The following is a 72,089-nucleotide window of genomic DNA, read 5'->3' on the forward strand; positions in this document are numbered from 1 at the left end:
CTGTTCTTTTCTACTTTTTAAGTGTATTATTAATTGAACTAGAGTGCTGAATTAATCTATCAGTTAGTCGCTGATTAGTTCTTCCGATATACCAAAGACCACCCGAACAAGGAATTCTGTAGACACCGGAGTTTTCACCTATCGGGATAGGGTCTTTACCTTGATAAATTTGAGACCTGATAGTTTTTCTGGGTCTATAATAAGTGTAAATTTTATTTTTTCTTAGATTTTTTGAAATGTGGTCTGAAATCCCTTTAACATATGGGAGACCAAGATAAACTGAATTTTCCCTTTGATTTGTGTTTTCTGTGGAACTATCTGATAATCTTTTAATGCGTTTTGCAATTACAGAATTTATTAAACTAATTGGATAACCATTCCCAAATAAAATATCTCTAAGGTGGTTGAGCTCTAAATCCAAGAAACGTGTTGAACAAACTTTCAAAGTTCTATCAACTAGAGAAGTAACAACTCCTCTTTTCACAGCAGGAGAATGATTTGAGGAATAACTTAAGTAACGGTCATTGTGTGTGGGTTTTCTATAGACACTAAACTCGAATAATTAATCATTTCGGTGCACCAGAACATCTAAGAATGGAAGACGCCTCTCTATCTCTGATTCCTGAGTAAATTTCAGCTTTGGATCCAAAGAGTTGAGCAAGTGAAGAAAAGAACCCAGAGACTCGTCACCATGCTCCCATAAATAAAAAATGTCATCTTTAAAACGAACCCAAAATTCAGGTTTACAAGAACTTTGCAAAACAGCCCTTTCTTCAAGGTCTTCCATGAAAATATCAGCCTGTATTGGAGAAAGAGGGGCACCCATGGAGAGCCCATATTTCTGTCTATAAAAAATGCCTCTATAATGGAAGTAAAAAGTAGTTCTGTTACAAAGGGCTGTAAGCGAAAGAAGTGTCTGATTCGAAAGAGTAGAATTTTCTGATATAGATGGGTTAGAATTAAGTTTTTGCTCCAAAAACAGGTCGGCCTTTTGAGGATCACAATTGGTATACATTGAATCTGCATCAAAACTGCCAATTCTTGTGTTTGGTTTAACCGAAACTTGCTTTACCTTGGAAACAAAATCAGCGGACTTTTTAATATAGGATTTTTGAGCCTGAATTAGTGGGCGAAATATCACTGATAAGAATTTCCCAATTTTTGCTGTAGGAGAATTAAAAGAAGAAACAATGGGTCGAAGTGGATTACCGGGCTTATGAACTTTAGGAAGACCATAAAAGCTATTTTTGCTCGTTTTTCTTTCTTTATGTGTATATATATATATATATATATATATATATATATATATATATATATATATATATATATATATATATATATATATATATATATATATATATATCTCAATTATGCTAGTTTTATAATATAGAAAATGAAAACAAAGGTCACGTGTTAAATGTGCTATCGCAACAGAACGCGAAGCTGTTTGCAAACAGGTTTGTACGGCATTTGACGGGTTATAGTTTGTTCTGATGCCAAGTAAGTCAGCTTATCGGTGTGGAAAGGGGGAGAACAGATTGGTTCGTCTCGTTTAGGCACGGGTCCATTTACGAGGTCATGGAGCCTTGCGCGGAATGATGGTGACGTAACTTCTTTGTTCTGTAAATTTTTAGTGAAATAAATCGATTAATTGAAAATGGGGCTGAATGTGGCGATTTGTAAATGAAGCAAATCTGAATTCTTTGGACGAATTTAATGAAAGAGAAGAAATAAAAGGAAAATATAATGCATAAAAACAAAAGTATGCTGCTGCAGATATTGACAACCCCTGAAGTAAATATCAAACCAAGACAAACAAAGTAGCAAAAAATTGTAAGGATAAATAAAGTTAGACATAATCCAGGTCCTCTGGGATTTCAAACTGTTTGTTGATGACTTCTTCCTCAATGAAAAACTTGTTTTTGCACCAAGATTTTGCTGAATGTATATTGTCTGTCCATCGATTTGCTGCTTCCTTCGCTACCTAGAAGACAATGTGGTACTATCCCATTATCTGGGCCTCTCTAAAAAGTCAAGTTTGGTTAATGCTAATGAAATAAAATAGAATGAATATATAATAGTTTCAAAACAAATTTGGGCTATATATTTGCAAATTAGGGGGTGGGTGGGTGGGGGGAAAAGTATTGCATATATTAAATACGTAGCCTAACCTAACCTAGGTACCTTCTCCCCCCCTAAACCCCAAAAAACCACAGTTTAATATCGTATACGCAATAAAAACCGGTTTTATCATTGCATAGTCTATAGTGATTAACCCAAGAGGCCCGGATAATGGGATAATACCAACAACGTTTTATGACTTATTTACCAAAATTTCTCCGGAGGAAACTTGAACAAAGCAAAAACTGATCAACGGCTTGTTTGAAAAGTTTAAGCATCATATCTCTTTTTCCCCAGGAAAACTTTCCGTTCTGTCCTAAAATTTTTACTGATTATATCTATAGGTATGCTAAAAAAGGGATGGCGAGTGCCATAACATAAAGTTATACCAGGGACAGTTATACAATCGATGCAAACACACATACAATAGATATATTAAGGTAAATTAATACTTTCTTTGTATTTCAGTTACGTATTTAAGTATGCAAATACATTGGAATTAAATCGCTTGAAGTATAATACAGAGAGGATGATTATTAAGGTAACCACATGGGGTTTATTTAGGTTATTTTATACTCAAAGATACATTATACAAAACAGTCAAGACGAATATCAAGACTAAATCAATCTGCTTCAATAGCAATCCAATATATTTTTCCACTTTTAACAATAATAATTTTTTGAATTTTTGTTGAATCTGGAATTTTGAATTTTTTTTTATTGTCAGGTTTATTCCTCTTGTTTGTTAAAATTTCGCCTCCACCTTAGATTAAATATAAAAAAAAAATATTATTTAACCGACAGTAAGGAGTAACAGTAAACTTGAAATAAACAAAAATTATTCGGTACATCAAGGGGGCTGCCCCTTCCTCAACCCTGGCTATTCATGCGAAAGTCTTAAATCTTCATTCAAATCAACGGCCCTTGTGTTTAAACAGACACATCTAAACAGTTTACCTTATAATAGTTTACCCAACAGTTTACAATTATTTACCTTAATTTTCAATTACCAGTTTCTTTTTCTCTAATTTTAGTTCTGAAAATGCAGTTCCTATTATTTGAGTAGAATTTTAAACCATATCAATGGGTTTCTTCCTAAATTTAGGAAATGTGTTTGTTGATCTTTGAACCATCATAAATTGAAATTGAGCAAAGTTGTGACGTTAAAAACGGTTTTCTTGAACCTCATTGGAGCAGAAGATCTGTTTTGAAAGGGTTCATTTTTCATAACACAAAGATTTTTAAAGGTCAACAAAGTTCACCACCCTCTAGGGAGAGAAGGAGTGGAAGTAGGTACTTCAAAACACTTTCCCGGTACATACTTTAACCTGTAGACCCATACCTGGAAGGTTCATTTTCCTAACCTAACCCCGATAAATTTTTATCAAATCATATTATTGAGTTTCAACTAAAGTGAATATACCATTCCATGTCTTTTTTTTAATGCTGTTTACGAATATAACAATCATTTCTATCGGAAATGAATTTTAGCCCCCCCTCTATATATGTCAATTCAGGATATATATTTGCACATTTGGGGGTAGGGGTTAGGTTAGGTTAGGGGGGGGGGGCTAAAATGTATTTCCGATAGAAATGATTGTTATATTCGCAATCAGCATAAAAAAAAGGCATCGAATGGTGTATTCACTTTATTCCTAACCAAATAATAAGATTTGGTAAAAATTTACCCAAACCCCTTTCCAAGATAGCAAAAAGTAGCTAAACTAGAGTCTTACCTTTATTTTTTCTAATCTTAAGTTTAATATGGCCGTTACTTTTCTTTGAGAAACTTTTTTTTAGTTAATTAAATGCAAGAACATATCTATTTCCTATATATTTACGTCACTGTACTGCAAAATAAAGTGTACATTTACCTGGTACCGGTGTAGTGGAAGAAGCCGAAGCTATAGAATTGAAGATGTTGACGATCGAATCCCGCACGGTGCCAGGAATTTATAATGTATGAGTTTGCATAAATAATTTTTTTCTTATATGATACCAATTTTGTAATAGTAAGGATTACGCAATTTCCACTTTCCCCATTTACTGATTCCAGGTAATCTCCAGCTAAGCTAATCTTTATTTTGTAGTAAAACCTTGGTACTGGAATTCCCAGTTGTTGTTTTTTCAGACAATTTAACCTGTCCACAGGAATGACTAGCTCATAATGCAAAAAGCCCCAAGCAAGACCCGTCCTGCGCTTGACTCCAGTTAAAAGGTATTGCTCAATGTAGATTAATTAATATATAGATGTAAAAGCTCCCATCAAGGGTGTATCCAGGATTTTTATACGTTTTTTTTGGGAGGGGGAGGGGCAAGAAAACTTTACCTCCCTACCACTGGATAAGGCATTGGCTCCTATGTCTCCCTTCAAAAATCTTTCCTTTAATAATGATTGACTCCCCCCCTCAGTACCTTGCTCTTTACGCTAAACTTTGACTGTTCGTCCCAATTTTTTAAGAACAACTCGTTAAATACAAGATCTGTTTAAATAGATTTGGAATTGTTCATTAAAAGTGCTAAGAACTTTAGCGTGAAGAGTAACTCAGAGTAATTCGCTATAAAATGATAGAGCTTTTGTATATAGAAGCTAAGTAGAACCGGTTTCTTCGTTAGTTTCTTTCAGCTTAGCGTGGGACAAGACAAAGAGAAGTGACAGAATAGATAGGAAATATTTTGGACTTTATATCTGCACATTAAGCCTCATAAATATTGTTAAGGTTAAATTGATAATTTATTAAATAATTTATAAAATAATTTATAGTTAAATTAAATAGTTTATAGTTAAATTGATTTATTTGGAACTATTTGGAGTCCTCGTAAACGAGAAGGGAAAATCAACATCCCAAGCGCTTGGGAAATATTGGAAATAGCATTCAACTAATGAAATATATAAAGCGCTCGTGATTAGGTTAGGAAACAGCTTTTGTGTATTGAAGCTAAGTAGAACCGGTTTCTTCGTTAGTTTCTTTCAGCTTAGCGTGGGACAAGACAAAGAGAAGTGACAGAATAGATAGGAAATATATAATTTGGGCTTTATATCTGCACATTAAGCCTCATAAATATTGTTAAGGTTAAATTGATAATTTATTAAATAATTTATAAAATAATTTATTAAATAATTTATAGTTAAATTAAATAGTTTATAGTTAAATTGATTTATTTTGAACAATTTGGAGCCTTCATAGATGTGAACGTAAAAACATCATCCCAGGTACTTGGGAAATATTGGAAATGGCATTCAACTATTGAAATATATAAAGCGCTCGTGATTTGGCTAGGAAACAGAAACTTTAATCTATGTAAACAGCCTAGATTCCTGGACACTGTTGCATAGTGTTTATTAATACTCGTATGTGCTTTAAACGACAAATCTTACTTTATATAAATACCTAAATATCTAAATATATCCACTCTTTTTATGGAGGAAATTCCAATAATGATAGTTTGAATGACCTCGAAATTCTCAAAAAAAAAAAAAAAAAAAAAAAAAAAAAAAAAAAATCCTACTTGTCTAGATTACATAAAAGTCGATTAGCATGAAACAAAGAATAAATTCAAAGCAACGGTTTTGAGAGACAACCTTAGGTTGTCCTGACTCAAACAGGTGAGTAGAACTTTCTATTTCCCTTCTAATGAACATCCAAAAATTATCCAGGAAGAATATGGGGGTGTTATCAGAGGGGGATATTCCGCGGGAGAATTTTCAGGGGAACACCTTGAACCAAAATATAAGTAAATCGGGGACGGGCATTGAAACAGAATGTTGACCCACCAAAAACTGAAGATGTATTCTAGGAGTTGTTTAACTCGATGTACGTAGATCAACAAGAATCGATGTCGCACAAGGATAAGCCGATTTTTAGTTTCTCATTTGATTCGCTGGTTTTAGCTGTTTGACGAATATCCTCCGAAAGCTCCTATGCTTGCGTCTCTGTTGCGCACGTTCTTTCTAGTGACCAATTATTGCATTTGTAAAATATGTATACTTACCTTCACTCTTTACCCCCTCCCATAAAAATCCTTCATCCTTTAAACACTAGTTTAAATCTTTTAAAATGTCATATACTAATGCCATAAGCAATTATGCTATTGCAAGAAGAAAGACATTTTTTTTTACCGAGAGCGAAAAATGTTATGCCTTAAACAGTTTCGTAATCGTTAGAAATCGCGTATTACATAATATACGGTTAGCAGTCTGTCAAAAGACTTTATCCTGTAGGGCTATTCCTAGGGGGTGGTGTTTTCCGGGGAAAAGTTAATTACGGCGCCCTCCTTCTGACCCCCCCCCCCAAAAAAACACACAAAAGACCCAGCTGCGGCGTCCCCACATCCACAGCCCCCCCCCCCCAAGTCATGGTGTCTGAGACAGCTTGTCCCTGTCCCCTCCTCCTTCGAACGGCCCTGATCCTGACGAACATCGACAGATTATTTAAACAATTTACTTGCCCAAAACCAAAACTCATTAGGAAACCATAAAATACATTTCAGATAATTTGTTTTGAACTTAGACATCCAAATTACTGTATTTTTATGCGTAATGGAAAGCTTGTGAAGCTTAGACTAAAAAAAAAAATTGTTTTCTCGTTCAAGTTCTGGAGGAAACTTGAACGAAGCGTATTACTATTAGCAAAAACTGATCAACGGCTTGTTTGAAAAGTTTAAGCAACCTACCTCTTTTTCCCCCAGGAAAACTTTCCGTCTGCCCTTAAAATTTTTACTGATTATATCTATAGGTATGCTAAAAAAAGGGAGGGCGAGTCCCATAACATAAAGTTATACTAGGGAATAACCACTGGAATCAGACTTTTAAAGCCACTGATAACGTATTTGAGAAAATAGCTTTAAGCGATGAGAGATTTAAAGCAACAGAAATTGCAACATACATATATGAGGGAGCAAAGGCCCATTTGAACCTTCCATTATTCATACTAGGGCGTAATTCCCTCTTCACTTTAAGTCCAAAGTATCCATATGATGATTACACAACATTAAAACATTCATCCAAAAAAACATAAAAAATCAAACTGGCACTTAAGAACTATCTGTGAAAGCGTAGAAAAAAAGAACGAACAAGAAAATCCAAAAAAGAGTTTCAAGAAAATCGTCCAACGGCCTCCTAACTCTCCTCTTGTGCAAGTCCCATCCCTATTTTAGGAGCTGCGTTTCTTTTTATTTGTAAAATAATTTCAGTAAAAAAATTTTCTAAGCTGTACAACAATAATTTTCAGATTAAATATATCAGTTTTCTGTTCAATTTTATCTTTTTTTCTTCTGCAATTTATTGATAGTTTTTTAGAGGAAAAGGTATAAATTAAAAAGGTTATATTCTTCATGAGCACCTGCAGAAAATTTCCCAAGGGACCAAGTGCAACAGCAACTTTGTTTTTACCATGTCTTAGTGTAAACATTTCTTATTATTCTTTTTTATACATTTTAAAAAGTATGTTTCTCCTAGAGGAGGGGGGGCAATAACCCTCCTATCCTCCCTTTAATGCCTCTATTGAGCCATTGCATCAGGTCTATATGGCATTAATACAACACTGCCTGTGGATTATTCTCAACAATCCTTACAGCTTCTTCTTGATATTCGAATGCACCAGAAAAAAAAAAATGGAGTTAAGCATTCTACTGTGATGTTCAGCAGAATCACAAAAACAACCAATTTATTCATGAATTTGCTATTGGGTTTACCTGAGTCATTTTCCTGGTTTCTTCCAATGCTTCTGGATCGCAATCTCTATATTTTTTAATCTCTTCTTGAATATTCTTCAGTTCAGTATTTCTTTCTGCCAATGCCTCAAGTATTGAAACCCTTTCGCTATATTCCTCGCGTCCAACCTAATAGATAGAAATAACAATTATTATAGTTTATTATTTATTACACAATTATTTCAGTGGAAATTTATTTCTTAGCTCCTATGTTAATTTTATTTCTCATCCCAAGTTAAGAAGTAGAGTATCAACGAAAACAAATACAGCAAAAACAAATTAGATTAAAAAAACGTGCCGCGGTAACGGCACCGTAAAAAGCGCTGTTTATTTTCACATATCCTGATATGCAAAGATCAATTCTTAGAATAATCTAGGATGAAATTACATTGTATGACCTAAAACTGATTTTCCTTGGGAGATTTCAGCCTTTCATGGTTGCAGCAGCAGCAGCTGTAACCTAGTTAAGAACAAACCACTGCCCAAAGTAACCAAAAATTTAAAATCGCGTTAAAAAAAAACTATCTGGTGAGAAAAAAGTTCAATTTGTAGCTGATTCAGGAATCGCGACCATTATTTTGATTAGTAAGTTTGTTACAAAAACAATTTTTTTGGAATTCCGAAATATATGCTAAAACCCCTCGAAAATGGCGTCAGACCGAAACAAAAATACACCATTGAAATCAGCATTACCGAAAATATCACACGGGAAAGTTACAGCACATAGTCTTAGACAGTAGGGGAAATCACTTTTTAACATGGGTAGTACTGGGACATGGTAGTTGTTTAAGGGCTCAAACGAAAGGAAATTGCTATATCTAAGTGCTTAGATAAGCACAAAAACATAGTATTAAAAAAAAACACAATATTTAACAAAACTGCATTTTCACATCCAAGATGATGTCATATCTTCAGGGAAAAACATTCCCATTTTTGTAGATTTGTGCATGAAACCAAATAGGTTATCTGATATTCTGAATTTGATGGTGCGATTTTCACCAAGATAATTTGTATTTGTGGGAGAGCCTCCTTCCCCACTCTCTTTCAAAAATCATGCAGATTTTCTTAGCTTTTTACGGGTATTCAAATTGTTGAATTTTACGTATCTGGAATCCTTAATTGTTTTTAAATTCCTTTTTTTAGTTTCGGTTAATATTAACCCAAATTGCTCCTTATTTACAGTTCGTTATCATGAGCTAATTATATTATTCGCTTAGATTAGGAATGAATAAAGATGATTGATCAAGTAGACAGAGCTTCACTTAGCTTGTTACTATCATGGTTGCAGCGGCAGCTGAAACCTATTAAAGAACGAACCACGGCCCGTAGTAACACAAAATTAAAGAAAACACACTTTAAAAAAACTGGCTAGTGATAAAATTTGTCATTTGTTGCTTATACAGGAATTGTAATCCTAATCTCGATTAGTCTTAGTAGTAAAATTTTATTTAGAAACCAATTTTAGGGAAATCGATAAATAGCCTGAAACCCCTAAAAAATGGTGCCGGATCGAAACAAAAAGTACACCATTAGAATCTTCATGGCCGAAAATCCTATACAGAAACTTACAGTCCCCTGGCTTAAGAAGTAAATGAGTATTTTACATGGGTAGCACTGACGTGTCCTCTTCTTTTATTTTTTTTCCCTCACTGTTAGCGGCACACTGGAATATCATAGAGAGCTATTTAAGGGCTCATTAGAAAGGAAATTCCTATATTTAGTACTTTTTGTAATTAATCAAACAGACATTTAAAATAGTAATTAGTAAAAATGGTGGAAGCATCAATGTCAGCCAATTGGTACCAGAAATGGACGAAGGATGGAAAATGTCGTATTTTAAGAGAAATTTGAACTCTCATTTCCTTCTAACACTTTCCTAATAAGACAAACATTGCTACATTTTTTGTCACTTAATTCTTCCCCTTTCGGATCAAGTGATATATAAGGTCCTATATAGTTCAAGAGTTTAATCTTTAAGTTTGCAGCTTCACTGGATCGCTTTTTTATGGTCTTGAAAAACTAGTCTTAGCAATTTAGATTACAGGTGAAGTAACATTAGGATGCAGATATAAGAATGAAATAAATGATAAAGCAGAAAGTCTAGATAGTCTGTTTCTCAGTTTTTTTTCTTACTAACCAGACACGCTGCTTACATTGCTTTTAAATTGATGCTATTGTTGCAAAACGGAATCTTTTTTTTAGCTATTTCGATTGCATCTACCTCTGCAACCACGATAAGGGCTAAACAGGTTTATTTAATCTAAGGGACTAATCATTCAGAAACGCTATTGACGCTAAGTGTTTTTCAAAACTCAGACGTCATACAACATGACAACAACAAATTTTACTGAGCTTGAACGGTAATACACAATATAAAATTTTAACATATCTATAGTAGCATAAAAATGTGTATTATATTTATATGCGGAAAAGGACTTGGAAAACTGCCTGAAAGTACGTTACAAAAAATTTTGTCTGTCAATGTTCATTGATTACAAACAAACTATTCTTGTTTATATGGTTAACATCCCGTATTGCTTTGGCTGCCAAAAACTATGACAAAAAAAAAAGTTAGATTCTTTATTCCTCCAGAGACCGTTTATAAGAGTACCACTATGCCCAAAACTCAACGGTCTAGTGAGGTTATTGATTTTCGTGAGAAATTAATTACCACAACATCTCACCCACTAAGTGATATTTCACTAGAGGAAGAACTTACTAAACCTGAACGAGGAAGAATCTCTACTGTTAATGATGACGACATTCAGCTAGAAACAGTGGTCTTGCCCGTAAACAGCAAATCTTTGGCAAAAAGTGACACATTATATGATGAAGAAAAAGTTGAAACCTCACATGGAAAGTTGCTTGTAGCTGTTCAAGGTGAAAGAAGCAAACCAGCCATTGTAACATACCACGACTTGGGACTAAATCATATTGCTAACTTTCAAAACTTTTTCAATTTCAGCGAAACAAAAAGCCTCATTTCCAATTTCTGTGTATACCATGTGAATGCACCTGGACAAGAAGAAGGAGCCCAAAACCTGCCTCATGGATTTGTTTATCCTACTATGGATGAACTGGCAGGACAACTGATATATATTATGGCACATTTTGATTTGACAAGGATCATAGGGCTCGGTGTTGGTGTTGGTGCCAACATTTTAGCTAGATTTGCAATTAAATATCCGGAAAAAGTTAAGGGTCTTATTTTGATTAATACTGTATCAACAGCAGCCAGTTGGAATGAGTGGTGCAACCAGAAACTAAATGCTTATTACTTGAATTATAAAGGAATGAGCAAAGGCACTCTGGACTATCTTATTTGGCATCACTTTGGATTAGAATATCAAGAGAGACAGCATGATTTACACCTGACTTTTCGTGAATACTTGGCTCGGCATGTAAATCTAAAGAACTTGGCACTGTTCATAAATTCCTATATTGAAAGATCCGATTTAGGAATCATGAGACTGGATGAAAAACACGGGAATATTTTTCCAGATCTCAGTGCTTTTGATACTGTTCTTAGTGCCGTTCAAAATATCTATTCATATGTTCAAAGATACTTCAGACCTGTCAGTGGATTGTCTGAGAACAAAACTGATGAAGCTTGTCAGATGTCTGTATCCACACTTAGTATCACCGGAGCCTACAGTCCCCATAAAGAAGCAGTAGTAACTTTTAACAGTCGCTTAGACCCAACTAGGACAGATTATCTTGAATGTAGTGACTGTAGTATGGTATTAGAAGAGCAGCCAGCCAAGATTATAAAAGCGATGAAACTTTTCTTGCAAGGAATGGGTTTTTATTATCAAACTCTTACGAGTCTTAATACTTAGTAAGACCTAGGAAATCGATTTCTGACCTCTTTGCACGGGGAAATGAACCTCGACTAGGGGGAAAACCTAGAGCAAGGGATAAAGCTTGTCTACTGTGGTTGACATTGTCCTGTTTCTGTATAATAGCTTAATAGATTGGTTTGGTATATTACCTGTCGATGTTTCTACAGGTATCATTAAGCTATCAGAATTATCTTAAATTTGAATGGAAACAGTCAATGGAAAAAGTAATGATATATGTAATGATAACTTTAAGTAAGGAGCGACCCAGCTCAATAGTAACCGAAACTCTAAAAAACGGAATTTTGATACCAATAGATACTCCACAGGAATCCAATTTTTATGCTGATTTCAAATATATAAGTTTCATCAAGTTTAGTTATACCTATCAAAAGTCACGCGCCTGAAAAAATTAACCTTATTTTCGAAAAAGGGGGAAACACCCCCTAAAAGTCATAGAACTTTAATGAATCACACCATCAGATTCAGCGTATCAGAGAACCTTACTATAAAGTTTCAAGCTCCTATCTGCAAAAATATGGAATATTGTATTTTTATGCCAGAAGAAAGATCACGGATGCGTGCTTATTTACTTTTTTTCCAGGGGTGATCGTATGGACCCAGTGGTCCTAGAAAATCACAAGTGGGCTCATTTGAACGGAAATTAAAATTTATAGTGCCCTTTTTACGTGGGAGGATAAGGAGCAGCATCAAAACTTAAAACGAACATAAATTATTACGTATATGATTGGGTTCGTCCCCTAGTCATTACCTCCCCCCTTTTTCACTAAATTTTTTTTTTTGTACTTTCATCAAAGTTATTTATTCTAATTAACGGCCTTTATGATTAAGGGGTCATTCTTAAAGAACTGGGAAAAAAGATTAGAACTTTTGCGTAAAGAGCGAGGTATTGATTAGGGGGCGAACCCCCTAATGTATGTAATAAAAATATACAAATATAGAAGTTCGTTACGTGTGTTAATTCGTAAGTTACGTGAGACCAAAATTTCGAGAAAGCTATTTTGCCAAACAAAAAAGTAAAATTAATATGCAAATTTCGTTTTAATTATTCATGTACTGTGAGCCAAATTCAAAGCTGCATTAATTCACAAACGTTCAGAAAATAAATAAAAAAAAAGGTTTTTTTAACTGAAAGTAAGGAGCGACATTAAAACGTAAAATGAACAGAAATTATTACCTAGATTAGGGGATTTGGCCCCTAGTCAATATCTCGCTCTTTACGCTAAAGTTCGAATTTTGTTTCAATTCATTAAGAACGACCCCTGAATCACAAAGGCCATTTAATTAGAATAAATAGCTCTTTTGAAAGTACTAAAAAAACCTTAGCGTAAAGAGCAAGGTATTAACTAGGAGGAGAATCCCCCATATACCTAATAATTTTTGTTCGTTTTAAGTTTTAATATTCCTCTTTACTTTCAGTTGGAAAAACTTGTTGTTTTTTTGTATTAATTTCTGATCTTTTTTAAATAATGCTGGGAAATCTAGCGCCCCCTTCATAGCAATGTCCCTTCCCCCACGGAAAGATCCTCCCACTTAATCCCCTCCTTCGACCCCCCCCCCACCACTACCAGAAAAAATCTCCCTGAAAACGTCTGTATACTTCCCAATAACCAATAATATATGTAAACAATGGGCAAAGTTCATAATTTGCAGTCCTTCCCCCGGGGACTCAGGGGGATTAAGTCATCTTCAAAGACATAGTTACTAGATTTGCCGACCATGCTGAACAAAATGGCTATCTTAAAATTTTGATCGGGTGACTTTGGGGAAAAAATTAGCATGAGAGGGGGCCTAGTTGCCATCCTAGTTGCCGTTTTTTAGAGTTTTGGTTACAATTGAGACGGGTCGCTCCTTACTTACAGTTCGTTATCACGAACTGTTTGAAAGGACAATGCGAGTAATATGATAAACTGTCGGATGGAAAAATAGGAGGTTGGAAGACGATTGGAAGTGTCCAGTGGAGGCATGCGAAAGTAAACGATGCACATGCAAGGCACATGAATAATGGCTTACTGTTGAGAATAAAACTTCTTGTAGTAGATACACTTCTGAAATAGCGTACTGAAAATCAGATTCCTGGAACTCTTCTAAGAACTAAATAAAAGTCACTGAACAAATTCTGAGAAGAACAATGCAAAAAGAAAACTTCTAGGTCAAGAAAACCACATTTTTAAATAATAATAATAAAAAAAAAGGCAAAGATACCGAACCGAAAATCCGATGTATCATAATAAAATCCGATAAATTTCAAGAGATATTTTATCTCATTTTTCATCACAGTCTTCACTTAAGCATAAGTTTTTTTTTTTTTTTTTTTTGCAAGGGAAGCTGAACGGATGTTTAAGAACGGTTTAATAGCAGATGGACTTGCAACTGTGACAACTAGCCTGGCCTTCTCACGACGAGACTCTATACACCACAAATTCGACTGGAACATAGACATCCATAAAGTAGGAAACTAATAAACATAAGAGAGAATCAAGGCAGAAAAAATAAGCCGTAGGATAGATCTGCGAAATACGTGCTTCAGCTTACACTTGGTGCCCGGATTTCTGGTAATCGCATTCTTCAAAAAATAGTGAAGTGATCTAAAATTCTGCTTACCAAGACATAGCTACGAAGAATTGGAAAGAAGCAAAATACTGTCAATTAGATTAGCTGTGATAAAGTCAAAATTACGCACGACTACAACACCAATTATGTTTGCTGTATTATGTGACAACATCATCCATAAAACTATGTTTTTTTATTACAGGTGTTACTATGGCGCAGCTCGGGAATTAGTGTTGCATATACGGTCTTTCAAACAAGTACCTACAACTATCCTAGGACAATCTCTCTGGAAAACAACTAGCACGTCTTCGTCATCCTCTCAAAGCATTCCTGCTTCAAAGCCATACTTGACCATTGTCAACATGGTGACTTGTCATATCCTAATTTCCTGATTACTCCAAATCCTTCCTTTTCACCCGGGCGCTTTCCGGGCAAATGCCCTTAAAACCCAAAGAATTTGTTAGGGTGCAAATAATTTTTGTGTACGTGCCTACCTATGATAAAGGATATCTGAGAACGTACTATCGACTGGTTATCAGCAACTTTACCATCGACAGGGGCGACTATGGTGCGGCTTGGGCAATAGATTCATTATACAAGATTTTTATTCTCAAATGGAAATAAATCTTCTATCTCGCACATCGAATAGGCGACGTTGTAGTATTTGCAGTAAAACGCTGACATCTTCTGCTATAACTTAATGCTCAACACTGTGAGCGTGATATAACATAAAAACCTTTTTTTTACAGCCCAGCAAAGCACACAAGAAAGTCCTTTAACCTCCTCCCATTTTAGACTCAAGCCTTTGGACCTCACTCGTTCGTTACCATAACGTCACCTTTTCAGTTTTAATTTTTTTTTCAATTTATATTTTTGGATATTTTTATAGTCTCAAGTCCACGATCCAAAATTATTCTAAATAAATTTTCATGTTTCTAGCTTGATAAGTTTATCTTATTTTTCAGCAGAAAGGAAAAAGTGGACACATAAGCTCACACGCTTGATTTTATTTGCATACACAAAAGTAACATGACGTTTTTCAGAGGGTATGTTATTCAATAAATCGTGATTTATTGCAGATTAATATTGAAACACTATAAAAATGCATTAACAGTGAAAAACAGAGAAATGGACAAAGCCCGAAATTAAGGTCACTCTCCACCCTCCAAAAGTAAGAAATTACATATTAAAATTAATGAAAGTAAGAGATACAAAAAAAGAAGCAAACCTGAGACTTCTGTATAGCTTCCAAAGTAGCCACCTTCTTCTCCTTGATTTCTTTAAGTTTTTCTGACAATTCCTCAATTTTCCTCTTTCTGACATTTCCAGCTTTGCTAAAAATTGGAAAACATTCAGATGAAATGTTCATAAATTACTATATGCTAAAATCACTGAGTTTAAATAGCATCTTTCGTGAATGTCTCTTGCTAACCATTAGAATTTTCGTTTTTCTAATAATTTGAGAATCTTAAATCTCGAACAGTTTCGAAATTCCATGGGGAAGTGCAATTTCTGGAAATTTCCCGTTTAAACTCATGTAACTAGTGACTGTAGACGCATATAGTACTGATCCAAGTAAATACGTAGGAACTTTTTCGTGAGGAGGGGAGGCATATATCCGAAAAAAAAGCAATAAAGGCATAAGAATATTATGCCTTTATTAATTACGAGCAATATTACGAATATTATATTACGAATACTATAAGAATATTACGAGCAATAATTCGGCACCACTTATTTATATCAAGATTGGGAAGGTCACAGAGTCAAACGCCTCCCTACTTACGCACCTGGTCTTACCTTTGAACGAAGAGGATTAAAATTTGTTTATTTATAATAGGACGTTGCACGTTACCTGACCACCACACTAGCCATATCATTGACATCAATTTTATGTTAATGGTTTAGCACAGTGTCAAGGCCGAGAACTATATTTGTAAAAGCGTTTAATTTAAGTTTCACAGTCAGTCAATCTAAAGGTCCTTTAATGAGACTTTAATATTAGCAAGAGTCAGCCAAAAGTAGTTTTGGGAATCACCTAATTTTAAACCCATTCACACTGAAGGTTTAGCTTTTTTCATCTGATTGTTTTATTGAGTCAAGACGGTGCAACTTATACACATCAAGTTATAACAAGAGAGACAGAGAGGTAGAACTTCAGCTAAAGCCCAGAAATGGATTTAGCAAAAATGCAAGTTAGACTTATTTGAAATTTTTTAAGGCTCCACCAATTACAAAGTTGAATTACTGATCCCAACTTGTGCATTAAAAAATCAGCACACTACACAGCATGGAAATATGCCCTGTAGTGGCAAAGAAGGATTGATCTCTGCTTGATAATATGGGACCTGGACCTTGATCTCGGCTGCAACAGGGTTCGGAACTACGAGGAGCCTCATCACATAATGAAACAAAAGGAAGAAACATGGTCATGTAAAGGCTGTATTAGCAGGGTGGGATGGAAGTCTGCCTGGCAATATCCTGGGGTTCAGTCCAAACTGCAGCACGGTTTGGAGTTCCATGGAGATTATGCATTAGCGTCTTCAAATAACAATCAAACAAGAAAAGGAAGCATGGATATGTAGAATCAAAAATCAATTCATTGTTGGGAAAAGCTTTTGATGCATATTAAGGGACAGGAGGATCTAAATAGACTATACGACAAAACACAGTTTGATTGATGAACTGGGAATTTGAAATCAATCTTCTTCTTGATTGAACATATTTTCAGATGCTGATGCATAATCTTCATGTAACTACAGGCCCTACACCAGCTCGTATCAAACCCATGACCGTATTGCCTAGCAGACATCAATTCACTGTGCCATAACAGGGTTGAGTTTTCCCTTCTTTTTTAAACGCATTAATTTTATTGCAAATAATTACTATCTGAACAAATAGGAAAAAAAAGCCAATTAGACCATTCTTCAAATAACTGTGACTGGCTACAATCCTTGTAATTAGTATAGAAAACTACAAGTTTAGCTATGTACGAGGTTAAAATTTTCCTTGCAAATGGTAAAACCTGCTCAAAAGGATTATTTAAAATCCAGTTTTAGCAATAGAAAAATCTTGGTACTAGTAAATTCAAACTATAAACAAGTCTTAAACGCTACTAATAACACAATAGAGATAGCTCTATGTTGTGGAAGTCACATATGCAAGTCAACAAAGCCTATTAAAATCGACTTTTCGGTAGTATTGGCGGGTATCTTTCAGGAGAGATGGAAGGCATTATAAGAATTGGAAATCACCAAGGCGGCTGCTCAGCAAAAGCAGAAAAAAGTACAAAGTACATTAGCATCTAAATCAGCTAATTGTCTAAATTATCTACATATTTATTACTTTCATAAGAAATTAAAATCACATTTAATATTGTCATTGTTCCACTTTGATCTTTCATGTTGGCAGAGATAGGAAAAATTTCTTTTTTACATTGTTATTGCATGATTTACAGGTGATCATTACTTTATGATATTCTGCAAGTCTTGGTAGTAAGATGATTACTAAACATATGGAGTTTTAGCCCAGAGAATACTCAACAATAATATTACTAATGTGGTGTTTATAAACTTAATTTTAAATTAAAGGAAAGGATAGGATATAATGATTTAGAAATAGCTTTTCATCTTAAATAATAGCATCACTGCATTTGATATTTTATGGTTGATTGTCTTCAGTCAATAACAGGAGCAATCCCCATAATTAGTTCACAAGGATCATTTGTAATTGCAATCATCATTCTGATTTTCCATAATAAAGAAGGTAGTGCTTACCTAGGAAAGGCCCAAAAATAAGTTGAAGTGCCGATTTTGTCTGTGTCAATAAGTCCATCATCAGCCAATGATTGAACCACCTCTTTTACTGACTGCATGATTATACCCTTTTCTTTAGGTCCAATTTTTTCCAATTCCTGTTAATTAATAATTAATGAAAATTTCAGAGCAGAAGAGTCAACATATGTATGGTTATTGTACACCTAAAATGACTCATTTAATCAATAGTCAAGACTTCTGTTGCCTATACTGTTTGATTGGAAATGTCATAGCTTTTAGTTTTTCTTATGATCAATATAGGGAAACAGAAAAGAACAATGTATTATCAAAATATTAGAGGTTTTACTATAAGAAACGAATTAATTATGCATAAATACTACAATTTGAAAAACAAAAAAAGAAAGCAAAGCAGAAAAAAAGAAGCAAGAACCAATTTCCAAAACAGAATTTGACATACAGGAAACTGGCAAACAGTACATATAAAGTTATGCATAAGTCACAATTTGCTTTCCATAGCTACAAAAGATAAGAAACTGAGAAGAGGGAGGGGCCTGACAGCATAGGGTTTCAAAACTCATGGGGCACATGAATCACAGGAACCTGGTCCAAATTGTCTCTTTTCTAAATGCGAAAATTTACCTTACATCCTTAATTGCTTAGAATGCTTGTTACAGTGTTAAACTACAGGGTTTAAGTCTTCCATAGGATCAATATTTTCTATAAAATACTAAAAGATACATGCTTGTTTAAGAAAAAAGGGTATGAAGAACCCAGAGGAGGAATTCAGTGCTTCTTCCCAAACTGTCTTCTGTAACCAATATAACAGGTATGGAATGAAGAAATGAATTCGCAATGGCAGTGTTTCATGAGCGTTTTTGATTGTATGTCTGACGAGGTGAGTATTGGTTTGAGTTGAAAAATATAATGAATTGCAAGGTCTGATTTGATAGCTTTTAATCAAGTTCCATTTCAACTTGTAGTTTTCATGAACTAGTTATACGTTTAGTAGACTTGAGAAAGCCCCCGAGCCGGGGGGGGGGGGGATTGGCATGCTAGAATTTTAGTCCTATATCCTTCGGGAAATGGGGTTGAGTTCTGGTGTTGCCAACTATCTGGGTTGGGATAGGGGTCAGTGGTCAGTCTGGGGAGCTTATGGTTAAGCAAATTTTCAAACAACATCTGCCTACCTAACAACATATCCAATAAAGCTGTATCATATATAGCTCTACATAACCCTATATATGTATATTCTAGGGCAATATCTTGGACCATCAGGGGACAATGGATGTGTCGTGTATTTTCAGAAAAGCACCCATGATCTTTAGAAAAAGAATCAAAATACGAATCTTATGGTGTTAATTTTATTTGACATAGTTGTTTCCTTCAGAACTGGGGTCATAAAAAAGAATAGGTAAAAACAACAGCATCAGCCTTTTGCAAACATGCAAAGCTGTTTTGCCTTGTTAGAGAAACTTTCCGGAATAGATCCAAAGCCAAAATAATGGTTTCTTGCTTGTCTAAGTTCTAACATCCATCCCTTTCATTCTTGTTATGCTTGGGTGTTTCATTAAGAAACACTATAGGTCTAGGCAGGGTATTCCTGGGACTGGAGCTGTATTAAAAGAAACATTTTTTTTAAGGTAAGTACCTAATTCAGAAGAATCTTTCAAGATTTTAAGGTAGGAAAGAGGTTAGAGCTGGGACTCAAAACATCTTTTTGGGCCCTAATTAGAGCTGCAAATCCATTTTCAAGAGTAGAGTATTATTTACTTTTCAAACAGAGTATCATCCAATTTTTTTTTAGATAGGGGAAAGGATGATACACAAACTTGATAATACCTTCCCAAGTCTGAATTTAGGGTGTTGATCTGTGACTAAAAGTCTAAACAATACAGTAAAACAATTTTCTGAATAAAAGTTACCCAAAATTTTAATACAATATACTACTGCAGCTACCAAAAAGCTATTTTTTGCATTTTTACCAATGGACAGAGTAAAAAATAGGAAACATTAGAAAGGGTAAGCTCCTCTAATCCTTTCTCTAAGTGCCTTCATGATCTGATCCTACCTCAGATAGTTGAAAAGCCAACCAGGCATCACCCTTCCCAGAAACCAACCCTCCTTGATGTGGTATTCCTTAGGAATATAAAACAGCTACAAAGCACAAGTTACTACCCCCCTTTAGGCAAAAGTGATCACCTTGTCATCAAAGTCAACTTAGCCTTACACAAGATAACAAACGATTATATCAAGAAGAATTACACAAACTATGCAGCAATCAAAGGAGAGATGAGTGGCGTGGACTGGGGGTCTTTGCTTCAAGAGGAGGTAGATCGATAGTGGATCCGATTCCGAGAAGAGCTTACAACGCTCCAGAAAAAGCCCACATCTACCAAACTTGTGCCAAAGCCTAAGACACTCCCACACATGACCCCTCAGATACGTCGAGAACAAAAACGAAAAAACTGATGCTGGAACAAGTATCATAAAATGGGGAATGATTATCACTATGAAAAGTTTGCAAAGGCTCGAAATAACCTACAAAATCTCACTAAACAACTGTATTCAAACTTCGAGTCCAAGCTTGCAGATGATAGCAATAGAAACCCTAAAAGGTTCTGGAACTACGTATCCAGCAAAGATCATAGTAGACGTTCCATAAACAAACTGAAGAAATCTGATGGCACAGAAACTAGTGACCTACAAGAAATTGCTGAATTAATCAACAAGTAATTTGCATTGGTGTTTACCAATGAAGCTGACGGTCCTCTCCCCAAGAGTCCAGCGTATGGTGTACCGAATCTTATGCCACCTATCATGATTACTCCAGGGTGTGTCACAAAGCAACTTGAAGTGCTAGATGTTAATAAGTCAGCAGGGCTGGATAACATTCACCCAAGGCTCCTAAAAGAACTGGCTAATGAGATATCAACTCCATTATGTCAAATGTTTCAGAAGTCCCTTGACTCAAAGACTGTGGCTTTGGATTGGAAGAGCTCTAACATTACACCAATATTCAAGAAAGGTGACAGGACAAATGCAGAAAACTATTGGCCAATCAGCTTAACCTCAGCTGTAGCAAAAACACTGCAACACATTGTGAATGCCAAAATTCTAACACATCTTCTGTCCAACAGTATACTGTCACCAGAGCAGCACAGCTTCCTTGCCGGAAAGTCAGTTGAGACCAACTTACTTGAAACCTACAATATCATCACTGACCTTCTGGAGAGGGGATCGCCTGTTGATCTTATTTTGCTTGACCTCGCCAAAGCGTTTGACAAGGTGCCCCACAGACGCCTTAGGGCCAAATTATTGGCAGTTGGCATCCACAATGATGTAGTAGAATGGGTGATGAATTTCCTGACAGACCAAGAGCAGCATATCCAACTTTACACCAATATTGGCAATAAAGTATTCTCTGAACCATGTGACGTTGTCAGTAGAGTTTCTCAGGATACTATGCTAGACCCCACCCACTTCCCTATTTACATAAATGATATGACAAAGGAAATCACAAGTAATATCATGTTTTATACTGCTGGATTTAAGCTTTTTGGACCAGCCGTTCAACAGAGCCTGCAATCAGGCCTCCAGAGAATCCAGAAGTGGACCAATGAATGGCTGCTCGAGTTTAACATTAATAAATGTATCCTCCATTTTGACAATAACAATCCTCACCACCAGTATACCATGTATGACCAGAAGTTGCAGTCTGATATTCAGCTATAAACCAGTCGTGAAGAACGAGACTTGGGAGTACTTGTTGATGAGCAACTGAAGTTCCACAGGCATTGGCAACAGGTTGGGTCAAAAGCTAACTTAAATCTAAATCTCCTGAAACACACTACCACCAGCTGCTTCCCTACTGTCTTTCTGGAACTTTATAAGGCTATTGTTAGGCAGTTCTTGAATTTAGGAATCTGTCTGAACTCCACCTTCGACATACATGACATCAGAATAACTGAAGGATTTCAAAGACGTGCCACAAAATGCTTCACCAGTATGCAAAATATGTCGTATGATAAGAGACTGGAGCACCTAAAACTACTAACGCTGGTCTTCAGACATCAGAGATGTGATATGATGCTGACCTACAAATATAATAGTCAACCAAACAACACCCTCCTCGCAAAATATACAGGTCAACACAACACTAGAGGATGCTCATAGAAGCTTGCAAAGCAAAGAGTGAAAACCAGAATACATCAAAACTTTTTTTACCAAGCATATTTCCAACAACTTGAACAACCTCCAAGACAAAACAGTGACTGCACCCACTAGTGCCTCCTTCAAGTCAAGATTTGACAAAGTATGGAACAACAAGCCATGGAAATATATGTGGGACAGTCAATCCCTCTCAGCTGCCAACTAATACAACATCACTGGGCCCATTTCACAGTGACATTCCAAGTTAACATCATTGACGCAGAGCAGAACAGATCCAGCATGGACCTTATTTCACTCCAAAGTGCAAATTAAGGTGTTCATGGTAATTAAGATTCAATTTAGGAGGCTGTCTTTTTGGGAGGAGGCTTAATTTAGGATTGGAAAAACAAGTGAATTGTTTGGTAAAAGTAAGAGTGGCTTTCCTACTAAAAGTGGCTGTGCTATGCAAATGAAACTTCATGAAAAGGATTAATATCCTAAATTAAGTAAATAGGATATGTTTTAATCTACTTCTTCAAAATTAAATCCTTGTTATTGCCAAAAAAAACTACTCAGCAACAAGTTAAACTTGCTGTTTCTATCATAAAAACAGCTACAAAGTCAATAAAATACTAAATTCAAACAAAATAAGAACTAAATGACCACAGTTATGCTCAAACTTCATAATTAAATAACTTCATAACAAGATTGATGTGTATGATTTCATACACACTTCATAATTATATTTTACAAAAACGGGAATGGAACTTTATGTATATCTTGCATATAGTTGGACAATGAGCTGCAATTTAGGAACGGGGCTACCGCTAGGCAAGGGACTTCCACCCTTCCCTACTTGTAGGATCTGAACAAGAGCTGTTTTTTGCATGTGTGTTTTTTAAAATGAGCTCAAAATGTGTTTATTTACTATGGAAAGCCTTAGTAAAGAGTTTTTGGGCTGTTAATTCACCCAATTGAACTTTCAACACCCAGCATAAAATAAGTTTGTGATGAGTAACTGCTCTAGAAGAGAGGAGGTTCCACTAGGCAAGGGACTTCCACCCCTTCCCTACTTGTAAAATCTGAACAAGAGCTGTTTTTTGCATTTTTTTTTTAAGATGAGCTCAAAATGTGTTTTTCTACTATGGAAAGCCTTAGTAAAGAGTTTTTGGGTTGTTAATTCACCCAATTGAACTTTCAACACCCAGCATAAAATAAGTTTGTGATGAGTAACTATTCTAGAAGAGAGGAGGGGGCATGATAAGAATTGCAATGGTAGCAACCATTATAGTATATTTGGAAAGTGTTTTTATTGGGGAATTGAATGGAGCCACTCTTTTGTTATTATAGTTTTCTGTACAGAAGGAATCTTGGTGCAAAAGTACCCTACTCTTGTTATTACAGCGTGAAGTCCAAAAGAAGCCATAAACAAGACAATTACAGTTGTTGCATTTATTTCTCATCAGCAGTTGGTTCATATAGACCCCGAAACCGTGCCAAAAAGTCGGCAGCGCGCCGACGAAAAAAAAAAAACGGTGACGCGCTGCCGAGCTTGCATCAGCGCACTGACGCCGCCACTGATTCTATCGGCGGCGGCGTAACTAATACGCCGCCGTTTATTTCTCTCTCTTTTTTTTTCTTATCGATATCGACCTCCGGGCTTCAACCGTCATCCTGGCTAATCTGTTTCTTAAAGATAAATACTGTCATCTTGGGTTTGCCATGTATATCGGTTCGTAGGAAGGAGAAGAAGAAATTTTTCTTGAAACAAAAATTCTACCAGGATCCATCACAACACAACACAATCCATCACAACAGCAACTCTATAAGAAAATTAAAACAAATTTTCTTGTGAATTATTATCGCTTCTAATCAGCAGTTATACCAAACCAATCCTGCTCAACTCATCCTCAGGGCTATACTGTGGTGTTCTCCTCCCCATAGTATAGTATAGACGTTTTTATATCGGTCCTTTGTCCCTTCGTTACTTAGTTTTGTTTTTTTCTGTTTAAGCATTGTCCAAGAGGCAATGTTGAGAAGTCCTCCAAAAAAAAATGTCCCCCCAGATCCCAATACAAATTCCAGTGAAAGTGCAATAGTTATCTATAAACATCTTTGCTGGTCAAGCACACTTTCTCAAAGTTCAAATGATAGCTCCAATTCAGAGAATAGGACAATGATAAGTGTAGGGGCTAATGTAACCATAAATGATGATATTAGGTTTCAAGAGGTCCTATCTAGAAGTTTTAAAAAAAGAAAAAAAATCTCCCCAATTAAAAGCATTTCTCCTCTCCCTGCCCAAGATCCTCCCTCCAAAAACTTAGGAATTTACCTTAAAATTACTCCCACTACCCCCTTTGAAATAAAAATGATCACTGCAATAAGAGTTGCAATTTTTAAATTGCTAAAATCAATGTTCTCTCTTAACATTAACCGTGATGGATCTCTGCTAATAGCTGTAGAAGATCAGAAATCAGCAGATACAATAATTAACCTTAAATCCCTTCTGAATACCCCAATTATTGCATCTAATTGGAACCCAAAACAATCAACAACAAAAATAGTAGTTTATAATGTTCCCCCAGAGATATCTACTCAGGAGTTAAAAGAAGGCCTTTCAGATAGGGCTGGAAACACAATCCCAGTTGAGGATGTTACCCAACTTGGAAAACCCAACTCTAATGGCCTAAAAACTAGTAGATCCTTCTTATTCACACTGAAGGATAAAATTGATATCCCAGAAAAATTATTTCTATTTGGGCAAATCAAACCACACAAGGAATACAAACCTAAGCCTATTCAGTGTCAGAAGTGTTTCAATCTGGGACACACAACAAACAAATGCACTGAAATTCTCCACGAGTGTAGTAATTGTAAATCTTTCCATCCTAAAGAGCTGACAACTTGCAACAACACTCAGCCTACATGCATCAATTGCAAAGGCCCACATGAATCTACAAATAAATCATTATGCCCTGCATACAAGAAAAGAGCTCTAACACTCCAAATATCAACAGAGAAGGCAATCCCATACCCCTTTGCAGCAATGGAAGCAAATGCTGCCCAACAATACCAAATAAAGCCTGTAATGAAACCAACCAAAACCCCCAAGTCAAATGCCCCCAATGCATCAAGCACCCCAGATAAAACACCATCTTCTAAGCCCCCTAGCTCAAATCCCTATCAGAAGCAATCACCAAGCCAACAAGCCTCCTTGTCCGGTGAGATGAGGCCAGCCTGGCCCTCCCTCCCAAGAAGGAACAAACCAGAAACACTACCAGGAATCAATCCATTAACCAACAAACAGGATGCACTACCAAAAATGCAATCCCCAAATATATGCTTATTCATTCTAAACTGTAATGCAGTTCAGGCCATGAACATACATCAAGTACAGAAAACAAAAATTATTGCAGAATTGGCAAAAATTTACATCCCAGATGATATGCTCATTCAAGCAAAAAAAGATCTTGCTTTACTCTTAACAAAGCTGATCATTGATACACATTCATATGAAGAATAAATCAACAACACAACATTTATCAATACTCCAATGGAATGTAAGATCACTCAAAGAAAATAAGCTAAATGAACTAACATCATTTATGAATAATAATTCAATTAATATTGCTTGCCTCCAAGAAACTCATTTAACCCAAAATCAACAAATTAAGTCTCTGGGATATACTATCCTGAGAAAGGATAGATCTTCAGAGAGAAAAGGAGGTGGTGTAGCTCTATTAGTTAATAATAATATAAAATTTTGTGGCATTAATTTTTCCAGATTTTGAAAATGATGTTGATGTAATTGGTATAAGTGTTTGGCTGAATAATTTAAAAACCTACATAATAAGCTTTTACAACCCTAATGGCCAAACTACAGATGCCAAGGATTTCTTTAATTATATAAATAATTCTAATATACTAAAAAATATCATTATTTGTGGTGTTTCAATGCCCACAGCCTTTTGTGGGGGAATAAACCAGCAAATAAAGCTGGTAAATTTATTGAGCATATGACTTCAAATAATAATGAATTAGTTGTTGCTACCCCTCCAAACCTGAATACTTATTTCAACCCCAAAAGTGGCAATTTCTCCACAATTGACCTACAAATTGTGTCTTTAAATTTTTTTGAACAAAATTTACATAAATAAAATTGATAGTCTATGTACAGACCACTTTGCTATAGTTCGCTCCCTAAATGAACCTGCTGAAACTTTATCTCATACATCCAAATATATCAACACTAAAGCAAATTGGTCTATTTTCCAAAATAAGCTAAATGATGAAATTACAAGTTTCACCCAAAGTTCATGCATTTCTAAGACAACAGTTGACACACATGCTGAAGCATTGACATCTTTACTAATAAATACAGCTAATCATGCTATCCCCAGGACAACACCTAAGAAAACATTCCCTAAACAAATTCCTAAAGCATGGTGGACAAATGAGTGCCTAATTAAATGGAGGATAAAAAAGGCAGCTAGGACAGAATTCATAAAAAAACCAACACCTACTACATATTTAAAAAAATTACAAGCAGAATCTATTCTAAAAAGGACTATAATAGATGCTAAATATAAATACTGGAATAATTTTGCAAATAATCTCTCCAGAGAAACAAATGAGCCAATTATACATAAAGTCATAAGCCACATATGTGGGAAAAAGACTTCTCCCAACCCACTCCTGTATGAGCTTATACATAATAATACCCATTATGACAATGATAACGAAAAGGCTAACCTATTTGCAACTCTTTTTGTTAATAAGCTAACATCAAATAATCAAAGCAAGCTGTCCACAATTCCTATGAACCCTAGTTACCAACGACGCCCAGGATCCGAGTACATAACTAATCCATTTTCAATCAAGGAATTGAATAATGAAATACATCATATTAGGTCCAAAACTATCAGCAGCTATGACAATATACAACATACGTGGATAAAGAATCTCACACATTCATAAAAACAAGAACTGCTAAATTGTTATAATCACGCTTGGGCATCTTCTAGGTTCCCCAATATATGGAAATGTTCGTCCCTCCTACCAATCCTAAAGAAAAATAAACCAAAAGATAACCCTGAGTCTTATAGGCCCATAATGATTACACCTGTGATGGGGAAAATAATGGAGAAAATGATTTATCACAGACTCCTCTGGTTTGTTGAGAAAAATAACATGATCCCACACACTCAAACTGGATTCAGGAAATACCACTCCTCAACAGATGCTTTCATTTTGCTAACAAATGCAATAAATGAATCTTTCTCAAAAAATAATATCCTAGTGGCAGCTTTCCTAGATTTTGAAGGAGCTTATGACAATGTGAACCACCAAATCCTTTTAAATAGACTTGCAAACCTTGGAGTACCTCCTAAGCTAGTATCCTTTATTAAATCCTTCATAGAAGTGCGAAGTTTTATTGTTTGTGTTGGTTCAGCCTCTTCACCCCAAAAGACAATATCCAAAGGCCTACCTCAGGGAGCAGTCCTCATTTGCCTCCTTTTTGCCCTATATCTATGGGACATGAACCTACCCCACACGAATCTACAATATGCTGATGATCTGGTGCTATGGTCATCCGGCAACACCTTTCAGATAGCACAGTCAAATCTGCAAAAGTCACTTTTCCAGTTTGAAAAATTCTCTCAACATTCAGATTTACCCATTGCACCCACCAAGTCAAAAATAATCCAATTTCACCGGAAGAGAAACCATGTTAAGGCAAAACTAACTCTAAATAAAACAACTATTCCAGAAGATAATCATATTAATTACCTAGGTCTCATGCTTGACCAAAAACTTAATTTCCACCTCCACATTTCAAACACAATAAAAAAATGTTATAGAAAAGCAAATATACTAAAAAGACTTCTTTCCACACCCTAGGGTTGTAAGGAGAAAACCTTACTCCAGTTTTTTAACATATAAGACCCCATATTGACTATGGGCTCATTGTCTATGGTGCATGTGCAAAGACCCAGATGCAAAAAATTGAAACAACACAAAATGATATAATACGTCTCATATTTGGTCTTAGGAAACCCACAAGCACCAAGTTTCTGCTTATGGAGAGTGGATTAACAACAATAAGGGAGAGACGTAGCTTTCTCTTGATAAAACATCTTACAAAAATTGAATCAAATAGCTCACACACATTACATAATTGGTTAAGAAATCCAGCCATGTATAGAGGTATTGCAGATGAGTATGCCAATATTCAAAAGAAGTTCCCTGTACCAGCAAAGTCTATTGCACCTACTTTGCCCCAATCCCCTCCAGGGAATTTGTCATATTCCATATTAAATACTGAATTTTCAAAATGGAATAAAGATTTAACCGCCATTGCTTTTGTCCAGAAAAAATTTGCAGAACTTAATACAATTAAATATAAAAATAACTTCAAAATATTTGTTGATGGGTCAAAAATGGATGAGAAGGTTGCAAGTGGTGTTTTCCTTCCTCACCTGAAAATTGCAATGGGCGAGAGATTATTTAATAATTTATCTATAATGTCTGTTGAGTTAAATGCCATAATCATGGCATTAGAACACCTTAAGCAAAACCAACCTTTGATTGAAAATTCGAATAATATTATCATCTATTCCGACTCTTTATCAAGCCTTGAGTTGCTGGCCTCAGCTCCTCAATATAAGTTGGACATTGACACTTATCATTGTCTCAGTATTATTGATAATCTTGCTTCAAGTGGCATAAAAACTTACTTTCAGTACATTCCTAGCCACTCTGGCATAAGTGGTAATCATCAGGTTGATGAAATAGCAAAAAATGCTATAAATATTGACCAGCCAAGTGGGAGACCAATCCCAATTAGAGATATTTACCGATGGAGGCTATCAGATATTAATTTTAATAAGATTAATCCTATCCTTTCCCCCTTTCCCAATAAGCATCTTTCTAAAATTTATCATAGAATTCGTTCTGGAACAAATGGACTAAATTTCCTTGCATTCTCATATAAGCTTTCTAATTCAAGTGGCTCAATTCCCCTGTCCCCTCTTTGCAGGCATTGTAATATGAATAATGAAACAATTGACCATTGCCTATTTGAATGTAATATGCTGACGTCTGCACAACATACCTTGCTTTGTAAACTGTTAAAATACTTCAAACACCACAAAATCCCATTATCAGCCAAGAGCCTAGCCAACTATACCTGCACACAGAGCATAGAAATCGACATCTATCATCTTATATTTGAACTCCTAGAGTCAAAAGATCTGCTGAAAGATATCTGAATATATCTAATAATTATGAGGCAATCAAGCCAGTAGCCCTGTAGCCCACAGAGTGAAGCAGAAGGAAAAGGGCTAAACAGTTTCACTGAAAAGCCTGCCCGCTGTTTAATAGAAGAAGAAGAAGATTCTACCTTCCACTTTAAAATTTTGTTCATTTTTCTTTTTGATGTTTCGGATGAAAAGAAATAGATAGTAGAGCATTAGGCAATCCAGAATGTTGTCATAGGCAGCGCAATCGCGCTGCCTAAGTAAAGAACGCTGTTGGCACAATGTATTATTTATTTGTTGTTTTTTTTTCTATACCAGGGCAATTCGTATTGAAGGAGTTGTCGCAGAAACTTCGAAAAGGGCTCACTCGATTGGAAATTGGAATAGCTAGTACCCTTTTTAATAGTCAACAGTGATTCGAAGGCAGCTAATACCCCTTCAAAGAAACGTAAAGAACTCCATTAAACAAAAAATGAGCAAAAATAAAATCAAATAATCTACCAAGCGTGCAACTACCAAAAATCAGCATCGATAAATAAATGAAACCGAAAACGAACAGAAATTACAATAAATAACAGAGTCAAACTCAAAACGAGCAGAAATTAACATAAGTTGTGCTCAAAACCCGTATGCCTTCCCAAGGCCAGAACATAATTTGCACTTCACTGAAAATATACAAATGAATGTGCATTGTCATTTTAATATACATATACTGATATTTAGTAATCAAAATGTTAATATTATTTGATTTATTAAAGTTATAAAAGTAAAAACAGCAGATATAATACTTAATCTAAAATCTCTTCTGAATACCCCAATTAATTCATCTAAATGGAACCCAAAACAATCCCCAACAAAAATAGTAGTATATAATGTTCCCCTAGAAATACCAATACAGGAGTTAAAAGAAGGGCTCTCAGTTAGGGTTGGTAACACAATCCCTGTAGAAGATGTCACTCATCTCGGTAAACCCAACTCTAATAGGTTAAAAACAAGTAGATCTTTCTTATTTACACTGAAGGAAAAAATTATTATCCCAGAAAAGTTATTCCTATTTGGGCAAATCAAACCGCACAAGGAATACAAGCCAAAGCCTATCCAGTGTCAGAAGTTTCGGAAACTGGAACAAACAACAAATAAATGCAATGAAATTCTCCTAGCCTGTAGTAATTGTAAAGGCTCCCATCCTAAGGAGTTGACAACTTGCAACAACACTCAGCCTACACGTATCAATTGTAAAGGCCCACATGAATCCACCTATAAATGACAATGCTTTGCATATAAGAAAAGACTACTAACACTCTAAAAAGCAACAGAGAAGGCCATTCCATACCCTCCTGCTGCTATGGAAGCAAATGCTGCCAAATCCCACCAAATAAAACCTATATTGAAATCAAATGAATCTCCCAAGTCAAACACTCCCTATGCATCAAGTACTCCTTACAAAACACCATCCTTTAAGCCCCCAAGCTCACATCTCTATCAGAAAGAATTACCAAGCCAACAAGCCTCCTTGCCTAGTGAGATGAGGTTGTCCTGGCACCCCCTCCCAACAAGAAACAAACCAGAAACACTACCAGGAATTAATCCCTCAACTGACAAACTGGATGCACAACCAAACATGCAAACCCCAAATATATACTTATTCATTCTAAACTTCAATGCAGTTCAGGCGATGAATATACAACAACAATAGAAAACAAAAATCATTGCTGAATTGGCAAAAATCTACATTCCTAATCCTATGCTCATTCAAGCAAAAAAAGATCTTGCTTTACTATTGACAAAGCTGAACATTGATACACAGTCGTATGAAAAATAAATCAACAAAACAACACATATCAATACTCCAGTGGAACGTAAGATCACTTACAGAAAATAAGTTAAATGAACTAATATCTTTTATGAATAATAATTCTATCTATATTGCTTGCCCCCAGGAAACTCATTTAACCCAAAATCAACAAATTAAGTCTCTGGGATACACTATCCTGAGAAAGGATAGATCATAAGAGAGAAAAGGAGGTGGAGTAGCTTTAACAGTTAAAAATAATATAAAATTCTGTGGCATCAACTTTCCAGATTTTGTAAATGATGTTGATGCAATTGGTATCAGTGTTTGGCTGAATAATACAAAAACTTACATATTAAACTTTTATAACCCTAATGGCCAAACTGCAGATGCCATGGATTTCTTCAGCTATATAAATAATTCTAATATGTTGAAAAATATCATTATTTGTGGAGACTTTAATGCCCACAGCCTTTTGTGGGGGAATAAACCAGCAAATAAAGCTGGTAAGTTCATTGAGTGTATGACTTCAAATAATAATGAATTAGCTGTTGCTACCCCTCCAAACCTGAATACATATTTCAACCCCAAAAGTGGCAGTTTCTCTACAATTGACCTAGAAATTGTGTCTTTAAATATTCTGAATAAAATTTATATAAATAAAATTGATAGTCTATGTAGTTACCACTTTGCCATAGTTTGCTCCCTAAACGAACCTGCTGAAACCCTATCACATACCTCCAAATATATCAACACTAAAGCAAATTGGCCTTATGTTCCAAAATAAGCCAAATGATGAAAATACAAGTTTCACCCAAAATTCATGCATTTCAAACGCAACAGCTGACACACATGCTGAAGTTTTGGCATCTTTACTAAAAAATACAGCTAATCATGCTATCCCCAGGACAACACCCAGGAAAACCTTCCCTAAACATGTTCCCAAAGCATGGTTGACAAATGAGTGCCAAAATAAATGCAAAACAAAAAGGCAGCTAGGAGAACATTCTTAAAAGAACCGTCACCTACTAAATATTTAGAAAAATTACAAGCAGAATCTAATCTAAAAAGGACCATAATAAATGCTAAATATAACTACTGGAATAATTTTGCAAATAATCTATCCAGAGAAACACATGAGCCAATTATACATAAAGTCATAAGCCAAATCTGTGGGAAAAAGACTTCCCCCGACACACTCCTGTATGAGCTTATGCAGAATAATACCCATTATGATAATGATAATAAAAAAGCTAAGCTATTTGACACTCTTTTTGTTAATAAGCAAACATCAAATAATTGTAGCAAAATGCCCCCAATTCCTATTAACCCAAGATACCAACCTCGCCCAGGATCCGAGTATATAACCAGCCCAATTTCGATCCAGGAAATGAATAATGCAATAAATCATATTAGGACCAAGACTAGCGGCAGCTATGACAATATACACCCTACATGGATAAAGAATCTCACCCCTTCATGCAAACAGGAACTTCTAAATTTTTATAATCATGCTTGGGCTTCATCTACGTTCCCCAATATCTGGAAATGTTTGTCTCTCCTACCAATCCTAAAGAAAAATAAACCCAAAAATACCTGAGTCTTATAGGCCCATAATGATTAATCCTGTGATGGGGAAAATAATGGAGAAAATAATCTATTACCGACACCTGTGGTTTGTTGAAAAAAATAATATGATCACTCACACTCAAACTGGCTTCAGGACACACCATTCCTCGACAAATGCTTTCATATTGTTAACAAATGCAATAAATGAATCATTCTCAAAAAATAATGTCCTAGTTACAGCTTTCCTAGACTTTGAAGGGGCATATGACAATTTGAACCACCAAATCCTTTTCATTAAACTTGCAAACCTTGGACTACCCCCCAAGCTAGTATCTTTTATAAAATCTTTCATAGAATTGCAAAGTTTCATTGTTTGTGTAGGTTCAGCCTCTTCACCCCAAAAGACAATAACCAAAGGCCTTCCTCAGGGAGCAGTCCTCAGCTGTCTCCTCTTTGCCCTATATCTCTGGGACATGAGCCTCCCCCACACGAATCTACAATATGCTGATGATCTGGTACTATGGTCTTCTGGCAACACCTTTGAGATTGCACAGTCAAAGCTGCAAAAGTCACTTTTCCAATTTGAAAAAATCTCTCAACATTCAGATTTACCCATTGCACCTACCAAGTCAAAAATAATCCAATTTCGCTGAAAGCAAAATCATGTTAATGCAAAACCAACTCTAAATAGAACAACTATTCCAGAAGATAATCATATTAATTACCTAGATCTCATGCTTGACCAAAAACTTAATTTCCACCTCCACATTTCAAACACAATAAAAAAATGCTATAGAAAAACAATTATACTAAAAAGCCTTCTTTCCACGCCCTTAGGCTGTAAGGAGAAAACCTTACTCCAGTTTTATAAATCATATATAAGACCCCATATTGACTATGGGCTCATCGTCTATGGTGCATGTGCAAAGACCCAGATGCAAAAAATTGAAACAATACAAAACAATATAATACGTCTCATATTTGGTTGTAGGAAACCCACAAGCACCAAGTTTCTGCTTATGGAGAGTGGATTAACAACAATAAGGGAGAGACGTAGCTTTCTTTTGATAAAACATCTTACAAAAATTGAATCAAATAGCTCACACACCCTACATAATTGGTCAAGAAATCCAGCCATGTATAGAGGCATTGCAAATGAGTATGCCAATATTCAGAAGAAGTTCCCTGTACCCGCAAAGTCTATTGCACCTACCTTCCCCCAATCCCCTCCATGGAATTGGTCAATCCCCATAATAAATACTGATTTCTCAAAATAGACTAAAGTTTTAACCCCCAGCACTTTTGTTCAGAAAAAATTTGCTGAACTTAATACAATTACTTATAAAAACCATTTCCAAATCTTTGTTGATGGGTCCAAAATGAATGAGAAGGTAGCAAGTGGTGCCTTCCTTCCTCATCTGAAAATTGCCATGGGTGAGAAACTGTATACTAATGTATATATAATTTCTGCAGAGTTAAATGCCATAATCATGGCATTAGGACACCTTATGGAAAATAAACCCTTGATTGCTAATTCAAATAATATTATAGTTTATTCTGACTCTTTATCAAGCCTTGAGTTGCTGTCTTCAGCTCCTCAGTATAAGCTGGATATTGACACTTATAATTGTCTTAGTATTATAGATAATCTTGCTTCAAGTGGCATAAAAACTTATCTCCAGTATATTCCTAGCCACTCTGGTATAAGTGGTAATCATCAGGTTGATGAAATAGCAAAAAACGCTATAAATATTGACCAGCCAAGTGGAAGACCAATCCCCATTATAGATATTTACCAATGGAGACTATCAAATATTATGTTTCATAAGAAAAATCCTACTCTTTCCCCTTTTCCCATTAAGTATTTTTCTAAAATTTATCATAGAATTCGTTCTGGAACAAATGGACTAAACTTTCTTGCATTCTTGTATCAGTTTCCTAATACAAGTAGTTCAGTTCCTTTGTCCCCTCTTGGCAGGTATGGTATTATGAATAATTAAACATTTGACCATTGCCTATTTGAATGTAATATGCTGACGTCTGCACAGCATACTTTGCATTGTAAACTGTTAAAGTGCTTCAAACACCACAAAATCTCACTATCAGCCAAGAGCCTAGCCAACTATACCTGCAAACAGAGCACAGAAATCAATATCTATCATCTTATATTTGAGCTCCTTGAGTCGAAAGATCTACTGAAAGATATCTGAGAATATCTAATAAATAATAGGCAACCAAGCCAGTAGCTCTGTAGCCCACAGAGTGAAGCAAAAGGAAAAGGGCTAAATAGTATCAACTGAAAAGCCCGCCTGCTGTGAAAAAGAAGAAGACAATGCAATGTTAAACATAGACACAACATAGGTTTCCCTGGGTCTAGTGGCTAAAAATAAGAATTCTACTTGGTCTGATTGACAGTGAACATAAACACTTTCTGCACAGCCCAACAAATTTCTGTTTTGTCATATTGTTCTTGTATGTTTTTAGCCAGCCATTTAAAATCCTTACAAAATCCAGTTTAGGTTGAACGTGCTTGGTGAATTGTAATTTTTATTATTATTTTTAATCAGAAAAGTTGGCACGCCATGGTGTGCTGCTGGTCAGAAATTTGTGGCACGCTGCCTCCAATACTAAATCGCACATTCGCCACCGTCATGTTGGCGTGGCGTGGCTTCGGGGACTAGGTTCATAGCATAGCCTAATACCAGGAGTAAACCTTAAGCACAGGGGTTAATTCAAACAGAAACCCTGAAAAATCCTTAAAACTGCTTAAAAAAAAATCATACTTTCTTATCTCATTCTTAAAAGCACATTGCTTCACTCTGCCCCAATTCCCTGAAAAATAAATACGCAGACCACTATAATTTGCAATAACAAATGGTAAAAACACACAATTTATCTGCATCTTAATCATTAGGCACCAAAACCAGTAGCAGTAAATTTTGAGTTTGGCTAGATAGAGTGTGAACACACAACTCAAGGGATCTTTTCATATTCCTTACAAATGTGCTAATCCCTTCCTTCACAAATTTTATTTGAGCCCTTAAAGTTATACCTTATTTTTTATCATTTGCTACTTGGAAATAACCAACAAAAAAATTGTAAACTACTTTACAACTCTTTTAAATATTATATTATTAAACAGGCAATAATTGTGTACCTATTTATTTACCTGTAAATTTTTTTCTGAAAAACTACACTACATTTTATAATGAAAATTTGTATACTACCTTTTTCTGACATGAAAAAAAGTTGTGATCTATCACAACTTTGAAATAATTTGTTTCCCCCTCCCAGCCCCCTTAATATTTTTCATAGATTGTCTGATCACTAAAATTAGGGACCCCTGAATGTTCAAAGCTTTAAACATAAGTAGGAGGAGATTCAGAATGAAATTTGTTTGTTGACAATCAGTTGCCTCAAAGCTTTTAGAGCGATAAATTCCTGTTTGATAGTTGTGAAGTGAGCCTTGGATACTTATCTCAACAATATAAGTGTTGCTTCAAGTACCCCTCCCTTCTGACAGATAAATATAAAAACCACCATATATATTCACCCTATTGTTTTAAAATAGTGACTCTTTTCTTCCTAGGAATAAGAAAGAAAAGGATTGTGCTATTAAAAACAAAGTTTGAGTGGACTGTACCCATCAGGGCAGACAGAGGAGGCAGGGGTAAAGTGATGTATGGTAATATACTTTTATAAATGAAATAAGTATGTATTAAGATAAATTTTGAGTTTTCTCATTACTTACCTAAGAAGAATAAATGCAAACATACCTCTCAATGCACCTTTTTACAGTTTTTTCAAATATACTAATTTTTTTATATTTTTCCATGACAAATTTTTATCTTGAGTCCTTAAAGGGACTTCTAAAGTGAGACCTTCTTCTTTATTAGAAAACTGTAGCTAGAAACATGGAAACTACCTTAAACAATCCTAAAATCTTAGTTATCTTATTCATAAAAGTTTTTGCTGTCACTTTACCCTCCCCCCTTTAATGAACACATACACACTAGCCTTATATAATCAAAATAGCCTTTATTATTCAATAGAGCAACTGTTTTCTTCTTTATTATTTTACATCAAAAAGATTCAAGTAGTGGTGTGTTCACATTCTACTTGGGCAAATATTGAAAAAAACACAGAATTATCAGAATTTATGATTGTGTTAAGGTAGTTTTAAGACGGAGAGCTGTGTTCAAGTGAACGGCCGCCACAGCCCGTTCTTCCAAATCACGACAGGAGTGCGCCAAGGATGTGCAGTTGCCTCAGAGCTCTTCAATGTCATCATAGACTACGTTATGACTAGGACTACCTCATGTCTCAGCTTTGGACTCAAGTTTGGAGATTGTGTCATTACAGATGCTGATTTTGCCAATGACTTGGCCATTCTGGCGGACTCCATGGAACAGTTTCTGGAAGCGCTTCGAATCCTACGAGAAGAGGCTGCAAAAGTAGGAATGCAGATAAACTGGACTAAAACGAAAATTATGGCAATAGACCCATCCTCTCCTGCTGCCAATCATTCAGTTAGCCTGGACAGCACCACTAGCATCGAAGTTGTCCAAAGGTTCACCTACCTGGGCTCCATAATTTCTTCAGATGGCTCGCTTCTTTCTGAACTACAAGCGAGAATATCCAAAGCGTCTTCTGCCATGGGCAGACTGAACCGTCACCTCTGGCGAAAACCGAATCCTGCGGATTTTCAACACCCTCGTCGGCTCTGTGATGCTCTATGGAGCTGAGACGTGGCAAGCTTCAGCCGCAACCCTCAAGACAATTGATGTCTTTCAGTCGAAGAGCCTGAGGAGGATCGAAGGTCTACGATGGTTCGACTTTGTCAGCAGTGAGAAGCTGCTGCAGCTCACCAAGCAGTCTCGGTTTTCGACCCAAGCAGCCGAGCAAACACTACGATGGTTCGGACACCTACTTCGAATACCTCCACACATACCTGCGAAAACAATCCATGACTTCGACCCAGTCAAAGCCAGTTGGAAGTGACCTCGCGGCCGACCGAAGAAACGATGGTCTGACAGCCTGTCCAAGTTCCTGGTGATGACAAATATTAGGTTGAGCGATGTGCAAACGCTTGCCATGGACCGAAGTGGATGGAGGAGGCAGACGTCACTCTCTACGCCGAGCAGCGCCCGGCAGGAGACATAAGTCAAGTCAAAGTAAGTCAAGTCAAGTTTTAAGAATTTGTGGTGACTGTTTTCAAACCAGGAAAAAACATTTCTTTAAGGGCTTACAACAAAATTTGTATTGAAAACAATTAGGCTAGTATATTTGGAAAGAAGTATAAAAAGACATATACCCTGATGTGTTCTCCTTAAGTAATAGGAAAAACTCTAAATTTACCCCATTAGGTAGGCTGATGTAAAATAGCCTGGAACAAGAATACTTAAGCCTATAGTGGGATGTAAGTTTATTGACAAGAGGTAGGGCAAAGTAAAGCAATGAATGGTATTTGTTTAAATTGGAAACTACTTTCAAGATTCTAAATAGGCTCATTAGGCTATTCTTTAAGATGTACCAATAACCTTTGAGCAACTGACAGATTATTCAGATAGCTAAGATATAAACTTATCTCTATAGTCAGAATTGCATCCTGAATCCAAGTCTAACATTCATTTGCATTGGAAATGAACTTTACCCCATCTATATGTATACCAATTCAGGATATTAGGAGGTGGGGGTAAAGTTCATTTCTGATTCAAATGAATGTTAAATTATGATTCAGGATGCAATTCTAATGGTAAATTTCTAGCTGGCACAATGATTTAGCTAGGATGAAAGTAAAAACATCATTTGATGCCTTTTTTATGCTCTTTCATAATATAATAATTGCTTCTGGGGCTAATTGAATCTTGAGCCCAAAAGGGACCCCAAAGGCATTTTATATGAATTATGAAAGAGCATAAAAAACTTCAAATGATGTTTTCACTTTCATCCTAGCTAAATTTTATGGCCCACTGCAAATTTATCCTTAACTTTACCCCCTCTACCCTGCTAATGTGCAAATATATATACTGAATTGGAATATATAGGCCTACTGAATTGTTGATGGCAAAGTTTCAAAGCACAAAATTCAGTGCTATTTTTGTCAATGGCATTTGAAAAATTGAAAAAGTAGGAAAACAGTTTGAATTGAGAATCAAGTATTTTGCAGGTTAGGTTATAACTTCTCTGTGTGATTACAAAAATGAAAAACATTTGGGGCCCCATTAAGGGCTCAAGATGCAATTAGCCCCAGATACAATTATTGAATTATAAAAGAGCATAAAAAAGACATCAAACAATCTTTTCACTTTCATCCTAGCTAAATTATTGCACCACCAAGAAATTCACCATTCTAACTATAGAGGTAATTTTCAACTTCAAACCTACTCCCCTAATGTGCAAATATATACCCTGAATTGGTATATATAGGAGTGGGGGTAAAGTTCATTTCCAATGCAAATGAATATTAAATTTGGATTTACAATACAATTCCATCAGTAAAGTTCTACCAAATCATATTATTGAGTTAAGAATAAAGTGAGTACACCATTTGATGCCTTTTTTTTATGCTGATAACAAATAAAATAATCATTTCTATCGGAAATGAATTTCAGCCCCCACCCCTATATTTGGCAATTCAGGGTAAGGTTAAGTTGTAGAAATATATACCCTGAATTGGTATATATAGGGGGGGCTGAAATTCATTTCTGATAGAAATGATTACTATATTTGTAATCAGCAAAAAAAAAAGGCATCAAGTGGTATAGGCCTATTCACTTTATGAGTAAGTTAATAATATGATTAGGTAGAAATTTACCATTCCATCAATATATGAAAGTTTTTTCTTATCTATCTGAATAATCTGTTAATATAAACATTAAGCTAGGCTACCCTACACTTTTACTTTAAACTTTGTACTCAATGAATTTTGTATAAGCTGACTTATTTTTCCTTCTGGAGAGTGAAACTGATACTGAATCCTTTTTTAGGACAGAAGTAGGTCAATATCTACGAAATCATATTATTTTTCAGTTAGGAATAAAGTGAATACACCATTCGATGCCTTTTTTTATGCTGATTACGAATATAATAAGCATTTCTATCGGAAATGAATTTCAGCCCCCACCCCCCCTATATAGGCTATACCTACCCTAACCTAACCCGGAATTGGCCTATATAGGGGGGGGGGCTGAAACTCATTTCCGATAGAAATGCTTATTATATTTGTAATCAGCATAAAAAAAGGCATCAAATGGTGTATTCACTTTTGTCCTAACTCAATAATATGATTTCGTAGATACTGACCCAGAAGTAGGTAGGCTAGCCTATGTAGGTTATTTATGAGTTTTTTTGTGAAGTAGTTTCCTGATTTTTTTAAAGGATTTTATTCAACTGGGCCACTGTATTAAAAAACTGCCTATATTGGTTCTAGGGGGAGTGGATGAACTTTAACTGAAACCAAGCACATACTGAAAATATATTAGGCCTAAACTAGGCTAAACAGAGTTTCTATGACATCCTAGGAATAGATTTTTTCTTATTGAAGCTAGAAAATCATGTACCAAAAGTACCAAATCTGGCTACCTTTAGTTGAAAAAACTCCTTTTTTTCATAGAATATTTCAATCATTTTTTGTCTTTTTTCCTCTAAAGAAAGTCCTCTTTTTTTCGACATCTTGTCAAGACTCAAAATTTGAAATTCAAAATTTACGGTTTAAATTGAGAAGAAAACGGATAAATATTTGGTAGTTCTTTTTTTTCCTAAACGTTTTGCTTTTTCACTGTTTTTCATGACATTTCCAAATTTTTCACAAATTAGGGAAATTATTCAGCATTTGATTTGCAATATATGACTAATAATTAAAATCCTTTGCTAGATCGTCATTTCGTAGTTCAAGCGATACCTGCGTTTCAGGCATTAAAGTTAAGAGGGCAGATAAGTATTAGCGTTTTTTTAGATTCACCTTAATCACCTAGAAGGAAGTTTTTCTCATAATACGGGTTTATTTTCACGAGGAAGGGAATCAAAATTTTGTTAATTACCCTCCTTATTAAAACAATTACTTGTTTATCATACGTAATACAATTTCAATTGCCCTCCTTCCATTAAAATTATGATTTTACTTTTATAACTTTTATTACTTTTATAACTATTAACATTTTGATTAATAAATATCAGTATATGTATACTAAAATGATAACGCACATTCAATTGTATTTTTTCAGTAAAGTGTAAATTATGTTCTCGCCTTGGGAAGGCATAGGGGTTTGCCTACTCATGATAATTTCTGCTCGTTTTGAGTTTGACTCGGTTATTTATTGTAATTTCTATTCGTTTTGGGTTTCATTTATTTATCGATGCTGATTTGTGATAGTTTCACGCTTAGTAGACTATTTGATTTAATTTTTGCTCATTCTGGGTTTAATGGAGTTCTTTACTTTTCTTTGAAAAGCTTTTTTTGTGGAAAAAGTTTTTTTTTAATAAATTTCTGTTCGTTTTATATTGACATAGTCTTCTCAGAGAAAAAGAAAACAATGCTTTAACTCTTTTAGTTTTTTTTTACGACTTTATAGTTGGCTTTCTATTTGTATGTTGGAGAAAAATTTTCAGCAATTTTTAACTACATACACACTTTTAAAAATCTGGACACAAATAGTAGTGTTTAATTTAGTTTTTATACCTCCTCTAGTTGACCTGAAATAGAAAATTTGATACCATTCGCAAAAAAATCTGTTTACTTTCTTTGATAGCTTGAATACGCTTACGCTATTTTTATTTGGTTAGATTTTGAGAGCAGAGGTAGCCCCAACAGTTTGAACATAATACCGTCAGTCGTTCTTAGGATACTGCTGAGATGCCTTAGTGGGAATTAGCATTGAAACAGTGCATTTTGATTTAATCTTAAGGCAACATTTGGTTTTTAAACATAATGGGAAAATGGGAGGGTGAGCATAGGAGGGGGATTTTGACTATTAAAAAGGGCACTGGCCCATTCAATTTAAAATCGAATGAGCCCTTTTTGAATTTCTACCACAACGTTTTCTATAAACACCTTGTATGCCCCCAGGGCATAAATTACAACCCTTGCCCTGAGGGCTATGAGGGGGATTTCATCCCCAAAGACCTAATTTACAGAACTTTCAACTACGTTAAACAAAATGGCTATCTCAAAATTTTGATTGGCTGTGTTTGGGGAAATGGTTGGAGCAAGAGGGGCGTTAGTTACTCTCCAATCACTTTCAACCATTAAAAAAGGCACTAGTTCTTTCAATTTCCAATCGAATGAGCCCTTTTGAAGTTTCTACGACAACACTTTCAATAAAAACCTTATATGCCCGCAAGGCATAACTTACAACACTTGCCCCCAAGGCTGGGGGGGGGGGGAGCGTGTCATCCTCAAAAACCTAATTTCCAGAACTTTCAACTAGATCGAAGAAAATTGCTATCTCAAAATTTTGATTCGATGTGTTTGGGGGAATGGTGAGCGTGAGAGGAGTGTTGGTTGCCCTCCAATCACTTCCGACTATTAAAACGGCACTAGCCCTTTCAATTTCCAATCCAATGAGCCATTTTTGAAGTTTCTACGACAACGCTTTCTATAAAAACCTTATAAGCCTCAGGGCATAACTTACATCCCTTGCCCTGAGGGCTAGGAGGGGGTTGTCATCCTAAAATACATAATTTCTGGACCTTTCAACTACGTTGAACAAAATGGCTATCTCAATATTTTGATTGGATGTGTTTGGGGAAATGGTGGGCGTGGAATGGGTGTTACCCAATTACTTTGACTATTAAAAAGGGCACTAGCCGTTTAAATTTCCAATCGAATTATTCCTTTTTGAAGTTTCTACGACAACGCTTTCTATAAAAAAAAACCTTATATGCCCCCAGGGCATAACTTACAACCCTTGCCCTAAGGGCTTTAAGAAGAGTTTCATCCTCAAAAACATAATTTCTGGACTTTTTAACTACGTTGAACAAAATGGCTATCTCAAAATGTTGATCAGATGTGTTTGGGGAAATGGTGGATCACTTTCGATTACTAAAAAGTGCACAAGGACCTCTAATTTCCAATCGAGTGAGCCCCTTTTGAAATTTCTACAACTTCACTATCTATAAAAACCTTATATGCCCTCAGGGCACAACTTACAACCCTTGATGCGAGGTCTTTGAGGGGGCTATCATCCTCAAATACCTAATTTCTGAAACTTTTAATTACGTTTAACCAAATGACTGTCTAAAAATTTGATTAGATGTGTTTGGGGAAAAGGTGGGCATGAGAGGGGGGTTAGTTACCCTCAAATCCCTTTAGACTATTAAAATGGGCACTAGTCCTTTGCATATCCAATCAAAAGAGCTCTTTCAAGTTTCTACGACAAAGCCTTCAGTAAAAATTTTATATGCCCCCAGGGCATAACTTATAACCCTTAAAATGAGGGCTCTGGGGGGAGTGTCATCCTCAAAGATATAATTTTTGGAGATTTCAACTACTTTGAACAAAATGGCTATCTAAAAATTTTGATTGGATGTGTTTGGATAAATGGTGGGCGTGCAAGGGATGTTAGTTACGTTCCAATCACTTTCGACTATTAAAAAGGGCACTAGCCAATTCAATTTCAAATCAAATGAGCCCTTTTTGAAGTTTCTGCGACAAAGCTTTCTATAAAAACCTTATATGCCCCCAGGGCGTAACTTACAACCCTTGCCCTGAGGCTCTGGGGGGTTGTCATCCTCAAAGACCTAATTTCCAGAAATTTCAACTACGTTGAACAAAATGACTATCTCAAAATTTTTATTGGATGTGTTTGAGGAAAAGTTGGGCGTGAGAGGTCAGTTGGCCTCCAATATTTTTCGATTATTAAAAAGGGCACTATGCCTTTGAATTTCCAATCGAATGAGTCGTTTTTGAAGTTTCTACGACAACACTTTCTATAGAAACTTTATATGCCCCCAGGGCTTAACTTACACTTGCCCAGAGGTCTGTGGGGAGTGTCTTCCTTAGCAAGGCTCAAAACCCCTATGCCTTCCCTAGGCCAGAACATAATTTGCATTTTACTGAAAAAATATAAATGAATGTGCATTTCCAGTTTAATATACATATTCTGATATTTAGTAATCAAAATGTTAATATTATTTGATTTATTAAAGTTATAAAAGTAAAAACATTTATACTTTTTCAGTAAAGTGCAAATTATCTTCTGGCCTTGGGAAGGCATTGGGGTTTTGAGCCCAACTTATTTTAAATTCTGCTCGTTTTGAATTTGACTCGGTTATTTATTGTAATTTCTGTTTGTTTTGGATTTCGTTTATTTATCGATGCTGATTTGTGATAGTTCACGCTTGGTAGATTATTGGATTTTATTTTTAATCATTTTCGGTTTAATGGAGTTCTTTACTTTTCTTTGAAAAACTTATTTTGTGGAAAAAGTTTTTTTAATTAATACAAACAAAAAGAACACCATTTGGTATGCCATGATCCTAAACTCATTGACTACAGGATTACTGTCCCCATCAGAGGCAACGCTAAAGCGTTGCTTAAAGTAAAGGCCATACGGCTCCTATGTTTTATTATTATTTTATTTCTTAGAGGCACTTCATGGAAGGGGTATAAACTTCAAAGGGAGCTCATTCAATTGGAAATCGAAAGTTTTAGTGCTCTTTTAAGAGTCAAAAGTGATGAGAGGGCAACTGGCCCCCAGGCCTTTTTACCCCAAATATACATCTGATAAAAATATTGAGGTAGCCATTTTATTAAAAATAGTTCAAAGATCATATAAAAAATCTGGGAACGAAACAACCCCCAGGGCTCGGGGGCTGGCGTTGTAAATTATGCCCTGGGGGCAAATATCGCTCTTATAGAAGGGATGCTTGTATAAACTTCAGAGAGCGCTCATTTGATTAGAAATTAAAAGTTCTAGTTCAAGTTTTTAGTGTCAAAAGAGACTGGAGGGCAACCCCCCCCCCTTTCTCTCCTGCCCCCCATGCCCTATTTCTCTCAAATGCACCAGATAAAAATGTTGCGATAGACATTTTCTTAAGAATAGTTCAAAGGTCGGACAACAAAACTCCGATGTCAACACAACCACCCGGTGCCCGTGGGCTAATAATTAAAATCCTCCGGGGTCGAAACAACCCCCCAGGGCCCGAGGGCAGGTGTTGTAATTTATGTTCTGGGGGCAAATATGGTTTTTATAGAAGGGACGCTCGTATAAACTTCAGAGAGGGCTCGTTTGATTGTAAATTGGAAGTTCCAGTTCACTTTTTCAAAGTCAAAAGAGATCGGAGGGCAACTAACCCCCACGGCCTTTTTTCTTCAAATGTGTCAGATAAAAATTTGGAGATAGACATTTTGTTAAAAATAATTCAAAGGTTAGATAACAAAACTCCGATGTCGACATAACTGCCCAGCGCCCGGGGGCAGGCGTTGTAAGTTATGCCCTGGGGGCAGGCGTTGTAAGTTACGCCCTGGGGGCTTATAAAGATCTTATGGAAGGAATGCTTGTATAAACTTCAGAGAGGGCTCATTTTATTTTAAAGTTCTACTTCACTTTTTTAGAGTCAAAAGTAATCGGAGGGAAGCTAGCCCTCCCCCACGCCTATTTCCCCCAAATACATCAGATAAAAATTTTGAGGTAACCATTTTATTAAAAATAGTTCAAATATCATATAACAAAAAATCTGGGGTCAGCACAACCCCCCATTGCCCGGGGGCAGGCGTTTTAATTTCTGCCCTGGGGGGCAAATATGGTTCGTATAGAAGGGATTCTCGTATAAACTTCAGAGAGGGCTCATTTGCTTGGTAATTAAAAGTTCTAGTTCAGTTTTCAGAGTAAAAAGAGATCAGAGGGCAACTACCCCTCTCCCCCACAACCTTTTTGCCTTAAATGCATCAGATAAAAATTTTAAGATAGACATTTTGTTAAAAACAGTTAATAGGACAGGTTACAAAACTCCAATGTCGACACAACCACCAAGGACCCGGGGTATGCGTTGTAAGTTATGCCCTGGGGGCATATGAGGTTTTTAAGGAAGGGATGTTCGTAGAAACTTTAGAGAGGGCTCATTTGATTGGAAATAAAAAGTTCTACTTCTCTTTTTAAGAATCAAAAGTGATCGGAGGGCAGCTAGCCCTCCCCCAACCTTTTTTTCCAAATGTATCAGATAACAATTTTGAGATAGACATTTTATTAAAAATAATTCTATTCAGATAACAAAAATCCAGTGTCGACACAGCCCCCAGGGTCCAGGGGTAGGCGTAAGTAGAAAGGCCTCATGAGGTCCGGTACAAACACCATATATGGGCATAGAGTCCCTAGGGAGAACACCTGTTCTCTCAGTCCGACGGGGCACCATATATGGGCATGGAATCCCCAGGAAGAACACGTTTCCGAGAACTTGATTGCGTAATCGATTGGGAATTTTATTGATCCGATAACGGGAAACAAATTACATGTCTCCTTCTAAGCCAATCAGAAAGCTGGTTACATATTAGCGGGAGGGGATCGCAGAGAATATGAGGAAAGGATTTTTACTATAGTTTTATTAGTCTGTGAATAGAATTCAAAGGAGTGAGAAGAAGAACAGTTTGACTTTACTCATTTGGATATATTTGTGTGTTGATGACGAGTGGAATGTTTACCCTATTAGAAGTTGATAGTGGAGTTGATGGCATGGAATGGGATGTAGTATGTGTAAGATATCTAATACAATTGATCAAATTTGAAATAGGGGACCAATTATATTTTACTGCAAAGTTTGATGAAGGATACGTAAAGAAAATTTCATGTGCTTTAATTGTTTTTATGGAACTTATCGAAGAAAGTAAACTGCAGCGTTTATTGAACATGATTACTATTATAATTGTAGTTATTATTAAATAAAATTGTTTCGAAATCGAAAATGTTCCCTTTCTTTTCGGGTCAGGTTCGGTTAGGTTAGGGCTAACGAATCATGGTCAGTCTAGAATCAGCAGTCAGATTGAAAGGATTGAAAAATGAATAAATTTTAGAGAGAGAGTATTAGATCGAATCTAATGTATATAGAAAAACATATGATTCTCGATGATAAATTTCTCGAGTTATCTCTTAAACACAGGATATTCTATCGGGGAGCACTTGAAAATATAATAAAAACTGATTTTTCCCCATAGGAATTTTGTATGAAACTTTTAAAATGTGATTCAAGTGCTTATAATCAATTTATTGATATATTAATTGGAACAAAGCAGAATCATGTCGTGGATACACTTTTGAAAGCATTGCCAATGGATTCAATGTAGATGGCTCCCCCCACCATTCGAAAGAGGTGACGCCACGGAGTTACTCCTCTCTCATTCCTCCACCTTGAATTTATCAGTTGGCAGGGACGATCAGTTTCGTTTTAGCTGAGAGAGAGTCAAGTGACATTGGAAACCAAAAAACAAATGTTCTATACATGTCCATTATGCATGTACACTCTTGGTAGTTGGAGTCAATGTGAGAATTGTACAATTATTGATGACTATAGTGAAAAGTGCAAATTATGTAATCCTCATTAATTACATAGAGGCTATGCAGTACAAATTAAAGGATGTAATTCATGTCTTGTGGAGATTTGTGACTCTCACCCTAGAGGACACCTGTGCTCCAATTGTCACTATGATAAATGTGATCAGTGGGAGAATACTTACCTTACTATGATTGGAAAGGAATCGCAAACATGATTTTTGTTTATCTCTATGAAATTGGTATCGTCGTGTATTTAAATTATTCTGGGAGGAGGAGTCAGGTCTACAATTCAACTGTTGGGGTAACAAAACAATTTGGTTTCTACGTCATAGTTGTGACGACACTGTATATTACGACTATAAACCAAGTGATTTTTATTTGGCAGTTACCGAATGTGATTCACCATTTGAAAACAATGTATGCGATATTGCTTCAAATAAACAGATTGAAACTCGTAAATTTCATAATATTAATACAAATAGTATCATTGACTATACAAAGAGATATGACCAGAGTGAAGTTACATTATACTGTAGAAAATGTGACCCTGACTTTGCAGTCAATCAAGATCAATATACAGGGAACCCAAATGAATTACCGGCATTAGTGGTTCACGACAGTTGCCTATACACCGAAGAAGAAGAAATCTAAAGTGAAGATTTAAAGACATTGTTGTATATATGCATTTTATTAATAAACAAATTCACAAGCATTTTTGAAGCACTTTGCTTTTAGGTCACTGAAATCAATATTATATAGGTCTGAGAGGATATTTTCCACTAGAAAGTCGTTCAGACGTTTATTGTCACCATAAATGTTGAGAAACTGCTCGTAAGTATAGCCGCGACATCGGAACACAAAATATAGTAGTGCATTAAATCCACAGCTTTTAGTCTTTAGATCCTGCACCCTCCTCCGATTTTGAATATTAGTTTTCCCACTGCTCTCAATACAGTTGCTGATGTGTGGTGTGTAGAATGTATAGGGTAGACAAAGAGGACCCAAAAATTCAATCGTTTTCATTTTTTTGAAAGATGCACAGCCAATGACCCGTTAGCACGGTCGAGGGACTGCTATAACAATAATTAAGCTATTGTTCGCACTTTGAATTTTTCCAAGAAAGTCTGAGGGCAGACAATAGGATTTGTTCTGGGACATGTACGGATCCATATTAAATACATTGATTATTTGACTGGTGTTCATGGCGCCAAGTCTAGTAGAACACTGCCTTCAGGAGTGATTTCCCAATAGGTTTCATATTGATTTAGTGAGATTAGTGCAATACTCTCAGCCAATGGGTCAGTAAATGTACACTCTAAACGTACACTCCCCGTACGTACTATACTCATATCCTATGTGCCAGACAAATCCAGTACAATGATACCATGTGTTTTAGCAAACATATCTTCGGTTATACCATTTTCAAATAGTTGCGAATCATTATCTAGGGTTTGCATGGTCAACTCATACAATGTTCTATAGGATTTATCAAAAGATAGATTGTAGAGTGGGATGCCGTTTACTTTGCATACAAGAGATGAAAGTCCAAACATCTCGAATTTATGTGGTCATCCAGTCCACGATCCTATTGCACTAGCTTTTTTTTTACAAATGCAAAAGCGAGTTTTGACGAAATTTTGCCATTGATAAGGGATGAATCGGTGAAGGTCCGTGACCCCATGGCAATATGATGTTGATTGGTGATTTTATGAGGAACAAGTAGTTTAATATTATTTCCATTGGCTGTCATTTTTTCCATTGCCAAAGCAACAGAACTCATGACCTGTTGTTTGCGTACATGAAGTATTGCCGAGGTGAGGGAGAGACTTACATCAGGATTGGCAGCAAGTTCTTTTCTCATTATGAAATTGGATGGTGCAAGCGTCAGTTTTATATCCATTTTAACATTGCGTGGTAGCCATTGGGGTATATTATATATTTCATGATAAATTTTTCCAACTAGATGTAATTCACTAGTTGTAGCATTTTTAAGTGCATCTGTACTATCAGTATTAGTAATATATTCATATCCATTGGAGGTGCCTCTCAATTCCTTGTATGACTTGGGTGTCATCAGCATGAATTGCATATAGCTTGTATAATTTGAGAGATTGTTGCTTGTGCTCACCAGCGTGCCATTGATGTAGACACTGATTTGACGAAATAAATTATGTAATATACAATTTTCATAGGATATTCCATCGGCCCGAATATGCATTGTATTATCGGATTTCCGGACTTTCATTTGTAAATCTATAAATGTCGAAGACATGTCCATAAAGTAGTCTTTATTGGAATAAATTTGAAAGTGGATATTATCGGAGAGGGGTTGTTGTGGATAAAATTGTTCATAGTATTCATGCTTGACACTCACATCAACATTTTCAGCATTGAATAGATTCAATGAGGAGGTGATTGAAGGTTGAGAATCCTTATGCGGTAGATAGGACATCTTAGGAAAAGAAATCTAGTTTTGATCTAACAATTTTCTTCCTGGGGCTTCTTCTTCTGTTTACAGTACGTGTCGGCTTTTTCCTTCTTTTCTTTGACAAGAGTGGTGATGTCTTTCGTTTCCGACCAGAGTAGAGACTGATGAGTGATGCATTGTTTTTCGACCTTTTTAAAACTTTACCATTTTGTTTTAATCTCTCGCCAAGGGTTCGCGCAGTGGACCTAAGATTTTCCGTAGCACTTTTTTTTAAAATCCTTGCCAGAGCCCCAATCGTATAGTGTAGAGGATGCAAAATCTGTCAAAGCCGGTACACGATATTTTCTAGCCAGTGGTAGTGAAGAGCGAAACAGCTTAGCAAACCAACTACCAAAACCGTAGCCAGACATTGTAGTACGCCCTTTGTAAGAGTCCTTTCTATTGCCCTGTTGTCTTGGGCCAAGAGTATTAACATATCAGTCAATATCAGGACAAATGAATACCACTTTTATATTAGACATCTTGTTGTTGTTGTTGAAGAATAGTCCGAAAATGGCATTTAATCAAAGTCAAACCTTTTTAAATTGCGAGGGGATCACCTAATTCAGTTCTTAGTGTTAACTGACAGAGTTCCAAATAGGAAGTGTTTACGGGAATATATTGAAGATTTTTTATATTGTAGTGGTGAATATTTTCTTGATTGCTTTTTCTTTCAAGAACTCGTAGGAGGGGAAAATTTGAATTACCAACCCGAGATGTTTCCACAAGTGAAGCGTAGAGAAATATACAAGCGTCCGTCGAGAAGGCAGGCGGGTAGTCAGCAAAAATGAAATTAGTGTTGTTGATTATATTCAGCTTAAAGCCAAGAACATCTTTTAGGTTATCATTGAGAATAACCTCTTAACTGGTAATAGTTAAACTATTATATATCTTACCCTTTTGATTTGAACAGTTGAAGTGAGAGGCTCCTATTTTATGAGCGGAAATTCTTTTATTAATTGTACAACATAAATCACTAATAAAGGGGAGCTCTTCATAGGGTAATTCAACGTATGGATAATTCAACCTATTGATTTTTTGAATTTGTTCTTGATCACCTGAGGGTGGTGGCGGCCATTCATAGGGTCTAATTTTTATTTCATATTTACGATCTTTTCTCAGGATGTCGTAGGTATTTTTGAGAATACAGTCGACAAGAGCCACTTCATACTTTCCCTCGTCGAATTTGATGGTGGGGGAGAGTTTCATCCAAAAATCACTTGTTCTATTCAAGTCATTGTAGAGAGGATCAGAAACATTGGACATGAAAGTCACATAGAAATCATTGGGCATTGTCAATATCTTCAGCACTGACCCAAGAATTAAAATCTGAGTTGTATCCTAGCCAGCGAACAAGCAACTGTTTCTTGCCCCTACAAGTACGACTCTTTAATATCTTTTCAGTTTGATACATTTCACTAGTGTTTCTAACTTTTTGCAGTTCATATTCATAAAAACCACCAAGAATCTCGTCATCTTTGGTGTCTTGCAGTCGATATGTCGTGGGTTCGGTGTCCAGGGTTTTGGACACTTTAAAAAATTCGGTGCTCCATAAATAATTCCCCTTTTCAAAAATATTGGGGGTACTATTAATTCGAACAGTATCACCAACATTGAATTTCTTCTTCACATTTTTTTTTCTTTTTCACCATTGGAGTATTGCTTTAGAAAAGCATCAAATGTATTTTCACTGTAATGAACTTCCCGAGGGCTTGAGTTGGATAGAGATCGATGAGGTCGATGGTTGTATATCCGCATGATTTTATCTAAATCATGAATAAAAGCAGATGTATTTTTCAGTGTACAATATCTTGAAATTAATAGACTAATCGTTCTTATTAAGTGTTCAGCCAATGTAGCCTTTATCGGGCTGTGACTATGATAAAGTGTCGTATTATATTTCAATAGAACCTTTTGTACATGGGGATTAACAAATTCACTACAACGATCCGATTGAATTTTTCTATAGCAATCCTGTTCAAGAATATTTTCAATGACCTGAGCAACTTCAACACCTCCCTTTGATTATAAAGGAATGGTATATGAATAGCGACTAAGGATACTGATTGACGCCAAAGTATATATGTATGGTGCATTGTGACACCGTTGAATTGTATCTAAAGTTAAAAGATCCGTTTGCATTATATATAGAGGGAAAAAGGCTTTAGTTTGTCGATATTGTTTGCCACGAAGCCTGTGATTCCGATGCAGTGTCTAAATCGGTTCATTCTCTGGATAATCCTTTGATTTTTTTATTGTGCTGTCGAATGAAACCTTAGAAAGCATTTTTGGAGAACTTTAAATTAATAATGCACCGCTGTTTTAGATGGATTGCTTTAGAACGTCAATTTTTTTGAACTCGATCACGCAGCGTAGTTTCCTTTTACTTTTCGCAAGCTGGTAGACGAATGATTATGTCTCTGCCTTGGACTTGCAGCCACAGGTGTTATAAAATCATTGCTTCTGCTCCTGCTGCTAGTATTTTCAAATATTGATTCTTATTCTTTTTCAAATGGTGTTGGTGTTGGTGTTGATAGTGGACTATATTCTCTTAGTTTCTTAATAATTTGCTGATTATCAATAATGCTTTTGAGGAAGTTTAATACCTTTAGAAAGGCGTATACATTATTGTCAAAGGATAAAAGTCCTTTACGATTGGTCACATTATCAAATATTAAAGAAAGTAGATTATAGCATTTTCCTTGAATTGTAATTCGCTTACCTGCGCCGTTGACTTGAACTTGATGATCATGACTTTCCAAAATTAGATATGATACGACTCTTTTACTCTGTTCTCGATAGGTCACTGGCAATAGGTTTCCAATTTTCGATACAATTGAATTCAATTCCTTCTCCTTTGATTGCACTGCTGCGGAATCTTGAGGAGTTGTTTCCTGTTTAGAGGGATCGGTGACGGTAACAGCGGCGGCGGCGGGTCTCTCACGATAAGGTTTATGTTTGTCCACACGTCGCAATGCATCTTGAAGTAAAAGTGGTTTTTTGTCATCGGCAATATTCTCGTCATTAATGAATTTGCCTAGATTGTCTTCAAATGTTCGACGGGCGAGAGGACAAGTTCAAATGGTGTCAATTTATAGGATTTTGCCATTCTCTAGAGAAAACTGTTTACAAGTCCTGCAATTATTGGCAGTAAAAGTGTGAAAAAGTTACCGCCCGCTTGAAGGAGCCGTTTTCTTTTAAAATTGGTTCCCTTGTTTTTACAAGACAAGCCGTGTACAATGGAAAGATTTTGCTTTGTCTGTTGTCTAACACCTTCTGGCAGTTGAACATTACCCTCGGTTAAATTTAAACAAAGTTCAGATATTAGATTACTGAAATCATTGTCAACACCATGTTTGAGTATGGCCTTCCTGAGTGGACGTTTTGAAGTGCTTCAAACGGAAAATAAATGCCGTTGTTCGTGTTGTTTCTTCAGTGTCATAATGGCAACTAATAGCCTTTTCTACTGTTCACCGGAAGATATGCTGTAATTTCTTTGTCGAAAATGTCGGTGAGTACACGTAGATCCTTGGGCGTGCTCTAATTAAGATCCAGCAAAATGTAACCATAGGGCTTGCTAGTCGCCTGAGTGTACGCTGCCAACAGAAATTTAGGGGCACCGGGGTATATCTAGAATCACGAACAACTCGATAGATAATATAGATAGTGCAACTCAAAGCAAGGGTTTGCATATATTTGCTCTGATGAAACAGATTGTGTAGAACTAGGGTTATGGAAATCTGTTCATGGTGGGAGTGAACGGTGAACAGTTGTAGCATTTCCTGTGAGAACTGTTCAATGGATTCAGCCAAATCATCAATAATCAGCCACGAGTTCGGTTCAATACTATTGAAAACATCAAGTCCCCGTATGAATTGTATTTGTATGGTTGTGGCAATAGCTTTTATTTGATCTTAGGACTCCTGCCAAATAATATAGCAATAGTGGATTTTCTTTGACTCTTCCAAAAACAATTTCTGACAATTTTGAATTATTTTAGCTAAAAGTGTGTTTTTCCCTGATATTGATAGATTGAATAATCACAACTCAAGGGATGTCTTACACTTATACTTGCTGCTGCTGCTGTTGTTGACAGACTTCAAACCATAAATAACTTTAGATCAAAATTGCACAAAAAATAAGCAGCAGTAATAGTGTTTCCTTAGATCTATCTAGTACGTCATTAACAAGAACAACAAAAACAATATTTTATGGTCATTTATTCAGTATCAAAACTCTATTTGTTCAACATGAACAAAAACAACATAGGAATGACACTTGTACAACAATAATTTGACAAAAACAATATTTCATTGTCATTTATTCAACATGAAAACTCTATTTGTTCAACATGAACAACAACATTAAAATGACACTTTATTTACAACACAAAAAAAAACACTTTTGTTCAAACATGAACAGCAAGAACAACAACACTTATTGTCTTAAAAAAACACTTTTTGTCCAGCAAGAACACTTTATGTACATTAGTACACACACAGTAGCACACTTTTTGTACAATAACAGCACTTGAAAACAATAAAAAACACTTTGAAAAATAGCACAGTTGAACATTATGAATTTAAAAGGGGGACCCCCCCCACCTCGGGGGCCGCGGGGCCGGCCGCGGGCGGATCACCCCACCCTCTTGTAGCCGTGGGGCCCGAAGGCCGGCCGCGGGGGGGCGAAACAGTACAATAGTTGTCGTCACTGCTGCAGGTTAGGTTGGGTTAAGGTGGTTAGGTGAGATTGGGTTAGGTTAGTTAATTTAAGAAAGGTTGGTGGTTGGGTTAGGTTAGTTGGTTAGTTGGTTAGGCTAATTTATCCAGACCAAGTTGATTGCGATAGTCTATGCATTCAAATCGGTCTGAAATAAGGTAGTGGACATATGGCAGTACACTTACACCATTCTCGAGCACATAGACTTTGTCGGATATACACGATATTGCATTTTTTTTCCACTCTTACAGTATAATTTCTGTACTGTAGAGAGTGAATTGCAAGCACTTGTGCTCTCGGCACTAGGCTACTTTCTACACAGTCTCTGTACACGCTCATGTTGAAACCGCTCTTTACAAAATGTGTAGGCACCCCTTTAAACGCCTGTTTTACATTCCCATAATGAGTTTCAACGCAATAAACTTTAGGACCCGGGAACACCCCCCTGGATATCAAATCATTCCCCGTCTCTGATTTTAACATTAGTAGTTGGTTGGGGGCTTGACGTTTCACCAACTTGGGGTAGAGGGATGGAATCGAGTTGGTAAAATCCATCCGCGAGCTGTTGTGCTCCCTATCGTCTAGATCTCCCATTAAATCCTCGGTTTTTAAATTTAACAGAAAAAAATCCGTATCTACATAGTAAACTTGAACCTCACCCTCCTGTGGCCCGTGCACCTTTTGCACATTGTAAAAAAACGACAACATGAGCTTTCTGGAAATTTCAAGTACTGAACTACCTCCTGCTATATTCTTGTTCAGTACCAAATTTCACTTTTTCCTGTGTAGAAGAACCATGCCAGCATCTATGCTCGTGAACGACGTAAAATTAGGGTCGGCAATAATTCGTGCACACTCTAGAGGATCAGTCACGACATCGCAGCGAGATCTGTTGCGTACGCTTTCACACATTTTGCCAAACGCTGACTTAGAATGAGTTTGTACATATCCTTCTCTACTTTGGAGTTTGCCCTAGAGCGTTTATCAACAAAAGTGTCGATAAACGTTTTCAAATATGGTTTCTGATTGAATTGCAGGACCCTATATATTTTTGGGATCTTGAAACCATTGTTCACCATCCAGTGCAAAAGCACATGGTGAACAACGATATTCTCCTTAGGGTCCAAATCAGCAATCAGTTTTTGCTTAGAGGGGGTCCAGTGCATCCCCATATCCTCAACCAATGATTGATTGTAGGGGCTCAGTGAGTCCCTGATCACTTTTCGATTGATACAGGGAAAAACAAAATCTCTGACTGAATCATGAAGCGCCAGTGGAATATGCCCGTCAATTTCAAAGAACCATCTTTGTGGCCCATTGTCCTCGACGGTGGTAATGTTGAGGAACTCATAATGATTCTCTAGCCATTGATAGTTCCCACACGGCAAAGAGTAGTGAGACATTGCCTAGGGGTACAATGAGTTCATGTCCAAGAACACTGCATTTTACTTTGCACCGGTGTTGCTGTTTTGTCCGCTCGGATCGGTTGACAAGACGTGATCCCCATGAAAAACATACCCTCCCCTCATTGAACGCTCTACAAAAAGGTGCTGATCTAAGCCGGTGATTAGGCCTATTTCCTCCTTACTAATTTTTAAAATCAAGTACATCACCAAATGTGGCGTGGAAAAATAATAACCTATATTTAGCCCGAACTCTGAATTGATTTGGTCTTTGTTCTTGCAGACTATGTTTATCAGAGTTAAAACGTCACTGGCCAAGTACAGTCTACAATAATCCCACCCATTTTTACAATTTCCCTTAGACCACACCTTCTTGGCCAACTCATAGTCCTCGGCTGTGCATTCACTGGTGGTGAGTGAATTGTAAAAAGCTTCTATTGGAGGTAGTTTCACGCTCGCTTAAGCGAGCGCCAGAAAAGTTATAGTCGTATGCGTATACACCTTTGCAGGTCATACATTTCACTGTCTGGAAAGTGCTGTTTAAGCAAAGGAAAACTATCAAAATTCTCGCTTTTCTGCACTTGAATCAATTGACTCAATGCCTTCAGGAAAAAACTAAAGGAATCTAAAAAACTGATTTTATTCCAGCACGTATGCCCATTATTTACTACCTGCCATTTCAGCTCGAGAAGCAACAACTTCTCGGCCAATTTGGGAAAAATGTTATATGTAAATGATTTATTTACCCATGGACTATCTACTCCCCTTCCCTCCCTGTTCATACGTGCCAGTGCCGGTAAAATAAATTTTAAATCATAATTTGCATTGTGAATAAAAACTGGGATAAAAACTGCTGGCTAACGTTTATGTTAGACGATTGATGCGCTACCCCTCTAAAATTACTACCCCAGAGGATATTTCCTGCCACAAGTGATTATGGTCTCTGACTTTCCCCCTCCCCCTCTTTTCCCTTTAGTACCCTTATCCCCCTCTTCAACCTCCCCCTTACAAACCCAACATATTTTTTGATTTTTAATCGCAAGACGATCCTCAGCAGACAACACTATATGATAATGCGTATTTCTCAAACGAGAAATAGCGCCATTAGCAGTGCCAATTAATTTAGTCAGTGCCTTGATCATGCACTCTCCCTCATCCAGTTTTTCTACTATTTCTAACAACTGCATGGTGTTTGTCTTTTTGGGCATGGGCATAGGACACTGCAATAGCTTGATGTTCTTTGATTCGGTTTGGAAATCGAGGATCGTTCACTTCCACCAGCTTAGCTTCACAAACCAAAGATATTTTGTTGCACTGGAGGAGGGTGTTTTGAAAATTTTTGAAACGTAAAATGGCCCTATCCCCTGAAACCGTTTCCACTGACTGGTAGCCATGCCGTCTACAATGGTTCATATGATTTTGCAGCTTTAATTCTTCCCAAAATCGAGACAGGCATGTCGGACAGTAGAAACGTACCCCCCTAGTCATACCCTCCTCCAGAACTCTACTGATGTTTGTGATTGGGTTTAACTGGCTAATTGAATGGGCTAGGTCACTAGATGGTGGTGTGTACAACAGCCAAACACAGTGTTTGGCCGATTCAATTGACGGACCCCTTACAGGGAACACCACCCCCTTCTTTTTGAACGAACCCCATCTTCAAATTCAGTTTCATACTGAGCTAAAGTAACGCCGATATTTAAATAAGCATTGGCCCTTTCAAAAATATCAATAGATCTTAGCGTTACTGGGTATTTTCCCGCTAAACAAGTGAAATCTACAATAGGGAAATTGGACCCTTCCTTCCCATGTACAGCCCAGTCATCTAAATTTGTCTTGGTAGCGTCACGGGCTAGAGGCTCGAATGCTGATATGAGGAAAGCGTACTTGAAGCATTTTTCACCTGTTTCAAAACAGATCCGTTGGACACCTTGACAACCTTCTAAATCTGGATTATATTTTAAAACTATTGACCTTCCAGACACCTCGCCTGCCTCCCTCTTAAAATAAAATCTTTCTTAAATTTACAGATATTAACACTTAAATTTTCAACATAAATTCCCATTTTCGTTATAATTCTCGAGATGCGTTATAATTTGACCTATCCAGTCGGAAAAAGCACCCTTAAAATTCTCTAAATTTGGATAAATCACACGCATCTCGGTATGTACATAATGGTGGCAAACTTCACTTTTCCCCTCATTTAAATAGAACACCTTTAAAACAATTGAAACCTTAATTTAATCCCTCCCCCATCCCCACTATTGAATTTGGTTCTCCAACATTGCACGCACTCTATCTACATACTCATGTACAATTTTAACGGGGTCAAACACAAAATTACCACACAAAAGTAAATTAACTGGGTCTCCAAAAGTCGCAGTGTAGACAACTATTGCATTTAAAATTGTATTTGACAGCTGAAATTCGGGAAATGATGTAAATTGATTATTACCCCCTCCGCCCCTCCCCCTCTTTATTATTATTAACAACACCCCCTCCCCCTCCACATAGTGCAATAATAGAAGTATGGGAAGCCAATTCATTCGATTGAAGTGGATGTAGGTTATCTTGGGCTAGAGGAGGAGGGTTCCCTGTTAATTCCCGTGTAAAATCATCTAAAATCTGCAAGGTGTTTGGACTCAGCAAAGGTAAGTCCCCCTGGTCAACTGTGCTATTATCATTATTAAAAAAATCAGCTAAAAACTCATCAATATTATCTGGAATATCGTTAATGATACCGTCCCATGTTGAATTGTTGAGGAAGTCCACAGGCGTGTCCTGTCCTACTCCAACTGAAGAGCAGGGGGAAGATGGTCAGTATGGGACCGATGCAACCTATAAATGGAAAATAGATTATTATCAAAGTGTCTAAATCACCCCTATTGTTTTTTTTTTAATTGGATTATTATTGCTTAAAAGCACACTTAATAGCAGTAGCATATACACTACTTAATATATTCTGAAAGTTCCAACTTAACTAAAATCTAAAACATTACATAGTAGGTTTTTGATTTTGTTCAAACAAGTCCCCCCCTCAATTTCCACTATTTAATGCTCCCCTCCGAGCGGACCAGAGGGCCACCGCAGCACTTCCCGGACCTCCGCGACGCTCCCCGACCTGCAGCGCTTCCCGGGCCAACCGGCACTTCCCGGGCCAACCGGCGCTTCCCGGACCCACCGGCGCTTCCTGGACCCACCGGCGCTTCCCGACCCGAGGCGCTTCCCGGACCCACTGGCGCTTCCCAGACACCACAGCGACCCCCCCCCCCTGTATACGATAAACTATAATATTCTAGTGAAAAATAGCATTTTGAGATAAAAAGAATCTAGTTCTATCAGTAATTGACTAGAAATTAACGAAAATTATTATTATGAGGTTGAACAGATAGCGAAAATGCCTACAGTGGGGCCAGAGAAAATAGGAAAGATTAGAAAAAAAAGTGGTTTTCTTTGAAAAAGCAAAAAAAAAAAAACTACATTATATTTAGATATCTCTCAGGGAGGGGGGAGCAGAGAAATTTAAAACAATGGTTGGTGCAGGGGGTTAATATTTTAATATCTCTGAGACACACACAAACACATACACTTTTACAGCGCGATGAAAAATGGGTTTGTTTAGATATTTCTACAAGTTAGGTAAGAAAATGCTCACATTTTTATATCCCGGCTGCAGTTGAGTGCCTGAAGGCCCAGGCAAAGCATGCTGGACCTCCTAACCTTGTGTAGGTGTGGCAGCTCTTGAAAGCAACGCATGATGGAGAGTGGACGGGCCGACGGCGTTACATTCTTGCACCGATTGGGTAGCAGGGTTCTCCAACCAGTGGCTGGCGTGCTGTGTGGCTGCCTCACCCTCCCTTGCTCTCTTTACAGGTGGAGGGGCAATACATTCTTCAAAATTTTCCTTAAAAGAAGAGAAAAAAGTTAGTATTGAAATAATTTTCCCCTTTTTTACAGAAGGAAAATTAGTATTCCCATAACCTAACCATAATTTCTTCTAAAAAACATTTATCACAATGATGTCCCCCTCCCCCCTTTTCAGCACTGTCCTAAAAATAGTTGTTGGCAATTATTTTTGGGAAATAACTCGTTTCACTCCTCCAAATACAGGTTGCGTAGGCCTGTGGTTCCCAGCCGCAACAGTGATCGTCCTCTTGTATATGATAGACTAGAAAAGTCTAGTGAAAAATACCAATTTGAGATAACAACAATATAGTTCTAACAGTAATTGACAAGAAAATAATTAAAATTACTATTATGAGGTTGAAGAGATATCGAAAATGCCTACAGTGGGGACAGAGAAAATTGCAAAGATTAGAAAAAAAGAGTGGGTTTCTTTGACAAAGCAAAAACAAAAAAAATTACATTATATCTAGATATCTCTCAGGGATTGGGAAGCAGAGAAATTTAAAACAATGGTTGGGGCGGGGGTTAATATTTTAATATCTCTGAGACACACACACACACACTTTTACAGCGATGAAAAAAAAGCGAAAAGAAAAGGCCTAAAAAGATGGAAGAAATAGGTAAAAACTAAAGGTGAAAATGCTCACATTTGCAAATTCCGGCTGTATTTGGGTACCGAATGGTCCTGGAATAGCATGCTGGAGGGCAACTCCTCGACCTAGCGTAGGTGGGGCAGCTTTTAAAGGTCCTTGGAGAGAAGCCATCCACTCGCTCTTTAATTTTCTACCTGGCTGCATTGGAGCCTGCGTGGATGGGACTTGGGCAGTCAACACTTGTTTGGGGGGCTTCGACCCGTGACCATATTGCTTAACTGTCACCTTCGCAGGGACTGCCTCGTCCTCTCTTGCTCTCTTTACAGGTGGATGGGCAATATATCCTTCACAATTGACCTTAAAAGAAGAGAAAAAAGTTAGTATCGAAATAATTTTCCCCTTTTTTACAGAAGGAAAATTAGTATGCTCATAACCTAACCTAGCAATAGTTTTATCTAAAAAACATTTATCACAATGAAGTCCCCCTCCTCCGTTTTCAGCAATCTCCTAAAAGTATTTCTTAGCACTTATCTTTTAAAATAGCTCGTTTCTCTCCTCCAAATACAGGTTGTGTAGGCCTAGCTTAATTAACAGTAATATCTTTCTGCGTGAAACTGTTTTAATTTGACGGAGAAACACAATCCCTTTGGCTAAACCGCTATCGTAAACACACAGGAAAAGGGATGCCAAACTAATTATAACCTTGCGCGGAGCTTTATGTCAAAACAGAGTAGCTTAATGACAACAGAGCGACGGATGTCAGTTGTCACTTTTGCTAGGATACAGAAAGGTGCATTGAAAATGCAGACGGGTGAAAAAGTCACCTTTTTCGAGAAATAGAATTATTTCCAATGAAAGAATTACAGTCATAAACAGAGGGGGGTTTAAGTGGTAAAAAGAACATATTTTACGTTTTCTAGTGAGTATAAAGATAGCATAGTGGAGTTTATATTAGAGGGGGGAGGGGATTTACCTGAATATACTGGAGGATGACCAAGGAAAATACTTTTATTTTGAGAATAAAAATGAAAATGTACTCACATTGTTAATCATTGTAGACGAAGTTTCCTTATCAATAATATTCGTTGTTGTATCCATTTTTTCACAGTACTTTCTGATAATTTAATCACATTGCATGTCTGTTATATATGAAATCTCAAGGGCGAATTGTTATTCAAAGGGAAAACCATATGTAAGTGATCCTCTGATTGGCCTAGAAGGAGATTTAACCAGCCCTCTGAATGGTTTAGAAGAATGCATGTACTTCCGGTTTCCTATTCCTGGATCATAACATTCTCCCTAGCGTGCACTTGGACGAACAACAACAACAAATAAATCGACCTTGGAAATTTAGTTCCCCTAGATCAATAAATTCCCCATAGCGGTTATTTAAATTATCGTCAGTGTCGTTACACTTGGCCAAACAACAACAACAACAACAAATAAATCGACCTTGACATTATCCATCAGATATTAATAAACCATGAATGAATGGAGTCCCGTTCGGTGTTAGAGTCAATTGTAGATGATAATATGGTGTTCGTTCAGTATTCAATGCCCATAAATGGAATCCCGTCTTGAGTCCTAGATTAATAAAATTCCCAATCGATTATGCAATAAATTTCTCAGAAAACCTTTTCCCCTCGGGAGTCTATGACCAAATATGCTGCCCCCGTCACGAGCTCATGAGGTTAGGCTAGGTTACGCAATCAATTTCTCGGAAACTTGTTCTCCCTGGGGATTTCATGCCCATATATGGTGCCCCGTCGGACTGACAGCATAGGTGTTCTCCCTAGGGACTCTATGCCCATATATGGTGTTCGTACCGGACCTCATGAGGCCTTTCTACTGGCGTTGTAAGTTATGTCCTAGGAGGCATATATGGTTCTTCTGGAAGGCATACTCGTATTAAATTCAGAGAGGGCTCATTTGATTGGAAATCAAAAGTTCAACTTCAATTTTTCAGAGTCAAAAGAGATCGCAGGGTAACTAGCCCCCTACGCGCCTTTCTCCCCCCCCCCCCCAAATACATCAGATTAAAATTTTGAGACAACCATGTTGTTAAAAATAGTTAAAAGGTCAGATAACAACACTCCGGTGTCGACAAAACCCCATAGGGACCGGGGGCAGTCGTTGTAAGTTATGCCCTGGGGCCATATAAGTTTCTTATGGAAGGGGTGCTGATAAAAACTTGAGGGCTGATTTGATTGGAAATTTAAAGTGCTAGTTGACTTTTTAAGAGTCAAAAGTTAGCCACCCCACCACTATTTTCCCCCAAATGAATCAGATAAAAATTTGACATAGCCCTTTTGTTCAAAATAGTAAAAATATCAGATAGCGAAAACTCTGGTGTTGACACAGCCGCTCAGGATCAGGGGGCAGGTGTTGTATATTTCTTATGGTTCTTATGGAAGGGATGATAGTATAAACTTCCGAGAAAGCTCATTTAATTGGAAATTAAAAGTTCAAGTTTACTTTTTCAGAGTCAAAAGAGGTGAGAGGGTAACTAGATGTTTCCACAACCCCCTGGGGCCCGGGGGCAGTTGCTTTAAGTTATGCCCCGGGGTAAATATTGTTCTTAATCAGAGAGAGCTCATTTGATTGGAAAATGAAAGTTCTAGTTCACTTTTTTAGGGTCAAAATTGATCAGAGGGAAGCTAGCTCTCCCCCAACTCCTTTTTCCCCATATATATCTGATGAAAATTTTAAGGTAAGCATTTTGTTAAAAGTATTTCAAAGATCATTTAAAAAAATCTGGGGTCAACACGACCCCCCTGGGCCCGGGGGCTGGCTTTGTAAGTTCTGTTCTGGGGGCGAATATAGTTCTTATAGAAGAGGTGCTCGTAAAAACTCTAGAGAGGGCTCATTTGACTGTAAATTAAAAGTTCTAGTTCATTTTTCAAAATAAAAAAAAAGAACGGAGGGCAACTAACGGCAACTAACTCATTTGACTGAAAATTTAAAAGTTCTAGTTCATTTTTTGAAGTAAAAAAAGATCGGAACCCTCCAATCGGATCGGAAGGCAACCCCCTCCTCCCCCCACATCCTTTTTTCTCAAATGCATCAGATAAAAGTTTTGAGATAGGTATTTTGTTAAAAATAGTCCAAAGGTCCGATAACAAAACTCTAATATCGGCACAGTTGCCCAGGGCCCGAGGGCAGGCGTTGTAAGTTATGCCCGGACAGCATATAAGGTTCTTATGGAAGGGATGCTCGTATAAACTTCGTAGAGGGCTCATTTGATTGGAAATTGAAAGTTCTCGTTCATATTTTAAGAGTCAAAAGGGATCGAAGGGCAGCTTGCCCCCCCCCCCGCCCTTTTTGCCCAAATGCATCAGATAAAATTTTGAGATCGACATTTTGTTAAAATAGTAAACTCATATAACAAAAACTCCGGTGTCGACACAGCCCCCAGTGCCTGGGGGCAGGCGTTGTAAGCTAATCCCTGGGGGTATATATGGTTCATCTTGAAGGGATGCTCGTATAAACTCCAAAAAATTTCAAGATAGACATTTTGTTAAGAGCAGTTAATAGGACAGGTAACAAAACTCCAATGTCGACACAACCACCAAGGGCCCGGGGGCATGCGTTGTAAAGTTATGCCCCGGGGGCATATGTGATTCTTAGGGAAGGGATGTTCGAATAAACTTTAGAGATGGCTCATTTGATTGGAAATTAAAAGTTCTACTTCTCTTTTTAAGAGTCAAAAGTAATTGGAGGGCAGCTAGCCCTCCCCCAGCCTTTTTCTCCAAATGTATCCGATAAAAATTTTGAGATAGACATTTTATTAAAAATAGTTCAATTCAGATAACAAAACTCCAGTGTCGACACAGCCCCCAGGGTACAGAGGTAGGCGTATTGACTTATGCCCTAGGGGACATACACGGTTCTTCTGGAAGGGATGCTCGTATTAAGCTCAGAGAGGGCTCATTTGATTGGAAATCAAAAGTTCAACTTCAATTTTTAAGATCCAAAAGAGATCGGAGGATAACTAGCCCCCTACACGCATTTCCCCCCCAAATACATCAGATTAAAAATTTGCGATAACCATGTTGTTAAAAATAGTTCAAAGGTCAGGTAACAACACTCCGATGTCGACAAAACCCCATAGGGACCGGAGAGAGTCGTTGTAAGTTATGCCTTGGGGCCATATAAGGTTCTTATGGAAGGGGTGCTCGTAAAAACTTGAGAGCTCATTTGGTTGGAAATTGAAAGTGCTAGTTCACTTTTTAAGAGTCAAAAGCTAGCCCCCCCCCACCACCATTTTCTCCCAAATGAATCAGATAAAAGTTTGCCATAGCCCTTTTGTTAAGAATAGTAAAAGGATCAGATAGCGAAGACTCTGGTGTTCACACAACCGCCCAGCGTCTGGGGGGCAGGTGTTGTATAGTTCTTATGGAAGGGTTGCTCGTATAAACTTCAGAAAAAGCTAATTTAATTGGAAACTAAAAGTTCAAGTTATTTTTTCAGAGTCAAAAGAGGTGAGAAGGCAACTAGATGTTGCCACAACCCCCTTGGGCCCGGGGGCAGGCGCTTTAAGTTATGCCCTGGGGGCAAATAAGGTTCATATGGAAGGAATGCTCGTTTAAACTTCAGAGAGGGATCATTTGATTGCATATTGAAAGTCCTAGTTTACTTTTTAAATATCAAAAGTGATCGAAGGTTAGCTAGCCCCTCCCCTCACCCTTTCTCTCCGAATACCCCGATAAAAATTTTAAGATAGTCATTTTGTTAAAAATAGTTCAAAAATCATATAAAAAAACTCCGGGGTCGACACAAACCCCCAGGGCCCAGGGGCAGGCATTTTAATTTATGCCCTGGGGGCAAATATTGTTCTTATTCAGAGAGAGCTCATTTGATGGGAAATTGAAAGTTCTAGTTCACTTTTCATAAGTCAAAAGTGATCAGAGGGAAGCTAGCCCCCCACCCCCTTTTTCCCCATATTTTGAGGTAATCATTTTGTTAAAAATAGTTCAAAGATCATATAACAAAACTCTGGGGTTGACAAGACCCGCCTGGGCCCGGGGGGCAGGCGTTGTAAGCTCTGCCCTGGGGGCGAATAAAGTTTTTATAGAAGGGATGCTCGTATAAACTTCAGAGAGGGCTCATTTGACTGTAAATTAAAAGTTCTTGTTCACATTTCAAAATAAAAGAAGATCAGAGGACAACTAACGGCAACTAAGTCATTTGACTGGAAATTTCAAAGTTTTAGTTCATTTTTCGAAGTAAAAAAGATCGGACGCCTCCAATCGGATCGGAGGGAAACTCCCTCCTCCCCCCACGTCCTTTTTCATCAAATGCATCAGATAAAAGTTTTGAGATAGGAATTTTGTTAAAAATAGTTCAAAGGTCAGATAACAAAACTCTAATATCGACACAATTGCCCAGGGCCCGGGAGCATGCGTTGTAAGTTATGTTTGGGGGGAATACAAGGTTCTTATGGAAGGGATGCTCGTTTAAGCTTCAGAGACGGCTCATTTGATTGGAAATTGAAAATTCTAGTTAATTTTTTTAAGTGTCAAAAGGGATCAAAGGGCAGCTAGCCCCCCTGCTCTTTTTGCCCAAATGAATCAGATGAAATTTTGAGATCAACATTTTGTTAAAATAGTCAAAGTCAGATAACAAAAACTCCGGTGTCGACACAGCCCCAGTGCCTTAGAGCAGGCGTTGTAAGCTAAGCCCCGGGGGCATATATGGTTCATCTTGAAGGGATGCTCGTATAAACTTCAGAGAGGGCTCATTTGATTGCAAATTAAAAGTTCTAGTTCAATTTTTCAGAGTCGAAAGAGATCGGAGGGCAAGTAACCCCATCCCCCACACCCTTTTCCCCCAAAACGAATCAGATGAAAATTTTGAGATAGAAATTTCGTTAAAAATAGTTCAAAGGTCAGATAACAAAACTCCAATGTCAATACAACCGCCCAGGTTGCGGGGGCAGGTGGTGTAAGTTATGCCCTGGGGGTGTTTAAGGTTCTTGTATAAGGGATGTTCTTATAAACTTAAGAGAGGGTTCATTTGATTGGAAATTAAAAGTTCTAGTTCATTTTTTATAGTCAAAAGTGATCGGAGGGAAGCTATCCCCCCACGTCCTTTTTCTTCCTAATACACCCGATAAAAATTTTGAGGTAGCCATTTTGTTAAAAATAGTTCAAAGATCATATAACAAAACCTCTGGGGTGGACACAACCTCCGAGGGCCCAGAGGCAGGCGTTTTAACTTCTGCCCTGGGGGTAAATATGGTTCTTAAAGAAAGAATTCTTGTAAACAACACAGCGAGGGCTCATTTGATTGGAAATTAAAAGTTCTAGTTCACTTTTTAAGAGTCAAAAGTGATCGGAGGGCAGCTAGCCCTCCCCCCCCCCACCCTTTTTAGTAAATGCATCAAATAAAAATTTTGAGATATACATTTTATTAAAAAGAGCCCAAGTCAGATAACAAAAACTCCGGTGTCGACACAGCCCCCAGGGTCCGGGGGCAGGCGTTGTAAGTTATTCCTTGGGAGTATATACTGTTCTTCTGGAAGGAATGATCGTATAAACTTCAAAAAGGGCTCATTTGATTGGAAATTAAAATTTTAACTTCTAGTTTTCAGAGTTAACACAGATCGGAGTGTAGGTAGCCCACATGCCCCTTTTCCCCAAATCAATCAGATTAAAATTTTGAGATAGCAATTTTGTTAAAAATAATTCAAAGGTCAGATAACGAAACTCCGATGTCGAAACAACCCCCTTGGGCCTGGGTGCATTCGTTGTAAGTTATGCGCTTGGGGCATATAAGGTTTTTATGGAAGGGGTGCTCGTATAAATTTCAGAGAGGGCTCTTTTGATTTGAAATTAATAGTTCTAGTTCACTTTTTCAGAGTCGAAAGTGATCGGAGGGCAACTAAACCCCCACCAAGCGTTTTTTCCACTTTTCAAAATAAAAAAAGATCGGAGGGCAACTACCCCCCCCCCTCCCGCTTCCTTTTTCCTCAAATGCATCAGATAAAACTTTTGAGATATGCATTTTGTTAAAACTAGTTCAAAGGTCAGATAACAAAACTCTAATATCGACACAAATGCCCAGGGCCCGGGTACAGGCGCTGTAATTTATGCCATGGGGGCATATATGGTTCTTATGGAAGGGATACTCGTATAAACTTCAGAGAGAGCTCATTTGATTGAAAGTTGAAAGTTCATGTTCACTTTGAGTTAAAAGAGATCGAAGGGCATTTAGCCCTTTTCCAAGTCCTTTTCACCAAACCCATCTGATAAAAATTTTGAGATAGCCATTTGGTTAAAAATAGTTCAAAGATCAGATATTAAAAGCTTCGAGATTAACACAAACCCCATGAGCCCGGGACGAGTGTTTTAAGCTATGCCCTGGGGTATATAAGGTTCTTATGTAAGGAGAGGTCGTATAAACTTCAGAAGTGGCTCATTTGATTTAAAATTGAAAGTTCTAGTTACCTTTTTATGAGTCAAAAGGTATCAGAGATTATAAGTTTGTTTGAAGTAGTCCAATGATCAGATAACAAATAATTGGGGGTCGAAATCCCCCCCAGATCCCAGGGAAAGGGCTGTAATTTATGCTGGGGGGGCATATAAGGTTTTTATGGAATAGCTGGTCGTATAAACTTTGGAGGGGACTCAAATGGCACACCCCCTATCATTAACTCCGACCCCCTAATATCCTTTAATTTGCAGCGTAAATGAGAGGGTAGCTCTATATAGCCACTTTGTTCAAAATAGTTCAAAATTCAAATTACTATAACTTAGTCTCTCACTGTAACGCCTCCTTCTCTCTCTGTGAAAGTTTAAAACCTACTGCGACATGGAGCTTTACTGAAAACTATATGTCTTTAGCAGTCTTGGAAAGTATAAACAAAATCAAAATGAATATTTGACATATAATGATATTAATTGTTTAAAGATCCGTCAGTTCAAGATTTTATTTCACTGTAATTTTATTTTCATTTTCAAGGCTGTAAGAACTGGAAAAGAAAATGTTTGCAATATAATTCGTTTTCAGGGAAGCGCCAATGACGCATATGCTTTAGGTTTTTACAGTTAAGGAAGGGGAATTGGAATAGGAATTTTAGAGGTCTTGAACAATTTAGAAAGAACTAATAAATTAAACTGAATATTTGATGTATAATAATATTAATTGCCGAAAGCTTATCAGTTCAAAATTTTACTGTAATTTTAATGTTTATTTTCAATATTAAGTACAAACGAAAATATTTGTAATACAATTCGTTTTCAGTAAAGAGCCAATGACGCAGTAGGCTTTAAACTTTTACACTGGGAGAAGGAGGCGATATCCAAACTCTATTTTGTAGAGAATTTTGTTCGTTTTAAGCTTGATTTGCATATTCAATTTAAGTTTCACTCGTTTTAAGATTTACTTATACATTTACATTAGTATCTATTGCACGTTTGTTTGCGTTGATTCTTTATTTAATTTCTGTTCTTTTTGGGTTTCATTTATACTTCAATAGAATTTTTTTTTCGTTTTAAGCTTGATTTGCATATTCAATTTCAGCATTACTCACTTTAAGATTTATTTATTCATTTATGTTATTACTTGTTTTATGTTTTAAAACATGTAATAATATAATGATGGTGAAATTTATAGGAAGGAAGGACGTATATATAAGGAATATATTTTATACGAGCTATTAAAAATTTATCTAAGATACAGGCGATACCAAAACGCCCTTACCGATACACGTGATATCGATACGTCTGATACCAATACAGCGTACAGCCCATTCCCCAGGGACTATGGATTGTCATATCATCACTTAAACCATAGATATTGGACCCATGAACTATGTTGAACAAAATAGCTATCTCAAAATTTTGATAGGATGATTTTGGGGGAGGGGGCCTGTGGGGAGGGAGGACTAGTTACCTTCCAATCATTTTGGTCACTTAAAAAGGGAAGTTACAAATTTAATTCCCTTTCAAACGAACTATTACACTTCTCTCTATGATGCTCTGGCCACCCCCTACCCCTGCTATAAAAAAAAGAAAAAGAAAAATGGGAGACAGATCAGTGCTACCGATGCAAAAAAGTGATTTTCTTTGTTGCTCAAGGAGGGGGCTGTAATTTCCCTGAACAAGGTTTTTGACAATGCTGATTCCAATGGTACACTTTTCATTTTGATCTGACGCCATTTTCGAGGGGTTTCAGGTTTTTTTTCGAAATCACCATAAATTTCTTTTCGCAATAAACTTTTACTTTTAAGACAAACCGAAATAATAATTACCATTTCTGAGTCAGTGTCAAATGGCGATTTTTTTTTCACCAATGCGTTTCTTAACTTTTGGTTACTATGAGCTGTTGTTCGCTCTTTACTAGGTTGTAGCTGCCGCTGCAACCGTGACAAAACAAAAAAAGAAACATATAAACACGCATAAGTGATCTTTCTTCTGGCAAAAAATACAAAATTCTACATTTTTTTCAGACAGCCACTTGAAAACTCTACTGTAGGGTTTTCTGATACGCTGAATATGATGGTGTGATTTTTATTAAGATTCTAGAACCTTTAGGGGGGTTCCCCCCTTTTTCAAAAATCAGGTAAATTTTATCAGGCTCGTAACCGTTGATGGGTAAGATTAAAATTAATGAAACTTATATATTTGAAATCAGCATAAAACTCCAATTCTTTTGATATGTCTATTGGTATCAAAATTCTGTTTTATATAGTTTCGCTTACTATTCAGCCATGTCACTCCTTACTTAAAGTTCGTTACCACGAACTGTTTGACTACTTAAAACTTTGCTAAATTTCAGTGTTTTATCATTATGTTTGAGGAAGGAAAGGGTTCATTTAGGTTTAATTGCTTTCTATAATAAAATAAAATTATACTATGCATAATATTAGGGTTCGTGACTCCCCATTAACCGCCATTCTTAACTCAAATACTTCAAGACAATTTTCGGGATCTGAAATGCCAGAGATGAATTTTCAGGTCGTAAGATTTTTTTTTGTTTGGGGGGGGGGGTAGTGGAGTATATTTCTTAAAAAATGTAGATGCTCACTACCCTTCTGACCTCCGTGCCAGTTAACATAAGAATTTAATCTTTCATGTTTTTTTTTTAATCTCTTCTGTTTCCACAACTGAATTCGACGCCCTAAGCAACAGCAATGACTCTGGAGAATCCTTATTCTTTTTGTAGTAAAACGCGAACTGACACCCTGTCGCCACCCATATTCCACGCTTAGTTCTCATATATCTCCCCAGAAGAAGGAGATTTGGAGACAAATTCCACTTCTATATTGAATTTAAGGGCTTCTTGCGGAAAGTTGAAAAATTAGGGTCTTTAAATACATTTTTTGAAACGTTTAGCTTCAAAAAGGTTTGACTCTCTCCTCTCGGATTTCTCAGACTCACAGATTCAGTGACCGCCCTATTATATGGGTGCTTCGAAAAGCCAAAAATGAAAGTTTCTTTTTTGTTTACAATGCACCAACATTCTTTATATATCTCTTGTTTGCAGTCACACTGTCCATTGTCTACTTAAATTGAAAATCGTGTAAAACCCCAACCTACATTTTATGCATAAACTGACTCGTTATGGAATTGCTAATGGATTATGAGTTATGTGGTGACCTCAATTGGCTGACGTTTATGTAGCCCCCTTTAACTCTTCGTGGCACTCTGTGAGAGTGGCTTCTGTCATTGGATTTTTTTTTTTATTTTTGTGACTGCAAACAATTTCTGGAGTTAAAGAATGAATTTTGAAGCTATGAAAGACTGGGCAAGGGTTTTAAGTTATGCCGTGGGGGCATTTAAGGTTTCTATGGAAGGGATGGTTGTTTAAATTTAGAAGAGGCTCATTTGGTTGAAAATTGCAAGTTCTAGTTCCTTTTTAAGCGTCAAAAGTGATGTAGGGCATTTAGCCCCCCCCCCCTCCTATAACCCTTCCTTTCAAAACATGCATCTGATTGAAATTAGGAAATAATGTTTTTTTTTTCAAAATAGACCAAAGACCATATAATAATGTTTCTAGGGATGACACCCCCCCCCTCCCTAGTGCCCTGGGGATAGGGTTGTAAGTTGTTTTGTGAGGGCATATAAGGTTATCATGGAATGGGTGGTCGTATAAACGTCACATGGGGCTTATTTGATTTGAAATTGGGAGTCATTGTGCCTTTTGTAAGAGTCAAAGTGTTCAAAATTAGATAGCAAAAACTCCGGTGTCAACACAACCCCCTGAGGCCTGGGTGGTAGGTTTTGTCCTAGGGGCGTATATGGTTCTTATGAAATGATGCTCGTATAAACTTCAGAGTGGGCTCATTTGATTGGAAGTTGAAAGTTCTAGTTCACATTTTAAGAGTCAAAAGATATCCGAGGGCAACTTGCACCTCCCCCCCCCCACAAACTCCCTATTTTCCCGAAGCCTATCCGATAAAATTTTTAAAATAGCCATTTATTTAAAAATAGTTCAAAGGTCAGATAAGCAAACCTCTTGTGTCGAAGCAGCCCCTCAGGGCCCGGAGACAGGCGTTGTAAGTAATTCTCTGGGGGCATATATGGTTTTTATGGAAAGGATGCTCGTATAAACTTCGGAGAGCGTTCATTTGATTCTAAATTGAAAGTTCTTGTTCACTTTTTAAGTTCCCGTCCCCTATCCACGCCCTATATGCATTAGATAAAAATTTTGAGATAAAAATTTTGTTAAATATAGTTTAAAGTTCCGGTAGCAAAAACTCCGGTGTCGACACAGCCCCCA

General features: G+C 36.8%; 2 protein-coding genes across 2 annotated transcripts; one reads left to right on the plus strand and one right to left on the minus strand.

Annotated features, from left to right (window-relative positions):
* Positions 1-1,725: 1,725 nt before the first annotated feature.
* Positions 1,726-40,596, minus strand: LOC148946042 (meiotic nuclear division protein 1 homolog). The gene is made up of 5 exons (XM_089097716.1): positions 40,376-40,596; positions 18,023-18,159; positions 15,475-15,580; positions 7,816-7,962; positions 1,726-1,984 (listed from the first exon to the last, which is right to left on the minus strand). Exons 1-5 carry the CDS (start codon positions 40,463-40,465, stop codon positions 1,850-1,852), a joined length of 615 nt encoding a protein of 204 aa, XP_088953842.1. The 5' UTR covers positions 40,466-40,596; the 3' UTR covers positions 1,726-1,849.
* On the plus strand, positions 10,389-11,672 carry LOC148946043 (protein NDRG3-like). The gene has a single exon (XM_089098198.1). It carries the CDS (start codon positions 10,389-10,391, stop codon positions 11,670-11,672), a length of 1,284 nt encoding a protein of 427 aa, XP_088954324.1.
* Positions 40,597-72,089: the final 31,493 nt, after the last annotated feature.

The sequence above is a fragment of the Artemia sp. Qi Xiang Cuo genome, chromosome 12 (genome assembly GCF_049724085.1).
Source record: "Artemia sp. Qi Xiang Cuo chromosome 12, ASM4972408v1, whole genome shotgun sequence".
NCBI classification, from domain to species: Eukaryota; Metazoa; Arthropoda; class Branchiopoda; order Anostraca; family Artemiidae; genus Artemia; species Artemia sp. Qi Xiang Cuo.

Bases quoted from the DNA above. Each gene is read 5' to 3' on its own strand.
- LOC148946043 (XM_089098198.1), top strand. From the start codon at position 10,389: ATGACAAAAAAAAAAGTTAGATTCTTTATTCCTCCAGAGACCGTTTAT.
- LOC148946042 (XM_089097716.1), bottom strand. From the start codon at position 40,465: ATGTCGAAAAAAAGAGGACTTTCTTTAGAGGAAAAAAGACAAAAAATG. The intron at 7,963-15,474 runs GTTTGCTTCTTT...TCTATCTATTAG, and splicing joins AAGCTATACAGAAGTCTCAG to GTTGGACGCGAGGAATATAG. The intron at 1,985-7,815 runs GTAAACCCAATA...ATTGTCTTCTAG, and splicing joins AAACCAGGAAAATGACTCAG to GTAGCGAAGGAAGCAGCAAA.